The following is a 61,612-nucleotide window of genomic DNA, read 5'->3' as shown; positions in this document are numbered from 1 at the left end:
CAGTGTGGGCACGGGGCTGGCTGGCTGTGACTGCCCGGCCAGCCAAAAAACCGCTAAGTCCCCGCGCCCGCGGCTTTGCCGAGTGCCGGATCAGGGAGGCACTCGGCAAAGATTTGTTTTTTTTTAAATTTCTTTGCCGAGTGCCCCAGATCTGGCACTCGGCAAAGATTTAATTTTTTTTAAAAAAAATTCTTTGCTGAGCGTCTCAGATCTGGCGCTCGGCAAAGAATTTTTTTTATTTTTAAAATACTTTGCCGAGTGCCCCTGGGACCGCACTCGGCAAAGATTTAATTTTTTTATTATTTCTTTGCTGAGTTCTCCTGTGGATGCACTTGGCAAAGAGGAAATTTTTTTAAAAAATTTAAAACATTCTTTGCCGAGTGCCTGATGGCCGGCACTCGGCAAAGACACCCTTTGCCGAGTGCCATGCCCCGGCACTCGGCAAAGTTTTTTTTGTTTTTTTGTTTTTCGCCTCAAATTTTTTTGTGCAGCCCTTTTAAAGCACCAAGAACTCCTAGTTATAATTTGGAGATTTTTTTGTTATATTTAGTTACTTTATTTCGTTTACTTGAATTTTTTCGGAAATTAGAAATTTGAACTGCACGTGGTACGAATAATGGAGTTTAATGATTCGAAAATTGATAGTCATGTTAGTGAGTGTTGTGAGAGGCCGTATCCAGGACCGGACCCGAAATTTCTGACATCTTGTTCACGAAACATGTCCGCGAAATTGCGTGTGAAGTGTTTTTAAATTCTATAAAAAGCAAACGAAGTCCGAAAATCATGAAACATGTTGAGTTGTCGTGATATCATATGTGGAGGCTATTATAAAATTTTCAGAAGATTTCGTGCATGTTGTCACGTACGATGCTTACAAACCAGGGCTATGTAGAGATATACTGGTTTGTAAGCATCGTACGTGACAATGTGCACAGCCCTGAGCGGAGACGCGGCGGGACGCTGGGGAACACCGGCCAAGAAGGCCCGGCCGGGTGGTGCGCTGCGTCTACGGCCGCACGGTGCTGGGGGGCGGCACGGCGGAGATAGGGGTAATTATTGGTTTATCCTGTAATTTACAAGATCATATCAAGGAAGCACTAATGTATCTGAATACTCTTCTGACAATGGTATAACTTAAAAATGTACAGCTGACTGCATTTTAGAAAACAATGAGATGCCAGCATAGCAAAGGAACTGCTTCTTACAACGCTGAGCGGCGACACGGCAGGGCGGGACGCTGGAGAAGGCCAGCCGAGCACGTCCGACCGGGCGGCGCGCTGCCTCTGTGACCGGGCGACGCTGGTGGGAGGAACGCTGGTGGGGAGTGATTCTTGAGGGGCTGATACCACTGTACTCCAAGTATTTTTCAAAGCTTCGAATGACTTTGTCAATAACAGTTAACAGCCACCCGGAGCCTTCTCCTCAGCTTAGGGTCTGGGACCTTCCAGAACTTCTGGGCATTGTAGGTTTTCTGAAACTCAGACTCAAATTTAGCTGGAGAGGAGTACCTTCCCATGCAAAGCGGCGTAGAATTGTACAGGCACGACAACACCGGTGCCCAAGACACCTGCAAATATGTTTCGATGTAGTTTTCGATCTTGCGAGCGAGGCCTGCCATGTGGGATTCCATCACCAAAGTTGGGGAAAGCTGCTCCCACATGAAGTATGAGTTGTTGGTCAAGAACAGGAACCTCAAGCTCTGATCAGCAAATGATCGTGATTCCTCAGCAAGTTTTTTCTCTAGGCATAGCACCGTCTCCATCACAAGGCTGGTCAAAGGGCTCACCTTGTCAAAACTAGGCACATAACCACGGAGCTGAGCTGCTTCCTTGACGAGTTAATGCGCTGTTGCCCAATTGGTGGACAGCAAGACGATGTAGCTCACCATGGCACGGGTGAGCTCATGGATGTCCGATGATGATCCTTGTGGAGTTTGAACACCCCGCCACGAGCCATCGTCGTCCTCGGTGAGACGAGTCCTGGAGGTCTCCTCCATCATGTTCCATATTGCCTCATCTAGCTCGCCTTGTTTGGATGACAGGAGGCTGGCCATCTCATCCGTTGGTGTCGAGAGGGAGGTCGCGGTAACGGTGGTGGTGGTGGTGGTGGTGGTGTTGGTGGCGCCGCCGCCGCTGCAGCTGGTACTGCTACTGTAATCTACCAGATCAGTTCGTAGCCAATTCGGCTTCCAAACAGGCTGCAGCGAACCATGGCCGCCGCCGGACATGTCCATCCTCTCTGCTGCCTGTTTAGGAATCTACCTGCATGAACTTGACTGGGTCTGGGTGTGTCGTGTGTGTGTGCCTTGAGCCTGTGTGGAGAAGCCTGCTACACGATGACACTGACGAGACCACTGAATTCGCGTGCCGTTACAAACACGCTGCTCAGTATTGGCTGTCACGGCTTCACTTTCACCTGCGTGGCTACGTCCTCTGGAAACCTTGCGATTTAAGCGCTGTCCGGCACTTGGCACTTGGCAGGCAGGTTAAGGCCCGTGAGACCTGATGGGTTTTCTGTCCTATACAACAGCATGGCGATCGGCCCACGACTGCGGCTTGAGGCCTTGATCACAAGGCCGTGATGGGATGGGCCCTCGGAGTCTTTCAACTTTATACCTTAGCAGTTTGATTCGTTATGAGATCCAGACTGCTTTTAATGAAAGAGGGATTAATGTTTGATCCCAAGTCAGTATCGGTGGATGTTCTTAATTTTATTAAAATTTATCAATCCAATCAAATAATTATTATTGCCATAACTACCTTGGCAAAAAGGTACTCGTATCCCCAAATGTAGATATATCATATATCAAAATGTGAAAAAAAAAACATGGAAAAACACTAGTTGACTACACAAGTTACATAGCCCTCGGGCCATTTTAGACACATTTCACAATTTATTTACGACATGTTTCAGCATCTAACCAGTCCATAAATTCAAACGGCTAGACAGCCATTCAGCTTTTTCATACAGCAGACTAGCAGAGCCGCCAGCCATAAGTTACATACCCCCTCTGCATAAGTTTCAGCTGTGTCAAACAAGGGCCTAAGATCCCAAATCTAGCACAGCTTTAGTCTTCTTCTTCACTTGCAACTAAATACCACAGTGCCTTACCAAAGGCTATGAAGTTGGCACTGTTTTGGCCCAGTCTTTCCATGAGGATTGCAAATTATATTACTCCAGTCCAGGAAGTGCTTGGTCCACATTCAGCAAGAAAACATGAACATACACATTTTTTTGAGGAAACATGAACATACACATTAGCAGCGGTAGTAGCGAGTACAGGGGCTAATTGCCAAAATAAAAATCCTACTCTTGTCTTACTGCAGTTTTTGCATATAGAGAGCGAGATCTGCACTATATTGAACTGAATACCTCAACTACAAATTTGACGAAGTTACAGCAGCCAAAACCGACTTATTACTTGTAGTGCTTTCAACTTTTAGTCGTTAGCTCCATCCATAAGTCAAGTCGTTTGAAGATCATTTCTCATTTAAAACCACAATGAAACGATGGACATAGATGGAAGCAATACTAACTGAATGTTGGTAACTTGTGGTGCACCGGTTATTTATCCTTCAAATAACTCTTCCAACATCTCCTGCAAGCTCTCAGGACTGACGATGACTCTTGAAGCGCTGACGCCACCATCCTCCAAGAACTTTATGAAGACTGAAATGACTTTGTCAACGATGGTTGTCCACAACACTTTCCTTAGCTCTGGGTCTGGAACCTTCCAGAGTTTCTGCGCAAGGTAGGTCTTTTCAAACTCTGCCAAGAACCTACGCTGTGCTGAGTATCTCATGAAGAAAAAGCAACAGGGTGAATGGCTATGCAAGGGCTTCAACACCGGCGTCCAGGATACTTGCAGATAACTGTTTATGTAACTGTCAAGCTTGCGAGCCAGGGCATCCGTTGGGACATCCAAAAGCAGATTTTGAGAAAGCAGTTTGTGCCACAGGAAGTAGAAATTGTTGGCTAGGAATAGGAACCTGAGGCTCTGATCCGCGAATGACTGCGACACTCTGGTGAGGCTTTCTTCTAGGGAACGGATGATCACGATGTTCAGGTAAGTGGAAGAACCGGTACTATTCTCACCGAGAGACAGACATGCTTCATGTGCAATAGGAGTATCCACTGAAGATCGGTTGTAGCTTAAACTAGTAGATAGCACAAGGATGTAGCTTACTGCGAACTGAGTGGCAACATGAATGTCAGGTGATGGATGCAGTCCTGACGCTGTTCGGTCATGGCCATGGCCGTCCGTCGTCAAGGACATGAAGTGTGTCCTGATGCAGTCTCTCGTGTTCCTCATGGCCTCGTCCACCTTGTCCAGCTTCGCCAACAGCAGCCTTATCATCTCCGCGCTTATCCTCGCAGCTTCTGCGTCGGCTGATGACGAACAGGAGGAACTGAGACACGAGTGCCAGAGCTGGACCTGTTCCGAGACCCCAGAGAGCGCGTCACGGACATCTATCAGTGTCCTGAACTTGTGAGCTCATGCCACTGCACCCTTCTTGGCTTCTTGCCAGAAACGACACCACCATGGCCATGGTCGTCGCTGCTAATGCTACTGCTAGCAGGGCTAATGACGTCGTCGAGTGCAACGACGGCGTCGACGAAAGGGAGCATGAGCAAGAAGGTTGCAGCGACAAATCCTACCAATTCTGAAGTAGGTGGCCAGAGCAGAGCTTCTTCCTCCTGCTGCAGCTCCTGGCTACTACACCATCCAGTAAAGCTAGCGACGGACCTGCTGATGGCGTGGAGACCGAGGACCCAGCTGCGTGCGGTGTGCTGGAGTCGCCGCGACACGAAGGTCCTCTCCCCGCGGACGCGGCGTCCAGCTGGGCGAGGCGGAGGACCCAGCTCCGACCGGGCGGCGCGCTGCGTCTACGGCCGCACGGCGCTTGGGGGCGGCACGGCGGGACGCACGGCGGAGATAGGGATAATTATTGGTTTATCCTGTAATTTACAAGATCATATCAAGGAAGCACTAATGTATCTGAATACTCTTCTGACAATGGTATAGCTTAAAAATGTACAGCTGACTGCATTTTAGAAAACAATGAGATGCCAGCATAGCAAAGGAACTGCTTCTTACAACGCTGAGCGGCGACACGGCAGGGCGGGACGCTGGAGAAGGCCAGCCGAGCACGTCCGACCGGGCGGCGCTGGGGGAGGAACGGCGGGAGAGGCGTCGGAAAGGAGGTGCCGACGATGGAGGGAAGACGGCGCCCGCTTCCCCCGCTGAACACGCGCTCCAGGTTGTCGATGTTTTACCACCGATAGCCTGCCACGGGGGTACCCGGGACAGTTGTTCGGGCTTCGGCGAATAGCGGAATTCGGCGGTTACACAAAGAGACTCACGATTTATACTGGTTCAGGCCCTCGACTTGGTCGAGTAATAACCTTACGTCCAGTTTTGGCGTTAGCCTGTTTGCGTTGTATTGCTTTGAGTATCGGGTATCCGTTCTTCTCTCACAATGGGTACCCTCGCCAGCCTTTATAGTCCAGGCGCTGAGAGGCGTTGTTTGTGTCCTATTCGGATACAAGGTCAGAGTCATAAGCTACGCTTCGGGCGCCTTTCCTTGTATAGTTTGAGTTGGAGTTTCGGTTTTGCGCGTTGCTTTGCTCCACGTTCTTCTTGGCGATTGGGTTGTAGGCCTTGTTACCAAGGCCTACCTCCCTGCAGTATGATCTATGGGGGGCCCGTAGGGTTCCCCATCGACAAGCCCCCGAGCATTTCATGATTTAGCTTCAAGGGCCGAGTTGTTGTAGTCTTGATCCAGGTCCTTCTTGAAGTGAAATCTTGAGATGGTCTTCTTTGATTCTTCTTTTGGCTGATGTGCACTTTTGCTTGATGTCCTCTGGGTTCTTTTTCCTTTGAGTGCAGCGAGTGCAATTTGCAAAAATTGCACTCATTGAGTGTAGCCCCGGAGCCTCTTGTTTTTTTGGTACAAAAAAGCTGGAGGGTCAAAAAAATTTAAAAATATGTTTTTCTGTGGTAGGTACTTGCAGCCCCCGAGCCTTCTCCGGGCTCTTTTCTGTTGAAAAGAAGCCGGAAGAAGGGTCTTGATTTGTACTTCTTTGATCTTTGTCTTTTGCTGGTCACGGATGGGTCTTGTATAGCCACGAGTGAGCGTCTTCTTTTACTTTTTGTCAGGAATCTTGCTTTTGGGTACTATTCGCCTTTGTTGCTTTGCTCTTTTGTTCTTTTCCTCTTTCTTTCTTGTGATCTTTAGCCTTGTTTACCTCTGGTTTGCTATAAATACTTCTTTGTTGGTTGTGGGTTCTTCCTTGAGTAGGAAATTTCTTCTTCAATTCTTTCTTTATTCATAGATATGCTGGTGTGTGAGGTTGAGCAGCCCCCGGGCTTATGCTTGCTTGGTAATAAACATGCTGCTCTATCTGTTCTTCTACGTCCGGGCTGCCGCTGCTGCCGCCACTGGGTTCCTTGTTGTAATATTTAAGAATCTTGTCTCTATCTTATGTCTGAGTTTATTCGGTCCTGTTTGGCCGTCTGTAACCTTTGTATTTGTCTTCGATCAATGAGATGTATAATTTTTCTCTGTCCGAGTTCTTTTTCGACTGTAATCCTTTGACATTGTAATTTTGTATGTGATCCTTCATACGTCTCCGAGTTGTTTGTTCGGTTACTTATTGCTGTTGTGATTCTGGTTGTTGGAGAATTCAATGCATGTCTTCACGGGTTGTATCATTGCTTGTGGAATATTCTCTTTGATATGCTTATCCTTGAGTGCCGTTCTTTCACGCCAGAGTCCTCTTTCATTGAATTCTGTCTTTTCATTGTGTCCTTTGTTAGATTTCTTCTGTTGGTGCTCCTAGTCTATGTGCACCGCTTCTTTTGCCTATAAATGCCCTTTTGGAGTGCTGTTTTGATTCATCGAGCCTTTTGTTGCCTGTTCTGAAGCTCTGTAGTTATGAATATGATAGTGTGTGAAGTAGAGTAGCCCCCGGGCGTATTTTGTAGTTCTTGTACATTTTGTTGTAGCTGGAGGAAGTCTTATGATAGGGATTAGAGGTAGACTAATCCCGCAGCGGCATTGTACTTGGAAGTACGTGGTGGTAGTTGTAGGAAGTCTTGTGATGTGGGCTTCGTTCCTTCATCCGGTAGTTCTGGGTTGATCCTCGCCGTTTGTCTTGAGACTGTCCGGTGCAGATCAACACCTGATCCTGCATCACGTCAGGCTTGGGTAGACAGATGCCTACCGACTTCCCCTAGTCTATGTTGTCCTGCCGTGCTGCTGATTTCCGCCTTGGATGCACTACGTCCGTCCTTTGAAGAAAACAGTGTAGCCGAGCGCGGTTTGTTCTACCGAGTAGCAAATTGGAGCACGTAGTTGTTCCAGAGCCTAGTTGTGTCCGGGCTCCTTTTTGCTACCTTGCTTGTCGTAGTGCCGAGTTTATTGGGTCTTGTAAGATGTGTAATCTTCTATTTTTGAAGCCATTTGTAATGGAAAGAATCTTGTCTTCAGAGTTGTCATTCATTTTTCTGCTGTAATCCTAGTTATTCATGAGGCTCCCGAGTTCTTTCTTTAATAACCGGGTTCTTTTGTTCCTTGCAAGGTGGTCCTTCGTTTCTTCATGGTTGACGGGTTGTTCTTGTAGTAATCTGAAAACTCTGCTGTGGTGCTAGATGGATAAGTCTGAAATCTGCCCGTTGGATCGTACCATTGTGTAGATTTGTGCCTTCTGTCATTTTAGCTGTGTCAGTAAATGGATCATCGCGTGGTTGACGGTAGAAGCCGAATCGCCATATTGGTTTTGATGAAGGAATTAACTCCGCCCTTAACCTTTTATGAAGAAAGTTTTAACTCCATCCTTATCTCAAGGAGGCTGTTGAACTGCCTGGGATGGCGATTTGGTCTCTATTTAACTGGCCACTCTGCAATTGTTTCGCCATAGCCACAATGATGAAGAAGAAGTTCATCCATAGGCAGAGTGTCTGTAAGGTGTCGCGTTCTTCGCTTGTTCGCTCTCCGAGGACGGCCGTGGTGGAGTCGTCGAGCGAAAGGTTTTCGTCGTCGCCTTCATTGCCAGCCCCTCTGGTGGTGGGGAAGGCTCCCCTTGTTGGGACTTCAGCACCGGTTGTCCCTCTACAGAAGAAGGAGGATCCCTCGGTTGCTCCTGTGGTCACTCTTGTCCCCCTCTCTGCTGCTGACGCTACTTCGACAAGGGCAGATTTGGTCGTCCTTAGTAGTGACAGTGAAGATGAGGTTGATTGGGAGGCGCTCGCCGCCAAAGACGAAGTCGACTGGGGCGCCCTTGCTGTCGAAGATGACGATGATGTCGAATCTATGGGTAGCGGGTCTTCGGCGAGGAACTGATGATGGCTGGATGCGTTGTCATTAGCCCTCGCTTTGATGTTGGCATAAAGGATATCGAAGGGCAGATTATCCGGTCGTAGATTTATCTTGGTGATTTGATGTATGTAGTAGTCGTGTTCTTCTATGATCATCATATACTTTGTTTCCCCAATTTCTCATTTCCTTTTCTTTTGATGTGGCTTCTTTTGTTTCTCTGTGTGGATGTCTCTGCTTTACTTATTCGTCAGACGAATTGTGTGAGTGATCAGGATTTCTTCCGAGCAGTTCCTTCGTGGTACGTATCCATAGCTTTGAGTAGACGAGTTGTTTCCATTTGTCGTGAAATGACTCTTTGGTAGGTGGTGTGCTTTGTCTGGCTTTCGTTTGCGCCATGTAAACAACTCGGTATGTGTAGAACGTCGTCTTGAGAGACTGTCTTGGAGTGATTTGTCTGGCTCTCGTGCAAACAACTCGGTATAAATTGTTGTTTTGTCAGACTTCATGTTCTTGCTAGTACTAAAAAGACTTAGGATCGGCGATCTTGAGATTGATAAGCCTCTGAGTACTTCATGGTGGAGTTCTGGGAATTTCTTCTTGTTCCTTCAGGTCTTTGCCGAGCAAGGATTACCGGTGCTTTTTTTCCCGGTTTTATGATTTTGTGAAGGGTGACTTTTACCGGTGCATCAACAATGTGGTTTCGTATGTCTGGGTTGTTGCCCCTGATGCTCCTTTTGAGCGGATTACTGAAGCTTCTGTAATGGCTGAGTTTTCAAGACACTGGGAGGAGGCCAAAGTATAGCTTAGTGGTCTATCAGACCAAATTCTTGATCAAATGAATGTACTTCCTCCTTCTCTTCCGTCTTCTTGAACAGATGTGAAAAGTCAACCTTCTTTTGATGTCCTTGTAATATACTTTATCTCTGAATTTTTAAGATGTGAGCAGGCTTCATCCTGTCTTTCTTTTCTTCTTAGATGTCTTTGAATAATATGGACAAGTTTTGCCCTATCTTTCCTTGTGGCTTTTTTCTGCTTTGCCATAGCTTGTTTCGCTCTTTGGGTCGGCGACCGAGTTGTTTGGAGTGTTTGTGCCGCTCTTTGGTCGAAGTAGTCGAATGTACTGCTCTTGGGGTAGACGATCGAGTTGTTGGAGTGTTTGTGCCCCTCCTTGGGCAACGTAGTTGATCGTGCCGCTCTTGGGGTAGGCGACCGAGTTGTTGGAGTGCTTGTGTCCCTTTCTGGGCGAAGTAGTTGATCGTACCACTCTTGGGGTAGGCGACCGAGCTGTTGGAGTGCTTGTGCCACTTCTTAGGCGAAGTAGTCGATCATACCACTCTTGGGGTAGGCGACCGGGTTGTTGGAGTGCTTGTGCCGCTTCTTAGGCAAAGTAGTCGATCGTACCACTCTTGGGGTAGGCGATCGAGTTGTTGGAGTGTTTGTGCTCCTCCTTGGGCAACGTAGTCGATCATGCCACTCTTGGGGTAGGCGACCGAGTTGTTGGAGTGCTTGTGTCCCTCTCTGGGCGAAGTAGTCGATCGTACTACTCTTGGGGTAGGCGACCGAGTTGTTGGAGTGCTTGTGCCGCTTCTTGGGCGAAGTAGTCGATCGTACCACTCTCTGCTCCTTGGGTGAAGTAGTCGATCGTACCACTCTTGGGGTAGGCGACCGAGCTGTTGGAGTGCTTGTGCCGCTTCTTGGGCGAAGTAGTCGATCGTACCACTCTTGGGGTAGGCGACCAAGTTGTTGGAGTGCTGGTGCCGCTTCTTGGGCGAAGTAGTCGATTGTACCATTCTTGGGGTAGGGGACCGAGCTGTTGGAGTGCTTGTGCCGCTTCTTGGGCGAAGTAGTCAATCGTACCACTCTTAGGGTAGGCGACCGAGTTGTTGGAGTGTTTGTGCCTCTTCTTGGGCGAAGTAGTCGATCGTACCACTCTTGGGGTAGGCGACCGAGTTGTTGGAGTGCTTGTGCTGCTTCTTGGGTGAAGTATTCGATCGTACTACTCTTGGGGTAGGCGACCGAGTTGTTGGAGTGCTTGTGCCGCTTCTTGGGCGAAGTAGTCGATCGTACCACTCTCCGCTTCTTGGGCGAAGTAGTCGATCGTACCACTCTTGGGGTAGGCGACCGAGCTGTTGGAGTGCTTGTGCCGCTTCTTGGGCGAAGTAGTCGATCGTACCACTCTTGGGGTAGGCGACCGAGTTATTGGAGTGCTTGTGCCGCTTCTTGGGCGAAGTAGTCGATCGTACCACTCTTGGGGTAGGCGACCGAGCTGTTGGAGTGCTTGTGCCGCTTCTTGGGTGAAGTAGTCGATCGTACCACTCTTGGGGTAGGCGACCGAGTTGTTGGAGTGTTTGTGCCGCTTCTTGGGCGAAGTAGTCGATCGTACCACTCTTGGGGTAGGCGACCGAGTTGTTGGAGTGCTTGTGCTGCTTCTTGGGCGAAGTATTCGATCGTACCACTCTTGGGGTAGGCGACCGGACCCGTATAGCACAACTGTTTTTGGGTTGGCTGTTTGCAGGGTAAGTAAGCAATCGTACTAGCTCTTGGGGGTAAGTGATTGTGCCCGTATAGCAACAACCGTTTCCGGGTTGAGCTATTTGCAGGGCTGCCCCTTTTTCCCCAACTTGATTACGGGTTGGTTCTGTCCGTTGGATAGGGCTGTCAGTCGTACCATCTCTTTATGGTAAAGTGACAAATGCTAGCTTGGGTCTCCTTACCCAAGAAGCTATTTCGCCATTGGCTGTCAATCAGACCATCTCCATATGGTTGAGTGACAAGATTGCCCATGTAGCGCAACCGTTTTCGGGTTGGCTGTTAACAGGGAAGCCCCTTTTTCCCCAACCTGATTACGGGTTGGTTCTGTTCGTTGGACAGGGCTCATATTTGAAGGTGTTCTTCTTGAATAATCTCTGTTTTATTTCTCTTGAAACTTGAGTACAATCTGTTGTACTTAATTGTAGAATCTTTTGAGCTGGCTGATATGCCAAGTGTTCTTTATAGGTATTTCATCTGGAGTCATCAACTCGTATGTGCCGGGTCTTGTTGCTGTCTTCACGATGAAGGGTCCTTCCCATGGACTGAGTAGTTTGTGTCGTCCATCTTTCTTCTGGATTAGTCGTAGTACTAAGTCCCCTGGCTTTAGTGATCGGGGTTGAGTACTTTTGTCATAATGTCTTCGTAACCCTTGCTGATATCTTGCATTTTGTATGATTGCACTGTCTCTTATTTCTTCTATTGAATCAATTTCTAACCGCCTTGTTTCTTCTGCTTCGCCTTCTTCATATTGTTCTATTCTTGGAGATAGCCATATTAAGTCGGCTGGTAGTACTGCCTCTGATCCGTAGACTAGAAAGAACGGTGAGTATCCAGTTGCTCTGCTGATCTGGGTTCTTAGACCCCATACTACTTTTGGTAATTTGTCGATCCATTTTCCACCATAATCTTTCAAATCTTCATATAATCTTGGTTTTAAACCTTGTAATATGAGTCCATTTGCTCTTTCGACTTGTCCATTGGCCTGCGGGTGTGCTACTGATGCAAAGTTGATTTCTATCCCACAATCTCTTGCCCAGTATTGGAATTCTCTTGCTGTAAATGGTGAACCAAGATCTATGATTATTATGTTGGGCATGCCGAACCTATGCATGATGTCTTGTATGAATTCCACTGCCTTTTCTGCATTGTATTTGACCAAAGGTTTGTATTTAATCCACTTTGTAAATTTGTCGATTGCCACAAATATGTATTCGAAGCCTCCTTTTGCTTTTTTGAGTGGTCCGACTTGATCCAGCCCCCAGCATGAGAACGGCCAAGCCGGCGATATGCATATTAAGTTGTGAGCCGGCACATGTGATTGCCTAGCAAACATTTGGCAATTCTTACATGTTCTGACGAGCTCTTCTGCATCTTTGAGTGCTGTTGGCCAATAGAAACCGGTTCTGAATGCTTTGCCGACTAGTGTCCTAGAGGCTGCATGATTTCCACAGCATCCTGAGTGGATTTCGTCCAAGATTTCCTTTCCTTTATCTGTCGGAACACATTTAAGCAGTACTTCTGATGCTGCTGCTCTTTTGTATAGTTTATCCCCCACCAGAACGTAGTTTTTGCTTCTTCGTACAACCCGAGTTGCTTCTGCTTTGTCTTCTGGTAGTTTCTTCTCTTTGATAAAATCAATGTATGTTTGTCTCCAATCACTTTGTATGACCATGATTTGTCTTGACTGGTCTGGTTCTTCTGCTTGATCTATTTCCATTAGATCTATTGTCTCCTTCTCTTTTTCTGTGTTTCCGAGTTGTTTGATGGATGGGGCTGTGAGTTCTTCAAATATACCGGGTGGTACTTTTGCTCTATCTGATCCTAATTTGGCTAGCACATCTGCTGCAACGTTGGAATCTCTTAGTACATGATGGATTTCGAGCCCTTGGAAATTTTTCTCCAATTTTCTGACTTCTGCACAGTACGCATCCATATTATCTTTTGTACAATCCCAATCCTTGTTGACTTGATTGATTGCTACAGCTGAATCACCATAGACAAGTAGTCTTTTGATCCCAAGCGAGCTTGCAACTCTTAGACCGTGTATTAATGCTTTGTATTCTGCCTCATTGTTAGTTGCCTACCAAAGTATTTGTAGCACATATTTTAACTGTCTCCCTTCTGGTGATATGAATAGTACTCCTGCTCCAGCTCCTCCTAACTTTAGGGAACCGTCAAAATACATTTTCAATGATCAAGTATTGGTTCGGGTTCTTTTTGACTGATTTCTGTCCATTCAGCAATGAAGTCGGATAATGCTTGAGATTTGATTGCTGTTCTTGGTTTAAAGTCTAGGTTGAGAGCACCGAGTTCTACTGCCCATTTTGATATCCAACCTGTTGCATCTTTGTTGCGTAGAATGTCTTGAAGTGGAAAATTGGTTACCACTGTAATCTTGTGTTCATGGAAATAATGTCTCAGCTTTCTTGATGATATCAACACTGCATAAAGTAGTTTTTGCACATGTGGGTATCTCACTTTTGATTCTGTTAGTACTTCGCTTATGTAATAGACTGGTCTTTGCATTTTGTATGCGTGTCCGGGTTCTTCTCTCTCAACCACAATTGCTGTGCTGACAATGTTCTTGGTTGCTGTAATGTATAGCATCATGTCCTCTTTGTCTTTTGGTGGTGTCATTACTGGTGATGATGCCAAGTATTCTTTTAACTTTTGGAATGCTTCTTCTGCCTCTTCTGTCCATTCAAAATTTCCTGCCTTTTTCAATAATTTGAAGAGAGATAGCCCTTTTTCTCCTAGTCGGGAGATGAATCTATTGAGTGCTGCCATGCATCCTGTAAGCTTCTGTATGTCTTTAACTTTCTTTGGAGGTTTCATATCCATGATGGCTTTAACCTGCTTTGTACTTGCTTCAATTCCTCGGTTACTGACTAGAAACCCAAGTAGTTGTCCTGATGGTACCCCAAAAACACACTTTGTGGGGTTTAGCTTCCACTACCATGCTTTTAGATTCTTGAAAGTCTCCTCGAGGTCTTCTATCAATGATCCGGGTTCTTTTATCTTGATTACTACATCATCAATGTATGCTTCTGCATTTCTTCCGACTTGACTCCCCAAGCAAGTTTGAATTGCTCTTCGATATGTTGCCCCTGCATTTTTTAGCCCAAAAGGCATTGATTTATAGCAATATGGCCCAAAGGGCGTAATGAACGAAGTTTTGCTTTGGTCTTCTTCTCTTAAGGATATTTGATGATAGCCTGAATAGCAATCTAGAAAGGATAACAGAGCTGATCCTGCTGTCGAGTCGATGATTTGATCAATCCTTGGTGGGACATATGGATCTTTTGAACAATGTTTGTTGAGGTCTGTGTAGTCAATGCACATGCGACATTCTTTTGAATTCTTCTTCTCTACTAGGACCGGGTTGGCAAGCCAATCCGGGTTGATTATTTCTCTGATGAATCCTGCTACCATGAGCTTGGTGATCTCTTGTTTGATTGCTGCTTTTCTATCTGGAGCGAATCTTCGTAACTTCTGCTTAATGGGTTTGGACCCTTTGTTCATATCAATTATGTGCTCAGCCAACTCCCTTGGGACCCCTGACATGTCTGCTGGCTTCCAAGCAAAAATATCTTTGTTGTCCCAAAGAAAGTTAGTGAGCGCGAGTTCCTATTTGGGGTCGAGATTTGCACTGATGATTGCCGTCTTCTCCGGATCACCAGTCAGTAGGTCAATAGTCTTGGTAGCGGCTTCTTTTGGTGGTGCGAAGTTGCTTGGCTTCTTAGCCAGTATCTTAATCTCATCTGGGTTCATTTCTTTGGCCAGCATTGCAATCTCCTTTCCTTCCTTTATATCTTGTAATCTTTCGGATATTTGTACTGCTTGTACGTCGCAATCATGTGCTTTCTTTAGATCTCCTTTCAATGATAATACGCCCTTTGTTGTTGGCATCTTGAGCAGTAGGTATGGATAATGTGGTACTGCCATGTATGTTGTTAAAGCTGGTCTCCCAAGTATTGCGTGGTAGTATGATTCAAAGTCTGCAACTTCGAATTTGATGAATTCCGTCCGGTATTTGTCTGGTGTGCCAAAGGTGACAGGTAGGGTTATCTGTCCGAGGGGCATAGCTGCTCTGCCTGGTACTATTCCATAGAATGGTGTGCTTGTGGGTGTCATGAGACCTTCACAATCCAGATTCATCCTTTTGAGAGTATCTGCGAAAATTATGTTAAACCCGGCTCCTCCAACAATGAGTACTTTAGTTACTGCTACTCCTACGATAGTCGGACCCAATACCAGCGGGTAGCATCCTGTGTTTGCTGCACTGGTCCATTGGTCTTCTCTTGTGAAGTGGATGGGGTACTCTGACCAATCTAGATATCTTGGGATGGCTGGTTCAGCTGCCATGATGGCTCGGTGAGCTAGTTTCTCTTGTCTTTTGCTTCGTGTGTTAGGAACCCCTGAAAATATCACAGCTAATTGGCGTTGGGGTTCTTGATAATCTCCTTCAGCTCTCTTTTCCTCCTTCTTGGATTCTTCTTGCTTTGGTTCCGAGTTGTTTTGATTCCTATTTTCTCTCTTCATGAATTGCCGCTGAAAAGTGCTGTATTCAACTAACTTGTGTTTGGCCCCTGGGTGTATGTGACACGGCATGTTTTCTATGTTTTCTGACGCTCTTCCTCGGTAGTTGTTACTCTGATAGTTGCTATTACTATTGTAACCGCTGTCATTACAGTTGTTGCTATTGTTGTAGTTGCCATTGTAATTGCTACCATTGCTATCATTGCCATTGCCATTGTATCTTCTTTTGTTGTCTGTGGTTGCCACCATATTGTCCTGCCTTGGTCTTTTGTCTTGCTGTCTGTAATCGGGTCTTCTATTCTCTGGGTTGTCCCTAGCAAATCTGTGCCGAGTTCTTTCTTCTGACGAAATTAGCTTCTCAACAACCCTCTTGAAGTCTTCATTTGTTCTTGGGTTCTCATTGAAATAGTCCTTGTATTGCTAGTTTGCCCAGATTCCTTCTGCAAAGGCCTCTATCACCTCCCTATCAGTAATGTCGTGGACTTGAGCCCTGAATTCTCTAAATCTTCTATAGTATTCCCTTAGACTTTCTCCTCTCCTTTGCTTTACTCCTTTCAATTCAGCTACAGTCATTGGATGGGTAATAATGCCTACGAAGTTGTTGCAGAAAGCTTCTTACAAGTCTTCCCAATACCTGATTGATCTTGGCCTCAATTTGTCAAACCATCGTAGCGGCATTGCTTCGAGGGCCATTGGGAAGAATAGAGCCTTGATGTCGTCGTCTCCTCCAGCTAATTCATAGATTGGGAGTAAACCCTTAGCCATTGTCTTGGTTCGACTTTGCCATCATACTTGGAATGATTTACTGGTTTAAACTTGTGCGGTAGCTTTAAAGTTTGTAGTCTTCCTACGAAACAAGAGAATCTGTCGTATGGTTCCGTTCTTCCGTAATCTGGCGATCTTGCCCTTCTATAATAAGACCTGTCTTCTTTTAACTCAGACTCTTCGTAGTCATCTTCTTTGTCAAATCTTCTTGATATTTTCTGGTAGCGTTGGTTCAATTCTGGTTTGTCTCTTTCTTGTTGCTTTGAGTAGTGTTCCTTCCTTCCATTGATATCAGCACTTTCTACTGGTCCTATCCTTTGAAAATTCGATTTTTTGGGTGGCTGCTCCCTTTGTGGCTCCTGTGGAATTTCTTCGCTGGGTTGTTTTTCTGATCCCCTGACTTCTTTCTTCTGGTCTTCCTTTGCTTTCCCGTTATTCGTGAGGGTGTATAGCTCCTTTGTTAATTCTTCAATTCTTTCCCTTTTTGTATTTTTTGTGGCTTCTTTTTCCGCCTTCTTTCTGTTGTATTCCGTTAGCTCCGCTTTGTATTTATTCTAGACTTGCTTCCTTTGTTTAGCCCGGTTCCTCCTTCCAGCTTTCAATTTGTTCTTCTTTAGCCTTGCTAGTCTTTGCTCATCATTTTCGTTGCTGTCGCTTTTCTCATCTGGCGAGATGTTGCCTTCTGATTCGTCTGAAGATTTTATATCTGGTATCTGTGGTGGTTCCAAAGGTTGTTCTAACTGCTCCGCCATGTATACAGTATACCTCTTCCGAGCTCTTCTTGTACGGTATTCCATCCTTCGTTTGGTTGAGCTGTCTGTAGCTTCTGAACTGGATCCGAATTCTTTTCCCTCTTGATAAGGTAGTTCTTCAACGCGCGTGCCAGTCTGGACTTTGCTTGAGGTGAAAGAACCTGGCCAATGCACCACACAATCTTGCGGGGTCACTGTCATGATCATCCCTTCTTGTGCTCCCTCCAGGAATATTCTTCTTGCTGAGTTCATCTTGTTTTGGGTAAAGTGTTGATAGACTGATGCCGCGTTGCGCAGTCCGTAAGTTCCCAAGTTCTTCTTTGAGTTGTACGGGTCGTATCCCTTCGCGATCGTTGTTGTGTCTCCGAGTCCAATTAGGCTTGGCTCTTGTGCCGTGAAGATTGTCTTGGAATCGGGTTGTATCTCTTTTTCAGAGTCGGTTTCGTATCCGCTTTCTTCCTTATTCCGAGTTGTATCCGAAGTTGAGAGTTTCGTCATCTTCTCGGCGAGTTTGTATTGAACTTTGTCATCGAATTCTTTTTCTTCTCGGAGACAGGTACGAAGCTTGTCGTCGCCGTCAGCCTTGCAGATCTAGGATCCGAAGACAAAGGGTGTCATCTTGAGGTTGAGGTCCGCCGAACTCTCGAGAAAAAATTCATCGAAAGCCCCTACCTGGCGCGCCAGCTGTCGATGTTTTACCACCGATAGCCTGCCACGGGGGTACCCGGGACAGTTGTTCGGGCTTCGGCGAATAGCGGAATTCGGCGGTTACACAAAGAGACTCACGATTTATACTGGTTCAGGCCCTCGACTTGGTCGAGTAATAACCTTACGTCCAGTTTTGGCGTTAGCCTGTTTGCATTGTATTGCTTTGAGTATCGGGTATCCGTTCTTCTCTCACAATGGGTACCCTCGCCAGCCCTTTATAGTCCAGGCGCTGAGAGGTGTTGTTTGTGTCCTATTCGGATACAAGGTCAGAGTCCTAAGCTACGCTTCGGGCGCCTTTCCTTGTATAGTTTGAGTTGGAGTTTCGATTTTGCACGTTGCTTTGCTCCGCGTTCTTCTTGGCGATTGGGCTGTAGGCCTTGTTACCAAGGCCTACCTCCCTGCAGTATGGTCTATGGGGGGCCCGTAGGGTTCCCCATCGACACAGGTGAAACGACGTCGGAAGGGAGGTGCCGGCGATGGAGGGAAGGCGGCGCCGCTTCCCCCGCTGACCACGCGCTCCAGGTGAAGCCGAGCGGGCGACGGACCGAAGAAGGGCGACGGCGAGCTCGGCTCCAGGCGAAACCGAGCGGACGTCGGACGGGCGAAGGGCGACGGCGAGCTACTCGTGCAGCGAGAGCGGCAGCGGCCTGGGGTGTGTGAGCTGTGGAGGCGCGGGTGGTGCGATATGGGGCGTGCGGGAGCTTCGGAGGCCGCTGAAACCAACTCGGGTGCGAGATTAGAACGGGGGAAGCGGCGCGCGGGATCGACCTGGTTGGCTCGGTCGGATAAAATGAATTGGGTTTGCAAACATAGTATCATCTCACCTATTTGTACTGCCTAGTGTACAATACTAGACTAGGGGTATGCTGCCCCATTATGCGTTTGACCAGCTCAAGATGTTTCTTTCGTGCAACCAAACAGAGTAGAACATAGCAAAACAGAGTAACACTTTTTTTCAGAATCCAATCTTATCATCTTGTTGCAGAGTCACATGCAAGCATATGCGTTAGTTTGGCACATTTGGCAAATACTAATACTATCTTATTGCAATGATCATTATATCACATGCAGTAATCACCTTTTTTTCAGAATCTAGTCGTCTGAAGCAACAACTTTGTTACAAAACCAAACATAAACACGGAACACTAAGGATACATAAACGATTGCACCTGTGGCAACTTGGGTCTCTTTCTTTGGCTCTTTGCCTACTTGTTCACCCTTCGAACAGCTCCTGCAACATGTCCCTGAGATCATGGGGAGTGATTCTTGAGGGTCTGATACCACTGTACTCCAAGTATTTTTCAAAGCTTGGAATGACTTTGTCAATAACAGCCACCCGGAGCCTTCTCCTCAGCTTAGGGTCTGGGACCTTCCAGAACTTCTGGGCATTGTAGGTTTTCTGAAACTCAGACTCAAATTTAGCTGGTGGACAGGAGTAGTACCTTCCCATGCAAAGCGGCGTAGAATTGTACAGGCACGACAACACCGGTGCCCAAGACACCTGAAAATATGTTTCGATGTAGTTTTCGATCTTGCGAGCGAGGCCTGCCATGTGGGATTCCATCACCAAAGTTGGGGAAAGCTGCTCCCACATGAAGTATGAGTTGTTGGTCAAGAACAGGAACCTCAAGCTCTGATCAGCAAATGATCGTGATTCCTCAGCAAGTTTTTTCTCTAGGCATAGCACCGTCTCCATCACAAGGCTGGTCAAAGGGCTCACCTTGTCAAAACTAGGCACATAACCACGGAGCTGAGCTGCTTCCTTGACGAGTTGATGCGCTGTTGCCCAATTGGTGGACAGCAAGACGATGTAGCTCACCATGGCACGGGTGAGCTCATGGATGTCCGATGATGATCCTTGTGGAGTTTGAACACCCCGCCACGAGCCATCGTCGTCCTCGGTGAGACGAGTCCTGGAGGTCTCCTCCATCATGTTCCATATTGCCTCATCTAGCTCGCCTTGTTTGTATGACAGGAGCCTGGCCATCTCATCCGTTGGTGTCGAGAGGGAGGTCGCGGTACCGGTGGTGGTGGTGGTGGTGGTGGTGGTGGTGGTGGTGGTGGTGGTGGTGGTGGTGCCGCCGCCGCTGCTGCTGCTGGTACTGCTACTGTAATCTACCAGATCAGTTCGTAGCCAATTCGGCTTCCAAACAGGCTGCAGCGAACCATGGCCGCCGCCGGACATGTCCATCCTCTCTACTGCCTGTTTAGGAATCTACCTGCATGAACTTGACTGGGTCTGGGTGTGTCGTGTGTGTGTGTGCCTTGAGCCTGTGTGGAGAAGCCTGCTACACGATGACACTGACGAGACCACTGAATTCGCGTGCCGTCACGAACACGCTGCTTTTAATGAAAGAGGGATTAATGTTTGATCCCAAGTCAGTATCGGTGGATGTTCTTAATTTTATTAAAATTTATCAATCCAATCAAATAATTATTATTGGCATAACTACCTTGGCAAAAAGTTACTCCTATCCCCAAATGTAGATATATCATATATCAAAATGTGAAAAAAAAACATGGAAAAACACTAGTTGACTACACAAGTTACATAGTCCTCGGGCCATTTTAGACACATTTCACAATTTATTTACGACATGGTTCAGCATCTAACCAGTCCATAAATTCAAACGGCTAGACAGCCATTCAGCTTTTTCATACAGCAGGCTAGCAGAGCCGCCAGCCATAAGTTACATACCCCCTCTGCATAAGTTTCAGCTGTGCCAAACAAGGGCCTAAGATCCCAAATCTAGCACAGCTTTAGTCTTCTTCACTTGCAACTAAATACCACAGTGCATTACCAAAGGCTATGAAGTTGGCACTGTTTTGGCCCACTCCTTCCATGAGGATTGCAAATTATATTACTCCAGTCCAGGAAGTGCTTGGTCCACATTCAGCAAGAAAACATGAACATACACATTTTTTTGTGGAAACATGAACATACACATTAGCAGCGGTAGTAGCGAGTACAGGGGCTAATTGCCAAAATAAGAATCCTACTCTTGTCTTACTGCAGTTTTTGCTTATAGAGAGCGAGATCTGCACTATATTGAACTGAATACCTCAACTACAAATTTGACGAAGTTACAGCAGCCAAAACCGACTTATTACTTGTAGTGCTTTCAGCTTTTAGTCATTAGCTCCATCCATAAGTCAAGTCGTTTGAAGATCATTTCTCATTTAAAACCACAATGAAACGATGGACATAGATGGAAGCAATACTAACTGAATGTTGGTAACTTGTGGTGCACCGGTTATTTATCCTTCAAATAACTCTTCCAACATCTCCTGCAAGCTCTCAGGACTGACGATGACTCTTGAAGCGCTGACGCCACCATCCTCCAAGAACTTTGTGAAGACTGAAATGACTTTGTCAACGATGGTTGTCCGCAACACTTTCCTTAGCTCTGGGTCTGGAACCTTCCAGAGTTTCTGCGCAAGGTAGGTCTTCTCAAACTCTGCCAAGGACCTACGCTGTGCTGAGTATCCCATGAAGAAAAAGCAACAGGGTGAATGACTATGCAAGGGCTTCAACACCGGCGTCCAGGATACTTGCAGATAACTGTTTATGTAGCTGTCAAGCTTGCGAGCCAGGGCATCCGTTGGGACATCCAAAAGCAGATTTTGAGAAAGCAGTTTGTGCCACAGGAAGTAGAAATTGTTGGCCAGGAATAGGAACCTGAGGCTCTGAGCCGCCGGACATGTCCATCCTCTCTGCTGCCTGTTTAGGAATCTACCTGCATGAACTTGACTGGGTCTGGGTGTGTCGTGTGTGTGTGTGCGCGCCTTGAGCCTATGTGGAGAATCCTGCTACACGATGACACTGACGAGATCACTGAAGAGGGCTGATGCTAGGACGAATCAATGTTGACAGGTATTAACTCCTTCTCGTTAGGTACCTTATTATTGGTCCCCGACAGTAGCCCCCCAAGCCCCCGGGCGATTCGAGTAGAATCGTCTGGGGATTTTTTTGGTCCCCGAGCTTGCGGAGGAGTAGAATACTCCTTTGGAGATTTCTCCAATTTGCCAGCGGATGCGCGCGAGAGCACCTGGTGGGTGTAGCCCCCGAGCTTGCGGAGGAGTAGGACACTCCTTCAGAGGGTTTTTCGAAAGAGAGGATTCTGAGATGCATGGCCCTCCATTGTTGCCCACGGCGTGCCCTGAAGATGGTGATTTCTTCATCGCCGAGGTCGGACCCTTCGCGGGTATGGTCGTTAGATCTGGTGGTTGTTTAGCCGGATAGCTCAATTGGGATCCTGGTATCCTGTTTGTGGGGATCCAGCCAGGGTTATCCCGGCTGAGACTCAATCACGGGCCGAGACTCCCTTGAAGCTCGTGCACCTGAGTTTTGGCCGCTCGCGGGCCCATCCTTCGTCGTAAGGCTGCCTTGGGACGGTCATCGAAACCGTTGATGGGCCGGCCCTCGAACTTCTGGGCCCAGGCAGGCCGGAGGAACGCTTTTTGACCCATATCTCTTCTGCTGGTAAAGAGTCCTGGTACGCCCGGGGAGGTAAAACGTCCGACACGTTTTCGGATGGAAAAGATAGGGATTGTGGGCGCATATCCCACGACATGACGTGGTGGCGGATCGTGGCATGCGCGGAGATCTAGGCGGACGGTTGTCTTCCTCGCGATGATGGTGATGACGTGACGTGACGTGATGATGATGACGACGACGACGAGGAGGACGATGAGGTAGCTGCCGACACTGAGTGGGACGCCCTAGCGAGTGAGGATACGCTGACAGGTATCCACTCGTCAATGCAGGGGCCTTTCCCATTCCACATGGGGGAAAGCGCGTCCGCGGGGCTGGCGGAGATGGGCCGAACCGTCAGCCTGCCCTAGGAGATAGCAGGAGCGGGCGGGTCTGCCGCCCGCTCGAGGTGCTAGCGCAGGGGGTGGCCCCGTCACCGCACCTCAAGAGCCATCAGGGGTGGGCGGATCTGCCGCCGCGCTCGCGGATGCAAGGGAGGCGGCCCCCTCTGCTCGGGAGCAGGGGGCGGGCTCAAAATGGTCCTGCCCCAATGAGGTGGAGCAGGGACCTAGGGGTTCGTTCCCCAAATGTCTCCATTGCCCAACAACGCCAACGGAAGTCACCAACTCCTCTGTTTTCTCTGTTTTTCGCTGTTTTCACCTATTTTCCTCATGACTTACGCCCTTTGTTTCTTGTAGCGTCCTCAGACAGGGCCGCTCTTTGGTGCTGGCGCCCAAGAAGAGTGTCACCATTCAGGTAGGACGGCGACTGTTGCCCGGAGTCGCTCCCGTTTTGAGAGAGAGCGGAGCCGGTGTCACAGCCTCATCGGACGGTCAAGCACCACCCGCGGTGGTGCCTATGCCCTCGTCGGGTCATGCAGACGCCGGGGCTGAGGGAGCGCCCTCGAAGGTTTCTGAGCAATCGGTGATGGAGGTGATTCCGCTGCCGACGTTGGGGCAGACGGAGTTGCCGCTCGTGACTGTGGCATCGACCGTGCTGGGCGCGACACCACCGGTCGAGGCCCCACTGACGTAAGCGGAGGTGGCCGTGATTGTGACAAGCCTGGCGCAGCCGGACACAGCCATGGTGGTGCCCGAGGAAGTGGCACGATCCATGCCACCGTCGACCCAAGTGACGGTGCCCGACGCAGGCTAGATGGAGGGGGATACGGTCGATGGGTCCCCGGGCATCGTGGCGGTGGTGGAGAGGACCAGTGGGGAGTCACCCCTGGCCCTAATGTCGGGGGGTAGCCACTCGCCCATGCGGGGTGAGTCACTACTCCAGTTGATGGATCTGCAAGACCCGATGTCGATACTCTTCTTGCTCAATGATGCTACCGAGAGCATAGAGCGGGAGAGTCTCAACGAAGGGATCTCGGCCTTGCTGGAAGCTCTAAACCAGACCAGGGTCGTCCTACGCGACGTCGTCATTCCTACTGGCTAGGTATCCACTTAACCTTTCCTCTTGATTTCTTCTTTCTTCATGTATTTTTATGTTTGACATTGATCTTCTTTCAGTCCCTTATCGCTCGTAGCCAGAAGAAGTCCTGGTTCCTTCGCAAGCAGAAGGAGAAATGGGACCACCTCACCAAAGAGGCCCGGCTGTGTGGGGATATGAGTGCCCAGCTTGCTGTCGCCCAACAGAGGGTGGCTGAGCTGACTACCCTAGCCGAGGAGGCAGCCAGTCTCCGGTTGCGGGAGGCCAAAGCCCGTTGGGACACGGAGGATGCCGAGAAGTCGTTTGAGGAACTATTAGAGAGGGTGCGGCGGGATGAGGAGGAGGCCGCCAGAGTCTGGAAGGAGTGGGATGAGCTACTCCAGAGGGATGCTGAGACCCGCCAGCGGATCCCTGACCTCCTAGCCGAGGTTGAGAAGGAGCGGGAGCTCAAGCTGGGAGCCAAGGAGAGGTTCATGGACCTTCAGCAAAGGGTGAATCAGGACACCAAGGCGGTCACCTGGCTATGCAGGGAGCGCAATGAGTTGTGTCAGACCTCAGAGAGGCTCCACTCAGAGCACGGCGTGGCCCACGGGGAGCGTGACCAGGCCATCCGAGAGCGTGATGAGGCGCAGCAGAGGATTAGCTCCCTCCAGGCTGAGCTCGGAACCACGACAACCTGGAGGTTGGAGGCTGAGAGCGTCTCCACCGGGCTAGTCATGGAACTCACCGAGATGTAGAGGATCCTTTAGGAGGAGAGCGACGAGCACGTTCTCCTGAGCGCTGCCCTCGATGTGGTCTACGACGACCTGTAGGTGGTGCGGCCGCAGGGGACCAGCTCGCTTGTGGCCTGTGCCATAGGCATCACGATGTGGGTGCGCTAGCTCGAGAGGGAAGCTCTTTGCTCTAGGATTACCCAAGACTTCACCGTCGCCCACTTGCATTACAATGAAAGCATCAACTTGGAGACAATGAGCCTCAGTTTCGCACATGGCTATGAAGCCTCCGAGCTGGATGAGATAGAAGCGGCGGTGGCTCCTCTTGCACAAAACCTAGCGAGCAGAGTTGAAGACATAGTTCTCCACTAGAGGGGATAGTTAGTCAAATAGGTTGGATGAATTCTGATGAACGTCATTGTACTCTGTGGACAATTGCTGATTTTTATGTATCGCAAAGACGAATTCGTAACTTTGTTATTTTGTTTTGTTTGATTGAATTTGTTTCCTTCCCATTTTGTGTGTGAAAAGAGAAGGCTAACGTATTCCGACCCTTCCATTCGTTAAGACCATAGGGCCCAAGGTGCAAAGGGAGAACTTCGACCACGCTGCTGAGCAAAGACACCATAGCCATCAAGGCGTAGGTGTTTTATAGTCCAACCAGACATGATCAATTATTTGTTTCCACAAACCTTGCCACGAGGTTAGCATGAAGAAGAGATTTGACGTAGCGACTGTTTAGAAAAGGTATACTTATGCCTTTATCAGCCCCCGAGTGAGATCCGACCCCTTGCCATTGCTGGGGTCGGATGTCACTTGAAATCGAGGGGAGGATAGCGAAACTTAGGAGAACGCATCTCTTGTATTCACACGTACCCTCCCCCTAGGATCTTGCTAGCATTCTATGACCGTGCGTTAGGTCTCCTTTCAAGTCTAACCTTCCTTGAGCCCCCGCGCATGGTGGGGAATCAGTCAAGGGTCGGCTCGTTCTTGTGATTGTCGCTCCATCCATGGTTTCCGCAACTAGAGGGGTTGCATTAATGTTACTTGCCTCGGTGGCTCGAGTGATGTGCTCGGTGAGCTCGCTAATGGGCATGTTCGAATAGAATCCTATTCCGTCACTTGTGATGGGGTCAGCAAAGCCCTCTGTGGCATTCCGTTGCTCCTTAACCCGCCTTCCAACAGATTCCCCTCAATGGGGATTCTATGGGCTCGGCTAGAGGCTAGGATCGAACGAGAAGGTTGAGATAACCTTGTTCGCTTCCAAACAGGACGGGCACAGGCCGCTAAGGCTCATCTGCATTTTCCCCCCTGGCTCTTTGCTCGACACGAGGAGGCCTCATGCCCTCTACAAGCCGGCCTTCGAACCCCGGTCTTTTGATCTAGGATTGGGCGGCTTGAGCCCCCAAGCCCCGTGGGGTTCAGTAGGGGTCGAACGCGATTCATGCGTCACCCCATCCTTGGTCTCCGCACCCGAAGGGGCTAAGCAGATGACACTTGCCTCGATGGCTTGAGTGTCGTGCTTGGCAAGCTTGCTAACGGGCATGTTCAGGTGGAATCCGGGTCCGTCATCCGCTGACAGGATCGGTAGAGCCCTCATGTGGTAATCCACTGCTTCTTAACCAGCCTCCTAGTAGATGCCCGAGCCGTTCGATAGGCTCAGGTGGCCCGTTGGCCTCTCCTCGGTGGAGATTTTGTGGGCTTGGCTCGAGGTTAGAATCGAACGAGAAAGGTCGAGATGTCCATGTCCGCTTCTGAGCGGGGTTGGGCATGGCCACTGGGGCTCATCTCGGTTTTTCTCCCCTGGCTTAGTTTGATGTGAGGTGGCCTCGAGCCCTTCGTGGACTGGCATTCGAACCTCAATCTATCGCCGCTCATATCGAATGAGACGACTACCACTTCATGACGTGACATGAAGCATTGAGATGCAGCAATCGCATATGCAACGCTTAGGTGTATGGGATGAACGTATGAACGAATGAGTAAATGAATGTATGAATGACCACATGATGGAAAAAGGCGGGGGTCGGTGATGTTACCTCGGTGGCATGAGTGACGGGTTCTGGGAGCTCTTACCGGACATGTCCATGAAGGTTCGGGTCTGACGTTCGTGATGGGGCCGGTGTAACCTACACGAGCATCCCAAATTTCCATTTCTATCTCTCGACAGTGATCCAAGCCGTTCGATTGACTTGGGCGACCTGACAGCTTCTCCTTGATGGAGATTTCATAGGTAGACCCCTCCAAACCCTTCTCGAGAAGGTGAATGCTAAAGCTTGGGGTATGGGGACAAAGAATTCGATCACGCTGGTGAACAAAAACACCGTAGCCGCTGGGGCATAGGGTCTAGCGGTTCGACCAGTTTTACTCAAAGTTTACACCCGCACACCATGCCTCCAGTTTTTAAACGTAAGGAGGGGTCTGGCAAAGAGAATGTCTAACGAGTAGACCCTCTTGCCAGCCCCCGAACGATGTCCAACCCCCTACCATTGCTGGGGTCGGAGGCTCGGTAGCGAATTTAATATGTAAAGTAAGTAAGGGTGCTTATCTCTCGGCGGCAGCTTTGAGCCGTTCGATCGACCCGTTTCTCGACAGTGGCCAAGCCGTCTGATCGACTTGTGTTTTCTGTTGAGATAAGATTTTTCTATGGAAATAGAGGATGAGAGTATCCCACACAAGAATTTGGTTAAGCAGATAAGCCAAGCGTCGATTTTGTGCAAAATGGACGAGCTCTTTGTTATAGCAAACAGCCTTTTAACTCTTCTCCCTCTTTTTGCAAATGAGGTTTAGTGCATTCCAACCCTTCCCATAGTTAAGGTCATAAAAGCTTGGAGTGTAGGTGAGCTAGCTCTGATCACGCTGGTGAGCAAAGGCGCCGTAGCCGCTTGGGCATAGGTGTCTCGCAGTCCGCCCAGTTTTACTCAGAGCTTGTTCCCAAAATCCTAGCTCTTAGGACTTTCCGTGAGAAAAGAGGGCATGCACAGAGAATGTTTGTAGGATAAATATACTCATACCAGCCCCCGAGTGAGGCCTGACCCCTCGCCCTTGCAGGGGTCGGATGTCACAAAAGATTGGGGATTTCGATAATAAAACTGATAAGAAAAAGTATGCGTTTATTTAGGGGTAAAAGCGACGTAGCTGCTCGATGTTCCAGGCATTGGTGAAGACCTTGCCGTTGATGGTCTTTAGCTTGTAGGCGCCTAGCCGGAGCACCTCCATGATGATGTACGGTCCCTCCCACGATGGAGAGAGCTTGTGGCGGTCCTTGTTGCTCTGGACAAGGCGGAGGACCAGGTCCCCAATGTTGAAGGCCCGGCCTCGTATTCATCGGCTATGGTACCATCGCAACATCTACTGGTACTTGCCTAAGCGGAGGAGGGCAACGTCATGTGCTTTGTCTAGCTGGTCCATGGCATCCTCGAGAGATGCCTTGGCACCCTGTGCGTCGTATGCCTAGATCCTTGGTGCTCCATAGTCATGGTCGGTTGGGAGGATAGCCTCAGAACCATAGACCATGAAGAAGGGTGTGTAGCCGGTGGCTCGACTAGGGGTTGTCCTCAGGCTCTAGAGTACCGTGGGGAGCTCGACAACCCACCATGCACCGAACTTGTTCAACCGGTTGAAGATCCTAGGCTTAAGGCCCTATAGGACCATGCCATTTGCGCGCTCGTCCTGCCCGTTTGTTTGGGGGTGCACAACGGTGGCCCAATCAACTCGGATGTGGTATTCATCGCAGAATCGAAGGAACTTCTTTTTGGTGAACTACGTATCGTTGTCCGTGATGATGGAGTTCGGCACTCCAAAGCGATGGATGATGTCGAGGAAGAACAACACGGCTTGCTCGGATTTGATCACGGAGATCGGCCGAGCTTCTATCCACTTTGTAAACTTGTCTACGGTGATAAGCAAGTGGGTGTAACCTCTAGGCGCCCTCTTGAGAGGTCCAACCAAATCAAGCCCCAAGACCGTGAATGGCCACGTGATGGGGATCATCTGGAGTGCTTGGGCTAGGAGGTGAGTCTACCGAGCATAGTACTAGCACCCTTTGCAAGTGCGCACGATCTGCTCGGCGTCATCCACTGTAGTGGGCCAATAGAAGCCCTGTCGGAACATGTTTCCGACCAGGGTTCTAGGCACGGCATGGTGACCACAGATCCCACCATGGATATCGCTCAGCAAACGTTTCCCCTGTTCGATAGGGATACAACGCTGTAGGATCCTGGTGTGGCCTCACTTGTAGAGTTCGCCCTCTACAAGAACAAAGGACTTGGCACGGCGTGCGAGCTGTCGAGCTTCCGTCTTGTCCATCGGCAGCATGTCACAGAGGAGGTAGTCAAGGTAGAGTGCCCTCTAATCGACCAGAGGGTCGGGCTCTATCGCTGGGTCTTCTTCGAGTTCCATGACTTTGGGGCCAGATGGAGCCGATGGTTGGTCAGCCCCCGAGCCTAACCTGGGAGGACCGTCATCGGCCTGTTCTGACCCCTCGTAGCGAACCGAGGGCTTGTGTTGGTCGCTGGCGAAGACACCTTTTGGCACCGGCTCTCGGCCGGATGCCGCCTTCGTAAGCGCATCGTCCACCTCGTTGAGGCGCCTTAGGATGTGATTGAGCTTGAGGCCGTTGAACTTGTCTTCTAGTCATCGGACTTCTTGGCAGTAGGCAGCCATCTTGGCGTCGTGGTAGCTTGACTCCTCCATGACTTGATCGACGACCAGCTGGGAGTCTCCCCGAACATCGAGACGTCGGACGCCCAACTCGATGGCAATGCGTAGGCCGTTGATGAGCACCTCATATTTGTCCATATTGTTGGAGGAGGGGAAATGGAGACGAACCATGTACCTCATGCGTACCTCGATGGGCGACACGAAGACCAGCCCTGCGCTGGCGCCCTTCTTCATTAGTGATCCGTCGAAGTACATCGTCCAGTACTCTTGATCGATGATCGCCGGTGGCATTTGGACCTCAGTCCATTCCACAATGAAATCAGCTAACACCTAGGACTTGATGGCCATCCGAGGGGCATACGCAATGCCTTGACCCATCAGCTCGAGTGCCCATTTCGCGGTTCTTCCCGTGGAATCCTAGTTTTGGATGACCTTGCTGAGGGGGAAGGACGTCACGATTGTCACCGGGTGTGACTCGAAGTAGTGGTGTAGCTTCCTCTTGGTGATGAGGACGGCGTATAGGAGCTTCTAAATTTGGGGGTAGCAGGTCTTTGAGTCGGATAGGACCTTGCTGATGAAGTACACAGGGCGCTGTACTTTGAGGGCGTGCCTCTCTTCTTCCCGCTCCACTACCAGGGCGGCGCTGACCACTTGCATGGTGGCTGCTATGTAGAGCAGAAGGGATTCTCTATCGGTTGGAGGAACCAAGATCGGGGCCTTCATCAAAAGCTGCTTGACCGTGTCAAGTGCCTCCTGGGCCTTGGACGTCCATTCGAAGTGGTCGGCCTTCTTCAGAAGTCGATAAAGGGGGAGATCTCGTTCGCCAAGGCATGATATGAAGCGGCTGAGCGCGGCAAGGCACCCCATAACTCACTGTATCTCCTTTATGTTCTGAATTGGGCCCATCCTCATGATGGCCGAGATTTTCTCCAGGTTGGCTTCGATGCCACGCTCGGAGACGATGAAACCGAGCAACATGCCCCTCGGGACCCTGAAAATGCACTTTTCGGGATTGAGTTTGATGCCGTTTGTTTAGAGTTTTGCGAAGGTTTGTTCAAGATCAGCTACGAGGTGGTCAGCCTGTTTGGATTTGACCACGATGCCGTCGATGTAGGCCTCAACGGTCCGCCCAATGAGGTTTCTGAAACACTTGAGCATACATCACTGGTACGTAGCCCTAGCGTTCTTCAAATCGAATGGCACTGTGACGTAGTAGAACGATCCGAAGGGGGTGATGAAAGATGTCACGAGCTGGTTGGACTCTTTCATCGTGATTTGATGGTACCCGGAGTACGCATCAAGGAAGCAGAGGGTTTCGCACCTCGAGGTAGAGTCGACTATTTGGTCTATGCGCGGCAAAGGAAATGGATCCTTTGGGCACGCTTTGTTGAGACCGGTGTAGTCAACACACATCCTCCATTTCCCACTCTTCTTTCGTACAAGAACGGGATTGGCTAACCACTCTGGGTGGTACACTTCCTTGATGAATCCGGCCGCTAAAAGCTTTGCGGTCTCCTCGCCGATGGTGCTGCATTTCCCCTCGTCGAAGCGACGTAGGCATTGTTTCACCGGCTTGAAGCCTGGGCATATTTTCATGGCATGCTCGACGACCTCCCTCGGAATGCCTGGCATGTCCGAGGGTTTCCATGCGAAGATGTCTTTGTTCGCGCGGAGGAAGTCGACGAGCGCGCTTTCCTATTTAGAGGAAAGAGTGGTGCCAATGCACACCCCCTTGCCCTCGGAGCTGCTGGAATCTATGAGAACCTCCTTAGAGCCCTCCGCTGGCTCAAAAAACCTGGTCGACCTCTTGAGGTCGGGTGCTTCTTCGGTGACCTCTTCCCTGAGGGCAGCGAGCTCTCCGGAGGCGACGATCGCTGCGGCGTGATCGCAGCACTCGACATCGCACTCGTAGGCGCGTTGAAAGGAGGTGCCGACGGCGATGACCCCACCTAGACCCGGCATCTTCAGTTTGAGGTAGGTATAGTTGGGGACGGCCATGAACTTCACGTAACATGGTCGTCCCAGGGTGGCGTGGTAAGTTCCGTGGAACCCTACCACTTTGAAGGTGAGGGCCTCGGTCCTATAGTTGGACGGACCCCCGAAGGTGACGGATAGATCGATCTGCCCGAGCGGCATGGCCTGCTTTCCAGGCACAATGCCATGAAAAGGTGCTCCGGTCGGCCTACTGTACTGCCTAGTGTACAATACTAGACTAGGGGTATGCTGCCCCATTATGCGTTTGACCAGCTCAAGATGTTTCTTTCGTGCAACCAAACAGAGTAGAACATAGCAAAACAGAGTAACACTTTTTTTCAGAATCCAATCTTATCATCTTGTTGCAGAGTCACATGCAAGCATATGCGTTAGTTTGGCACATTTGGCAAATACTAATACTATCTTATTGCAATGATCATTATATCACATGCAGTAATCACCTTTTTTCAGAATCTAGTCGTCTGAAGCAACAACTTTGTTACAAAACCAAACATAAACACGGAACACTAAGGATACATAAACGATTGCACCTGTGGCAACTTGGGTCTCTTTCTTTGGCTCTTTGCCTACTTGTTCACCCTTCGAACAGCTCCAGCAACATGTCCTTGAGATCATGGGGAGTGATTCTTGAGGGTCTGATACCACTGTACTCCAAGTATTTTTCAAAGCTTGGAATGACTTTGTCAATAACAGCCACCCGGACCCTTCTCCTCAGCTTAGGGTCTGGGACCTTCCAGAACTTCTGGGCATTGTAGGTTTTCTGAAACTCAGACTCAAATTTAGCTGGTGGACAGGAGTAGGTCTCCTCCATCATGTTCCATATTGCCTCATCTAGCTCGCCTTGTTTGTATGACAGGAGGCTGGCCATCTCATCCGTTGGTGTCGAGAGGGAGGTCGCGGTACCGGTGGTGGTGGTGGTGGTGGTGGTGCAACCGCCGCTGCTGCTGGTACTGCTACTGTAATCTACCAGATCAGTTCGTAGCCAATTCGGCTTCCAAACAGGCTGCAGCGAACCATGGCCGCCGCCGGACATGTCCATCCTCTCTGCTGCCTGTTTAGGAATCGACCTGCATGAACTTGACTGGGTCTGGGTGTGTCGTGTGTGTGTGCCTTGAGCCTGTGTGGAGAAGCCTGCTACACGATGACACTGACGAGACCACTGAATTCGCGTGCCGTTACAAACACGCTGCTCAGTATTGGCTGTCACGGCTTCACTTTCACCTGCGTGGCTACGTCCTCTGGAAACCTTGCGATTTAAGCGCTGTCCGGCACTTGGCAGGCAGGTTAAGGCCCGTGAGACGTGATGGGTTTTCTGTCCTATACAACAGCATGGCGATCGGCCCACGACTGTTTTTAATGAAAGAGGGATTAATGTTTGATCCCAAGTCAGTATCGGTGGATATTCTTAATTTTATTAAAATTTATCAATCCAATCAAATAATTATTATTGGCATAACTACCTTGGCAAAAAGTTACTCCTATCCCCAAATGTAGATATATCATATATCAAAATGTCAAAAAAAAAACATGGAAAAACACTAGTTGACTACACAAGTTACATAGCCCTCGGGCCATTTTAGACACATTTCACAATTTATTTACGACATGGTTCAGCTGCTAACCAGTCCATAAATTCAAACGGCTAGACAGCCATTCAGCTTTTTCATACAGCAGACTAGCAGAGCCGCCAGCCATAAGGTACATACCCCCTCTGCATAAGTTTCAGCTGTGCCAAACAAGGGCCTAAGATCCCAAATCTAGCACAGCTTTAGTCTTCTTCACTTGCAACTAAATACCACAGTGCATTACCAAAGGCTATGAAGTTGGCACTGTTTTGGCCCAGTCCTTCCATGAGGATTGCAAATTATATTACTCCAGTCCAGGAAGTGCTTGGTCCACATTCAGCAAGAAAACATGAACATACACATTTTTTTTGAGGAAACATGAACATACACATTAGCAGCGGTAGTAGCGAATACAGGGGCTAATTGCCAAAATAAGAATCCTACTCTTGTCTTACTGCAGTTTTTGCATATAGAGAGCGAGATCTGCACTATATTGAACTGAATACCTCAACTACAAATTTGACGAAGTCACAGCAGCCAAAACCGACTTATTACTTGTAGTGCTTTCAACTTTTAGTCGTTAGCTCCATCCATAAGTCAAGTCGTTTGAAGATCATTTCTCATTTAAAACCACAATGAAACGATGGACATAGATGGAAGCAATACTAACTGAATGTTGGTAACTTGTGGTGCACCGGTTATTTATCCTTCAAATAACTCTTCCAACATCTCCTGCAAGCTCTCAGGACTGACGATGGCTCTTGAAGCGCTGACGCCACCATCCTCCAAGAACTTTGTGAAGACTGAAATGACTTTGTCAACGATGGTTGTCCGCAACACTTTCCTTAGCTCTGGGTCTGGAACCTTCCAGAGTTTCTGCGCAAGGTAGGCCTTCTCAAACTCTGCCAAGGACCTACGCTGTGCTGAGTATCTCATGAAGAAAAAGCAACAGGGTGAATGACTATGCAAGGGCTTCAACACCGGCGTCCAGGATACTTGCAGATAACTGTTTATGTAGCTGTCAAGCTTGCGAGCCAGGGCATTCGTTGGGACATCCAAAAGCAGATTTTGAGAAAGCAGTTTGTGCCACAGGAAGTAGAAATTGTTGGCCAGGAATAGGAACCTGAGGCTCTGAGCCGCCGGACATGTCCATTCTCTCTGCTGCCTGTTTAGGCATCTACCTACATGAACTTGACTGGGTCTGGATGTGTCGTGTGTGTGCGCGCCTTGAGCCTATGTGGAGAATCCTGCTACACGATGACACTGACGAGATCACTGAAGAGGGCTGATGCTAGGACGAATCAATGTTGACAGGTATTAACTCCTTCTCTTTAGGTACCTTATTATTGGTCCCCGACAGTAGCCCCCGAGCCCCCGGGCGATTCGAGTAGAATCGTCTAGGGGATTTTTTGGCCCCCGAGCTTGCGGAGGAGTAGAATACTCCTTTGGAGGTTTCTCCAATTTGCCAGCGGGTGCGCGCGAGAGCACCTGGTGGGTGTAGCCCCCGAGCCTGCGGAGGAGTAGGACACTCCTTTAGAGGGTTTTTCGAAAGAGAGGATTCTGAGAGGCATGGCCCTCCATTGTTGCCCACGGCGTGCCCTGAAGATGGTGATTTCTTCATCGCCGAGGTCGGACCCTTCGCGGGTATGGTTGTGAGATCTGGTGGTTGTTTAGCCGGATAGCTCAATTGGGATCCTGGTATCCTGTTTGCGGGGATCCAGCCAGGGTAATCCCGGCTGAGACTCAATCACGGGCCGAGACTCCCTTGAAGCTCGTGCGCCTGAGTTTTGGCCGCTCGTGGGCCCATCCTTCATCGTAAGGCTGCCTTGGGACGGTCATCGAAACCGTTGATGGGCCGGCCCTCGAACATCTGGGCCCAGGCTGGCCGGAGGAACGCTTTTTGACCCGTATCTCTTCTGCTGGTAAAGAGTCCTGGTACGTCCGGGGAGGTGAAACGTTCGGCGCGTTTTCGGAGGGAAAAGATAGGGATTGCGGGCGCATATCCCACGACGTGACGTGGTGGCGGATCGTGGCATGCGCGGAGATCCAGGCGGACGATTGTCTTCCTCGCATCCGTCGCCCCTATAAAACCAAAGGGTTCGCCCTTAGGGTTTCGTACTTTGCCTCCTTGCCTTTGCATCTACAACTCCGCCGCCAGTCGCCTAAGCCTCCCTCATCCGCGTCTCCGCCGTCGTTGAATTCGCATCCACTCACCCCAATCCTCCAATGGTGCCGTGGTGCCACTCTGATATCACCCTCCAGCGCCTGGAGGGCCTCGTTTGTTGTGGCCTTCTTTGCACGTGGACTATCGCCGAGGAGTGGCGGCTGCCCGGCGATGAGGATGCGTCGTCGCCACCCGATGGCTACGTCGTGTCCTTCGCTCACTTCCACGAGCGGGGACTCGCCACCCCTGCCCAGAAGTTCCTTCGGGGGTTGCTACATTACTACAAGGTGGAGCTGCATCACCTTAATCCTAATGGAATCCAGCACATCACGGCGTTCGTCGCCTTGTGTGAGGGGTTCTTGGGGATTAGTCCCCACTTAGAACTGAGACGGTATTTCTTCGCCGTTACCCTCCTGAAGAAGCATGAGAAGAGGCATGAGCTGAACGTGCTGATGGAATGCGCCGGCATCCAGCTCCGCAACAACCGGGTCAACGAGTACCCGCCGATGGGTCTATCGACCTCAAACAAGGGGTGGCATTCACATTGGTTCTACGTGAAGAATGACGCAGCCGCCCCCTTGCCAGAGTTCACCGGGCGCCTCATCGAAGAGGTCCCGGAATTGTGGAGGAAGTGGGGAGTCCTAGAGAAAGACAAGAAGAGAATCCAGGACCATCTCACCGCCATCTGGATCCTGAAGGAGAGGGGCATGAAGGGGTCGGGGATCATCGGCACTTACCACACGAGGAGGGTGGCGCCGCTGATGAGGCGCACGTTTCCCCAGCACATGATGGCGCCCGGGGTGTCACTCAATGGACAGCGCTCGCCGAGGGAGCACTCTCCCCCTCTAAAGTGGCACAGCGCATCAAGGAGGCGATGGAGCCTCTGCGGGACGACGCCGGCGCTGTCCTCGAGTTTGTGTATCTAGTGTGGGGGCACCCCCCCCCCCCCCAATGCGGCCAAAACTAGGGTACATCGCCTTCGTAAGTTTTATTTCATCATGCCTCCTTTTTAATTGAACTCCCGACCCCTTGATGCTGATATTGAAATAGGGGGACCAGCCGAAGAAACTCGTCCTCCAGGACCACCCGGCTCCGCTACCGAAGGACCTGTCCGTGACTGCGGCCAACCACACCGAGGCCGAGCGTCAGAGGAAGGTGAAGGAGGACGAGAGGAGGAAGAAACAGCAAAAGTTGTGGGCATGGGAGAGAGGGGAGGATATGGACAGTGATGATGATGATGACAACGACGAGGAGGAGGACGATGAGGTAGCTACCGACACTGAGTGGGATGACCTAGTGAGTGAGGATACGCTAATAGGTATCCACTCGTCCATGTAGGGGCCTTTCCCATTCCACGCGAGGGAAAGCGCGTCCGCGGGGCCGGCGAAGACGGGTTGAACCGTTAGCCTTCCCTAGGAGATAGCAGGAGTGGGCGGGTCTGCCGCCCGCTCGAGGTGCTAGCGCAGGGGGTGGCCCCGTCACCGCACCTCAAGAGCCATCAGGGGTGGGCGGATCTGCCGCCACGCTCGCGGATGCAAGGGAGGTGGCCCCCTCTGCCCGGGAGCAGGGGGCGGGCTCAAAACGGTCCTGCCCCGACGAGTTGGAGCAGGGACCTAGGGGTTCATTCTCCAAATGTCTCCATCGCCCAACAGCGCCAACGTAAGTCACCAACTCCTCTATTTTCTCTGTTTTTCTCTGTTTTCACCTGTTTTCCTCATGACTTACGCCGTTTGTTTCTTGTAGCATCCTCAGACAGGGCCGCTCTTTGGTGCTGGCGCCCAAGAAGAGTGTCACCATTCAGGCGGGACGGCGACTATTGCCCGGCGTCGCTCCCATTTTGAGAGAGAGCGGAGCCGATGTCACAGCCTCATCGGCCGGTCAAGCACCACCCGCGGTGGTGCCCGTGCCCTTGTCGGGTCATGCAGACGCCGGGGCTGAGGGAGCGCCCTCAAAGGTTTCCGAGCAATCAGCGATGGAGGTGATTCTGCTGCCGACGTTGGGGCAGACGGAGTTGCCACTCGTGACTGTGGCGTCGACCGTGGTGGGAACGACACCACCGATCGAGGCCCCACCGATGCAAGCGGAGGTGGCCGCGATTGTGACAAGCCCGGCGTAGCCAGACACAGCCATGGTGGTGCCCAAGGAAGTGGCACGATCTGTGCCACCGTCGACCCAAGTGACGGCGCCCGACGTGGGCTAGACGGAGGGGGATATGTTCGATGGGTCCCCGAGCATCGTGGCAGTGGTGGAGAGGACCAGTGGGGAGTCGCCCCTAGCCCTGATGTCAGGGGGCAGCCACTCGCCCATGCGGGGTGAGTCACTGCTCCAATGGATGGATCTGCAAGACCCGACATCGATACTCTTCTTGCTCAATGATGCTACCGAGAGCATAGAGCGGGAGAGTCTCAACGAAGGGATCTTGGCCTTGCTGGAAGCTCTAAACCAGGCCAGGGTCATCCTACATGACATCGTCATTCCTACTGGCCAGGTATCCACTTAACCTTTCCTCTTGATTTCTGCTTTCTTCATGTATTTTTATGTTTGACATTGATCTTCTTTCAGTCCCTATCACTCGTAGCTGGGAGAAGTCCCAGTTCCTTCGCAGAAGGTGAAATGGGACCGCCTCACCGAAGAGGCCCGGTTGTGTGGGGATATGATGATCCTTGTGGAGTTTGAACACCCCGCCACGAGCCATCGTCGTCCTCGGTGAGACGAGTCCTGGAGTCCTCCATCATGTTCCATATTGCCTCATCTAGCTCGCCTTGTTTGGATGACAGGAGGCTGGCCATCTCATCCGTTGGTGTCGAGAGGGAGGTCGCGGTAACGGTGGTGGTGGTGGTGGTGGTGGTGTTGGTGGCGCCGCCGCCGCTGCTGCTGGTACTGCTACTGTAATCTACCAGATCAGTTCGTAGCCAATTCGGCTTCCAAACAGGCTGCAGCGAACCATGGCCGCCGCCGGACATGTCCATCCTCTCTGCTGCCTGTTTAGGAATCTACCTGCATGAACTTGACTGGGTCTGGGTGTGTCGTGTGTGTGTGCCTTGAGCCTGTGTGGAGAAGCCTGCTACACGATGACACTGACGAGACCACTGAATTCGCGTGCCGTTACAAACACGCTGCTCAGTATTGGCTGTCACGGCTTCACTTTCACCTGCGTGGCTACGTCCTCTGGAAACCTTGCGATTTAAGCGCTGTCCGGCACTTGGCAGGCAGGTTAAGGCCCGTGAGACGTGATGGGTTTTCTGTCCTATACAACAACATGGCGATCGGCCCACGACTGTTTTTAATGAAAGAGGGATTAATGTTTGATCCCAAGTCAGTATCGGTGGATATTCTTAATTTTATTAAAATTTATCAATCCAATCAAATAATTATTATTGGCATAACTACTTTGGCAAAAAGTTACTCCTATCCCCAAATGTAGATATATCATATATCAAAATGTCAAAAAAAAAAACATGGAAAAACACTAGTTGACTACACAAGTTACATAGCCCTCGGGCCATTTTAGACACATTTCACAATTTATTTACGACATGGTTCAGCTGCTAACCAGTCCATAAATTCAAACGGCTAGACAGCCATTCAGCTTTTTCATACAGCAGACTAGCAGAGCCGCCAGCCATAAGGTACATACCCCCTCTGCATAAGTTTCAGCTGTGCCAAACAAGGGCCTAAGATCCCAAATCTAGCACAGCTTTAGTCTTCTTCTTCACTTGCAACTAAATACCACAGTGCATTACCAAAGGCTATGAAGTTGGCACTGTTTTGGCCCAGTCCTTCCATGAGGATTGCAAATTATATTACTCCAGTCCAGGAAGTGCTTGGTCCACATTCAGCAAGAAAACATGAACATACACATTTTTTTTTGAGGAAACATGAACATACACATTAGCAGCGGTAGTAGCGAATACAGGGGCTAATTGCCAAAATAAGAATCCTACTCTTGTCTTACTGCTGTTTTTGCATATAGAGAGCGAGATCTGCACTATATTGAACTGAATACCTCAACTACAAATTTGACGAAGTTACAGCAGCCAAAACCGACTTATTACTTGTAGTGCTTTCAACTTTTAGTCGTTAGCTCCATCCATAAGTCAAGTCGTTTGAAGATCATTTCTCATTTAAAACCACAATGAAACGATGGACATAGATGGAAGCAATACTAACTGAATGTTGGTAACTTGTGGTGCACCGGTTATTTATCCTTCAAATAACTCTTCCAACATCTCCTGCAAGCTCTCAGGACTGACGATGACTCTTGAAGCGCTGACGCCACCATCCTCCAAGAACTTTGTGAAGACTGAAATGACTTTGTCAACGATGGTTGTCCGCAACACTTTCCTTAGCTCTGGGTCTGGAACCTTCCAGAGTTTCTGCGCAAGGTAGGTCTTCTCAAACTCTGCCAAGAACCTACGCTGTGCTGAGTATCTCATGAAGAAAAAGCAACACGGTGAATGGCTATGCAAGGGCTTCAACACCGGCGTCCAGGATACTTGCAGATAACTGTTTATGTAACTGTCAAGCTTGCGAGCCAGGGCATCCGTTGGGACATCCAAAAGCAGATTTTGAGAAAGCAGTTTGTGCCACAGGAAGTAGAAATTGTTGGCTAGGAATAGGAACCTGAGGCTCTGATCCACGAATGACTGCGACACTCTGGTGAGGCTTTCTTCTAGGGAACGGATGATCACGATGTTCAGGTAAGTGGAAGAACCGGTACTATTCTCACCGAGAGACAGACATGCTTCATGTGCAATAGGAGTATCCACTGAAGATCGGTTGTAGCTTAAACTAGTAGATAGCACAAGGATGTAGCTTACTGCGAACTGAGTGGCAACATGAATGTCAGGTGATGGATGCAGTCCTGACGCTGTATGGTCATGGCCATGGCCGTCCGTCGTCAAGGACATGAAGTGTGTCCTGATGCAGTCTCTCGTGTTCCTCATGGCCTCGTCCACCTTGTCCAGCTTCGCCAACAGCAGCCTTATCATCTCCGCGCTTATCCTCGCAGCTTCTGCGTCGGTTGATGACGAACAGGAGGAACTGAGATACGAGTGCCAGAGCTGGACCTGTTCCGAGACCCCAGAGAGAGCGTCACGGACATCTATCAGTGTCCTGAACTTGAGAGCTGATGCCACTGCACCCTTCTTGCCAGAAACGACACCACCATGGCCATGGTCGTCGCTGCTAATGCTACTGCTAGCAGGGCTAATGACGTCGTCGAGTGCAACGACGGCGTCGACGAAAGGGAGCATGAGCAAGAAGGTTGCAGCGACAAATCCTACCAATTCTGAAGTAGGTGGCCAGAGCAGAGCTTCTTCCTTCTGCTGCAGCTCCTGGCTACTACACCATTCAGTAAAGCTAGCGACGGACCTGCTGATGGCGTGGAGAGCGAGGACCCAGCTGCGTGCGGTGTGCTGGAGTCGCCGCGATACGAAGGTCCTCCCCGCGGACGCGGCGTCCAGCTGGGCGAGGCGGAGGACCCAGCTCACCTGCAGCTCCGACAGCCACCTGCCCAGTGCGCTGCTGCTGCTGGACGTAGCCGCCGCTCCACATCCACCATGAGATCCATGGATGATGAGATCCCTGATGTGCTCCCGCATCGCCGCCTTCTCTTCCTCCGTGACGCCCCCGGCAGTGGTGGTGAATGGGAACGGAAGGGACGCGGCGGTGCTGGTGGCGTAGGTGGTGGCAGTGTTGGACAGGGTGGTACCTGAAGCGGTGCTGCTGGCTCCACAGTTGACGTCGTAACTGTGATCAAGCAGAGCAGGTTGCGGTTGTGGATGCACAGGATCGTCGTCGTCGCCGCCGCCGCCTCGGTTGGTGGATGCGACCGTCCACCTCCATGCTCCTCGCCACACAGCCGCCATGCTGCCGGCACGGTGAGCTTGCTAGCTAGTTGCAAACTCAAACCCATGCGCACCGGGCCCGCCCGGCCGGAGCCCATATATAGCAGCAAGCCTGCAACTGCAAGCATCACACTATCTCCAACGACAATACTCAAAAAAAAATTCTTTCTATAAATGAGTTTTCAGAAGAGAGAATACTTATATTTAGGCCATACCTATCAGACAATCAAAATAGACCTCCCATATAAATACTTTGTTGGAGACTAATTTTGAGTCTTCTACCATCCATTTTGAGTTTAGGTGTCCATATAGTCTTATAGGGTCATGTACTCTGAAACATCACCAACGCGTTACCTTTTTTGACTTTGACCTGGCGGGGCCCGCGGCTGTGGGCGTCTTCGGAACAGCGACGCGTTGATGATGACTGGAGTGTGTTGAGTGTTGACTGACACTGCTGGCAGTTTGGCACCGACAAGACCTGAGCACCTCACGCCCTCGCCTGAACGAAATTGCATCGATAATGCTTAGGAGCGGGCAGGGACGCCGCTTTCTGGGCCTGCCTAGCCCAGCAGGTCTATCTCTCTTTCAAAATATCTGCTACGCCCGGGCTTGCCCACCGTATGCGGCTGTGCGTACTCTCGTGTTTCCCACCGTGCACCGCGCGGCTCTCCCATCCAGCACCGCGCTGCGCTGCGCTCCATCCCTCGCCGCACCCGTTCTAGCTCGCTGTACATCGCGTCCCCGCTCCAGCTTGCTGTACGCCGCGCGCCCCACTGCTGCGCGTCGTGTCCCGTCCCTCACCCGGGTCTAGGTGCTGCTGGGTTGCTGCTGAGGTGCCGCCGCAGCCAGCGTTCCCCACCAAAAGATCGTGGTCACTGTCGACGCCATGGCCACCGTCACGCACAACCTCAATGAGGAGATATTACGATGAAAACACATGCTGCAAGTGTATGTTTCAACTGTTTTAGACATTTTAGATGCTTGTTGTAACTGTTTCATATGGATGTTGCAAAAGTAGATCGGAAATGTTGCACATGTTGCAAGTGTTTCAGAGGTGTTGTTCAAAATGTTTTATCTGTTCCAGACGTATGTTGCGAGCGTTCCAATCTAGATGTTGCATATTTCATACATATGTTGCAACAATATTTTCCAAATGCTTCAGCTGTTTCAATCTTATGATGTAGTAAGTGTTTTCATGTTGCAAGTTACAAATGTTTTTATCTGATGTTGCACGTTTCACACATATATTATAAGTGTATGTCCTAAATGTCTCATCCTTTTTATACGGATGTTGCATTCAAGTGTTTCATGTTGCATGTATTTTATGTTGTTCGAAGAGTAAAAAAGCGCGGGAAGTGATGATGGCACGGTACAAGCACTGGATAATCAGCATGTTCGGGAGGTCATATCGTATCGTGGATTATTTACTGCTGGCTGGTTTGGTGTGAGAGAAAAACACTGTTTTTAGCTGAAAATTTACGATCGTTTACGAGCAAGCGAACGGGCTGAATGATAGGGCGCGACGAGCTAGGAGCCAGTGGACGGGGCGCATGTGGCGCCAGTGTCCTGCGAACCGGGCGCACTGAGGACAGCCGGTCAGGGCGGAGCGTGTGCAGGATGGGGCGAAGGGCGGGCTGGCGCATGCGAGGCGATTCGTTTGGAGTAGCATGTAGGCATGTACCAATTGACAATTTGTTAAATTCTAGACTGCATGCATGCCTGAAGTACTGTGCGTGAGGCGAGGCCGCTTCCACTTCCACACGCGCATACAAAAATACAATACGAGTAGTCAAGCATGCATGCATGTGATTTTGCATCGGTCTTCATGCTACAGATTAGTGTGGAACACGGTGTAAAACGTGCGCAGTTTTTGCTCCGGAAATCTGATAACTCCAATGGCACGCTCTCCAAGTCTCCCCATGCACCAAGCAAAGCAGGATACGCTGCTGTTACTATATATCTCTTCCTTTCCTCTTCACTCCCTCAAAATCAAGAAAGACTAGCTCTCGAGCACAACTGTGAGTAGCTCAAACAGAAGGAAGGCCAATATTTATAGGCTAGAAACAAGCCACGTAGCCTAGGAGCCATCGTCAACAACAGATGCCTACGAAAAGGTCAGGGTAAACGAGATCTTCATAAGGGCAGGACCAATACAGCGTCGACAAGACCACTCGGTCCCACCTGGGTCGTGAACCTCGACGAACGGCACAGTGACACAGGCGAGGCTCGGCAGTCACGTACCACATCGTCAGGACGTCCCGGGAGAAGTAAAGAACAACGACCACAAGCCCACGCTCTGGATGAACACGCATATCAGCGCTTTCCCGATCACTTCGTGATCGCAAAAACACTCGGGGGCTAATGTCGGGGTCATGACCCCGGGGTGTCTCAGGGCACCGATTAGTTAGCTGGCTCCATGGTCCGCAAACACAGCAGCTATCAAAGGCCCAAACAACCGAGGCCCAGCAAAAGCGGAGCAGAGCAGGCCATGCGCTAAGGCCAGGGGCGACCACGATCTATTCCTCCAACATTGGCCGTGTGATGCTCAAATACATGACATCTTCATCGTCACGACCCCTAGGAGAGACAGGGAGAGGTCGAGCCCCGCGCGATGTGCCCGTTCTGACGAAGGAAAGCACGCCGCGCTGACCCCGCAAAGACCGATGTGACAGCGGTCACCTCGGTTCGGTCAGACGCCATCTCTGTGCCACGCCGCACCAACGAGACAACACCGCACAAGCGGTGGCAGCATGTACGAAACCCACCGTCCGAATACGGACCGACTGGACGTGCGTACGATCCCACCCACTACGGGATGGGATCCATGACAAGTGTCACGACCTAGAGACCTCCCCGGCAGGCGAAGCGCCTCGACCCCAACGATCGGGGTTGTGGCCCTCAGCCCCACGATGTGACCAGGCGAACAACGACCCAGGGCGGCTACCTACTACGGGTATGATGCCCCGGGGAACCTGAAGACAACGACGAAGACCATGATGGATGCCGTGTTGCACATCATAGCTGATGAACTGTCACCATGGCTACAATGCTGCCACGACTAGCACAGTAGCACCACGTCAGACCCTGCCGCGACGTGGCCATAAGACCATGATGATAGCCACGCCCAAGCGAGTATTAGAAGACGGCGTAGCTTGCAAACCAAGTTAGCTAGGACCTTCCTCACGCTCTTGACCCTTCAGTCGGGGGAACCTCCTCTTTGTAACAAGCCCTGGCCCTGAACTCTATATAAGGGTAGCCAGGGCTCCATATGTGGGGGTCTTATTCTTCATCCTCTACCATTCCATCCATTCACCATAGCAGTAGGGCTCCTAGAGCTTCTCTTCAGGCTGCCCCTCGTTTAGCGTCGGTTCTACCACCTCTTTCACCATTCTTGCACCCCCCCATTGTAAGAACTTCAGAGCATTCAAGCGAGAAACACGCACTCGATCTTCTCTGAGACTGGACGTAGGGCTTCGGCTTGAATCAGTATAAGTCCTCGTGTCTATTGGATGCTATCATCGTCTTCCTAGAGCAGCACGACAATCGTATAAATTTACTAGTCCAGTTTACGAAACACCAACAGTTGATGCCCCTCGTAGGAGACAGTCGCACACTCTCGTTTGATTGAAGAAGGAAGCGTGGCTCCTCGCACCACCGGTGGACTCGCTGGTGGAATGGCCCACGGCGGTCACATCCACCATGAAAACTATGGGTTCATCGGCACCAAAGGGCCAGCGCCCGCGTCCGCCATCAGCCACAGTCCAAACCTCCACCTTTGAAATTTGAGTTCCATGGTCCATGGCGAACACACTCCCAGAACTACCCTCAGGGGCTACATCTTGGAGTTCACCTACCTAGAGGGGCCAGTACCCTCACTCGTCGCAAGCTGTGGCCAATTTTCCCGTACGAGAAACCAAAGGACCATGGCTCACGACAAACTCGCCCGAGGAATGGCCTCGACCAACCACGTCCTTCTAGGGAACCACGTGGTTAACCACACCAAAGGGTCGGCGCCTACGTTCGCCCCTGGCCATGGCCAAGACCTCCACCTCAGGAATCTGGGTCCCGCGGCCTATGGTGGGCGCACTCTTGGAACTGCCCACGGGGGCTACATCCTAGAGTTCACCTACGTAGAGAGCCCAAGGCCCTCTCTCATCACTGGCCACGGCCAGGCCTTCCACCCAGAAAGCCAGATGGTCACGGCTCGTGGCGACCTCGCCCGAGGAATGGCTCACGGTGGCCACATCCCCACCGAGAACCACGAGATCACCCGAACTGATAGGGTAATGCTCGTCACTAGCTCTTACCCGATCCAGGCCTACCGCATGGCAGAACTGGACCTCACGGTAGAAACACGCCCTGGACAATGCCTCCGACATCGGAGCACAATGACTCAGGGCGCGCACGAACAACGAGCCTACCAGCCTGCACGTGGCATCGACGTTGGTAACCTAGTCGCTAGATGGCACCACACCGCGTAGGATCGAACTTGGAACCAGGATCTGACCCTGCACAATGAGCAAGCTGCGTGACACACTTCAGAGGATTACCAGCCTATGCTCGGAGGTCCGTGCATCCAAGGAAGCGGGCAACCCAAGCGTACCACGCGCTGCGACGAGCGGATCGAACCGTGTTGCGCTCAAAGCCAACTCCCATAGTGACAGGTCACGACGGTCCCTCACCAGAAGCAGCAGCTTTAGCTAGAAGTAGAGGCACAGCGACCACGACATTGTTGTGCCAAGAAGACTCAAGCGCTAGAACACGTGAGCTCTCACTGCCAAGAACCACTGCATGTTAGGAGCAAAGAAGCCACCCTCGGGGGCACACAGGCTCCTCGAGGGCATCGAGTCAGTAAGGATTAGCCCAAGGCAGCCCGAGAGGCCGACCCACGCCAGCTACGACCGCCCCAAGCGGCGAAGAAGTGTCTCCACCAGCTCATGGCCCAAGGACTATGACAACTCTATTGCAAGCAAGTGCTCGGGAGCTCATGGTGCCACAAGCAAGAACCTCGCCACGGGCCGGTGCTCGGGAACTCAAAGTGCCCCGAGCTATGACGATCAGCTCATCAGCCCTTCCGGTACATTGGTCGGTCGCATCTATTTTGACCTTAGCCTCATCGCCTAAGCACGTCCACATACACATATAAGTTCACCAATAGTCACAGAAGCTTAAGGTCGACCCATTGAGCAAACCAGATAACATGATGCCCACAGGGTATGTCCTAGTAGCATGCCACTCCCGAGTGACTCGATCCGGTTCATGCTCGTAGCCGAACACGGCTCACTCGTGGGGGCTACACTCAAAGACATACAAGCACACGACCCACGGCACAACACTATTTGCCATCATCCTGGTGACCGAGCCGCTCGCTCATTCTCTTTTCGCATCAAGCCAGATCTATGACCTACCCTCGATGTCGCGCAACTCCCATGGACCACGTACCCTTTAAGCCCCGTGGACCAGTGCCCGAGATAAAATACGCACCCACGAGCGAGGGATCAAAGGGAACGAAGCACATTCCAACCCGAACGAAAAGACAAACAATGAGGTAATCAAACGGTAAAAGAACACGCCGATCACATGTCCATCAAGCAAAGTCAAGCATGTCCATTACAAACCAACTATCCATAAAGCCCTAGATGTCCATGACAAAATCCTATACCCTAGAAGAATGGAGCTGGCAGTGAACGCTCGCAGCCAACACTCTGCTCTCAAGGGCCTCCGTGCCTAGAGTAGCAGCACTTTCAATAGCGAGGATGTCGTCCTCAAATCTCCCCGGAGCGCACCCTCGACCGATGATTTTGAAATGGACACCGGCATAGTGTGACCTGACTAACACCAAGGTGGCGTGAGCGCCATGGTGAACACCCTCAGAAATCAGGGAATCCACATGGAGACGAGCCTCATCAAGACAAAGAGATAGTTGGGCACTCCCTCGGCCAGCGCCAAGCACAACATCACAAAGAGCTCATCCGGAGGTGGTCAACGTGGCTAGCTGGTTGTTCACCTCTAGCATCCTCTAGTTTGCGGTCACCTTCTCCTCCTGATCTAAGAGCGCCCTCGTGCGCAGTCCTAAAAAAGGATCACCAATTCACAGCCTGATGCAACGACAGACCAAAGACACAGCGTAGATCAGGGGGGACTTACTACCACAAGTGGAGCACAACTTCTGACACTTAGCTTTGAGGCACCGGCGCCCCTGCTTAGTCGCTTCCTAAGCAGCGCATCCGAGGGGAGCTCCATCTCCTGGATGGTCGTCAGGTCCTTAAGGCCGGCCACCTGAGATGTCAGAGGCTCGATCTAGGACTGAGCCTATGCCTCCCGGTGGACCAACTCCTCCCTCAGCTCCTGGGAGGCCCCTAGCTCCTCACGCAAACGCTGCACCTCAACCTCCGTCGTGGCTAGACAGCCGTGGGCAGCGACACTTCCCACCTGCGCCTGATAGGCCAGGTGCAAGAACCAAGATTTCTCTACTAAAATCTTCATCAGCCCTTGTGGAAAAAGAAGAGCTTTCAGACGATCGTGGCAAGAGCGAGACAAGCACGGTGAGGCGGATGGCTAAAAACTCACCAGCACCTGAGCCTCCACATCGTCGATCATTTGACGTCGGGCCTCTTCGTCCAACCTAGCGATCGTGGCGGCCACGACGCCCATCTCGACCAAGGTTGCCCGAACTCTTTCATGGCTTTGAGAGGCGACTTCCTTTGTGGCCCGCTCGGTCGCATCATCCACCATGAATAGTGCCTCACCTGAGCTCGTCGGATGGGGCACGAGAAGAGATCCCTACCTAGGATAGGCTCATCCTCGAGGGGTGAGAGCATGGCCACAACGGAGGGCCCCAGGACTGTAGGTTCCGGTAGAGGCCCCGTGCATCACAAAGGTTAACCACGCTTAAGCGGCAAAACAGTGGTGATGGACACTACGAGGGAAGTTCAAAAGAGTGGTGTACCTAGTGGAGCACTCCATAAAGAGGCAGGATGATCAACCCTCTGCACGTAGCCCAACAGAATGGATCACGATAGCAAGCGCCTCCGCCGACGCTGTCGGGCCAAAAGCTGACGAGGCATCCCTAATGGCGTCGGCAACACCAACCTCTCCCACGCCATGATCCCAGTGGCCCCAGCATCCCTAGGCCCAAACGATCCCACATGAAAAGCTGGTGATGTAGGAGGCCCGGCCACCGTATTGGTGAGGAGGCGTTGGAGGAGGTCAGGGTCCTCCCCCTTAGGAATCTCTAGGGAAGGACGGTACTCTGCTACATCCACGGCGAGAGCCTCAGACCTCGATGGGGAGGGGGCGATGAGAGCCACATGTGAAGTGCCCCAGCCCTCATCGGCGGCGGCGCAGGGATGCTTCAGGCTTTGCCCCCTTAGTGGCGATGAAGTCGCCCGCGGCGCCCGTCGGGCCATCAACACCGCTGTCGGACCCGAGCAAGGCGTCTGGGACACTCCGAAGGGCCGCCAGGTCCTCATCATCTACCTCGGAATCCTCCTTATCCTCACTGACATTCGATGATGAAGCCCTATGCTTCTGGCGCTCCATTTGCTTCCTTGCCCTCTCCCGCCTGAGGTGCTTCCGCTTATCGACGACCGCCTTTTCTTGGGCGATGCGCTTGGTGCCTCTGGGATAGGGGAGGCGGAAGCGGGAGCTAAACAAGGGCATAGGCTACAAAAACAACGTTTAATCAGCCAACAACTTTCGAACGGCAAAAAGAAAGTGAACTAGGGCGGTTTACAAGATTAGGCCGATAGGTCACCGAAAATGCCTCCACATCATATCCGGTGGCGATAACGACCCTAGAGGAGACAAATCCCCTGACCCGCTTTGCAACCTTAGAGGCATCGAGCACCTTCGAGGACTCATGGGTCGGGTCTTCGACCCTAGAATAGGCGCACAACAGGGTCACCCAACGCTTCAGGGGCAGGACTTACCGCTCGATCATGGTCTGCAGGACCACAACGCCATCCAACCTAGCCGATACTCGGCCTGCAAGAATCTCTAGGATCTCCGCCACCTTCGACAACCACTTCTTTCCATACCCCCAACCCCATGAGTCCAACCTCACTGGAGCAACGCTAGGGAAAGGGGGGAGGGGCGACGGCATCGTCACGAATGTAGAACCAATTATTATGCTAGCCGAAGTTCAAAGTCTTCAGCAGTAGACATAGATAGCTGCGAGAGACTCCCTGATGTGTCTGAAGATTCATCCCACCCTTAGGAGCAAGCACGCTGCCATCCAAGCCATGCACCTTGCGGGTCTTCACCTCAAAAACCATCCAAAATAGGTCTTTGTTGGGGGCAATCCCCAAGAAGGCCTCACACACGACGACGAAACCCACCAGCTGCAACACCGCGTTGGGAGGAAGATGATGTAGCTGGACTCCGTGCTCACAAAGGAAACCATGGAGAAAGTCAGATACCGGGATCTTGAACCCACACTTGTGGAAGTCGGTGAACGACACCACTTCCCTAGGTTGTGGATGAGGCGCCGCCTCGCTGTCGAGGGCCCTCCATCCAGCAACTTCCTTTGGCGAAAGAAGACCCTTCGCCATGAGGCTCCATAGCTTTGCCTCAGTTACTAATGAAGGAATCCACTCCCCCATCTCACGTTGCAGGAGGAAGAAGGAGTAGAGACGGTGGAGCAAACCAGCGACGGTGGCGATGCACGCGATCTAGAGGTAAACCACACGAACTTGACCCTTTCCCTTCTATCTCTCCTTCAAAGATTATAGGAACGGTGGCAGAAGACGAGAACTGGGTAAGGGGTCGGCTTGGAGAGAGGGGACTATTTATGTGGCGGCAATTAGGGAAGCAAACCGCGCCTAGGTGGAATCCACCCTAATACGGGCTCCACAAACCCACTCCTAGGCCGGTCCTTAGAAGGGCTCAAGGCCACAAAAGGGATAGGGTAGGAAGGAGATGGGCCCCCATGGCTCTAATCGGTGGTGCGAAGCCACACGACCATCCCTCCCAATGTTTGTGTCATTCGCTTCAAAGTCTCCTGGGTTGACCCCATCTGGGGGGAGGCATCTTGCCCTCTGGCCGTTGTGGAGGTGGTTGAGGACCAGCGAGATTGGCGACCGACAATTTACGGGACATCTCGCGTAAGCACAACCGAACTCCACGTCGATTGGGGAGGATATCGAGTCCCACTCAAATTACCCATCGACCCCGACGAGGCACACTGCTCTGACCATGTGGTTATGGTGGACATGCCTCTCCTCGCATGGGACAAAACTAAAAACTTGCCCGTAATAAGGCACCACGACCCCTCGGGTCATAAAGAGCACCAGAGAACAAAGAGGCGGATGCCGGCGCCCTAAATCCTCGATTCTCAGCGGATAGCAACGCATCCCACGAGAGCCACAACCCTGGTAGCACTGAAATGAGGCAACGACCCCTGGTCAGGGGAGACACCTCTAAAATTTTGGTGCAAAGCTCATCAAATACAAAAACAAGAGAGTCCCGGGTCAAAGACCGGGAAATTATAAATCACCCTAGCTGAGCACCGCGACACTTCTCAAACAAACCCTTCTCTAATCTCTCACGGCACGAGAGTGGCCAGCGCCACAAGGCCTGGCAACCCTAGGCACGATAGTAGCGACCTAAGCTCTAGGAGCTATGGCGCTGAATAGGGGCTTTGGGGATGCTCCCCTCCGTCGTGAACACGGCGGAGAGAAGCACTCGCAAAACTCTATCCAGCACCACAACTCCCAGAGCGCAAGACACGAGGGTGAGAGACAGCTTCGTTGCCGCCATCTCACAAGGATAGGGACGACACGGTGGAACCGCCCACAGCGAGGACCACCTCACACATCCAAGCCAGAAGGCTCCAGAGGCCAAGGGGGCGCAAAACTGTGGTTCCAGTGACCAAGCCACCTAGTCCTGCCAGGGTCGCAAGATCCCTCCTAGCACCAAATGATAGGTAGAAAGACGATGGCATCCGGACAACATAAGAAACACTCAACAAAACTCATGGTGCTTCTATCTCTATTCCTTTCCTCTTGACTCCCTTAAAATCAAGAAAGGCTAGCTCTCGAGCACAACTGTGAGTAGCTCAAGCAGAAGGAAGGCTAATATTTATAGGCCCAAAAACAAGCCACGTAGCCTAAGAGCCACCGCCAACAACAGATGCCTACGAAAAGGTCAGGATAAACAAGACCTTCATAAGGGCAGGACCAATACAGAATCGACAAGACTGCTCGACCCCACCTGGGTCATGAACCCCGACGAATGGCACACTGACACAGGCAAGGCTTGGCAGTCACGTACCACATCGTCAGGATGTCTTGGGAGAAGTAAACAACAACGACCATAAGCCCACGCTCCGGATGAAATTGCATATCAGCGCTTTCCCGGTCACTTCATGATCACAAAAACGCTCGAGGGCTACTGTCGGGGTCATGACCCCTAGGTGTCTCAGGGCCCCGATTAGTTAGCGGGCTACATGGTCCACAACACAGCAGCTATCAAAGGCCCAAACAACCGAGGCCCAGCAAAAGCAGAGCAGAGCAGGCCAGGCGCTAAGGCCATGGGCGATCATGATCCCTTCCTCCAACATTGGCCGCGTGATGCTGAAATACATGACCTCTTCACCGTCACGACCCCTAGGAGAGACAGGGAGTGGTCGAGCCCCGCGCGACATGCCCGTTCTAACGAAGGAAAGCACGCCGCGCTGACCCCGCAAAGACCGATGTGGCGGCGGCCACCTCGATCTGGTCAGACACCATCTCGGTGCCACGTCGCACCAACGAGACAACACCGCACAAGCGGTGGCAGCGGGTACGAAACCCACCGTTCGAATACGGACCGTCAGGACACGTGTACGATCCCACCCACTATGGGATGGGATCCATGACAACGGTCACGACCTAGAGACCTCCCTGGCATACGGAGCGCCCCGACCCCAACGATCGGGGTCGTGGCCTTCAGCCCCACAAAGCGACCAGGCGAACAATGACCCAGGGTGGCTACCTACTACGGGCACGACGCCCCAGGGAACCTGAAGACAACGGCAAAGACCATGACGGATGCCGCGTTGCACAAGACAGTTGACGAACTGTCACCATGGCTACAATGCTGCCACGATCAGCACAATTGCACCGCGTCAGACCCTGCCGCAATGTGGCCACAAGACCATGACGATAGCCACGCCCGGGCGAGCATTAGAAGACGACGTAGCTTGCAAGCCAAGTTAGCTAGGACCTCCCCCAGGCTCTCGATCATTCGGTCGGGGGAACCTCCTCTTTGTAACCAGCCCTGGCCCCGAACTCTATATAAGGGCAGCCAGGGCTCCCATATGTGAGGGGTCTCATTCTTCATCGTCTATCATTCCATCCATTCACCATAGCAGTAGGGCTCCTGGAGCTTCTCTTCGGGCTGCCCCTTGTCTAACGTAGGTTCTACCACCTATTTCACCATTCTTACAGTCCCCATTGTAAGAACTTCAGAGCATTCAAGCGAGGAACACGCACTCGATTTTCTCTGAGACTGGACATAGGGCTCTGGCCGGAACTAGTATAAATCCTCGTATCTATTGGATGCTACCATCGTCTTCCTATAGCAGTGTGACAATCGTATAAATTTACTAGTCCAGTTTACGAAACACCAACACACTTATCCCAAAAGGCAAGCAGGATAACTAAAGAAATAGAGAAGTAAAAGAAGACAAGGGGCTTGATCTTTTTGACAACCAGATTTCGAAAAATACTACAGCCTGTTCGGTTGGCTGGTTCATATCGTTGCTGGTTCATGAAGAAATACTGCTGGCTGGTTTGTGTGAGAGAAAAATACTGTTCCGGCTGAAAATTTACGATCGTTTACGATAAGCCACAGCCAAACGAACAGGCTGATATGAATGTGTACTCAAGACATGGTCATTTCACAACGCTGTCCCTACACTATACTGATATTGTACAGTACATGTCAGCAAGAAGAAATAGAGCAGACTATTCGGAAATCTAAAATGTTTATCTTCTCTAATGCATACAGGGGAAACTCAGATTACATTATGAGGTTTCCTGGCTTCAAACACCTAAAAATTCAGAACCTACACAGGATAGAGATTCAAGGTGGGTATGAAGAGGGAATATATCTATGGGTAGTTGGGTACACGCAATCACATAAAGAATACCTATGGCGCCCTCACGTTCATCTAGAGGCTTCTATGGTGAATTCGAAACGAATCTTACCTCTGAAATCAGGTAGTGCACATACTATTCTAGTTTTAGCTTGGTCACCTGAGGGCGCATGGCTGCTGCCGTTGTATGGGAGCTTGGAATGCAGTCGGTAGCAGTGCTGGCGGTGCCCACAATGTCATGGAGACACCAGCTGGAGACGGCGCCGGGATGGGGATGACTGGCGGCTGCGCCCGCCTTGCTCGTTCGCAAATCTTCCGCTACCTCAGTTATGTGGCCACTTTCATGCAGGATCAGAAACCTGAAGATGGCTATTTGCTCGATAGGTAAGATAGCTGTTGAGGCAAATCATCGAGCACATCATGTGGGTCATCCATAAATGAAGCATTCATGATTCATGAGCAGTACAAGATGGAATTGGTGTGGAGAAAACCACCATGGTTTTTGCGTCTGGTTTTTGCTGGATGGCAAGCGAGCCTCAGCTTGAAGAACTTCAACCTGATGCAGTCATCCGGTACCTCTCGATCGAGGCCGCCCGTTTCTTAGCGCCCTCAGGCAGAACATCTTCGCGGTTAAAGAGTACGGCTAGCTTGCGTCCCTGCCCATGCCATGCGGGTCATAGAGTGGGCGTTGGTGCTCATGACTCCGGCCGCGGCTGCTAGGAGATGGGGGGCGGGCCGCTGCTGCTAGGAGATGGGGGGCGGCGGGCTTCGTGGCTAGGAGCAGGGGCTGCAGGATGCCACGCCAGGGTGCTGTCGCCGGTGGCTCACGCCGCGCGCAGGCGTTGGTGGCGAACGCCCACGAGGCACTCGTGGCGGCGGCGCCCGTAAGGCTGGACGCGTTCGCGTATCCTCGCCCGTCGATGCGGCCTCGCTGCCGCACGCTCTCCAGCGCGGTAAGCGGAGAAGGTTGGATGACGGGACCGATGGTCGCCGTGGCCTCGCTGCCGCCCGCTCTCCAGCGCGGTAAGCGGAGGAGGGTGGACGATGGGGCCGATTCGTGGGCGGAGCACGACGGACCGGCTGGCGCGGAAGGGAGTAGCGGCGGCGGCGCGAATTCAGGCGAGGTGGGCAACGCCGATCGACATCTTGTTCGATTGATCGTTTCAGCCAGAGCTTATCAGCATGCATGCTACAATATTTTTCTCTCATAATAAATTAATCATATAAATCAACACAAACGGCTTATAGACCAGGCTACAATCGAGAATTCGAGACGGAGCGAGACGAGGCTACGAAATCGTTACTGGGCACGCTAGAAGGGGACCCGATCAATCCACGATCGTATCTTCCATATTGTTTTTAGGCTAGATCAATCGGAGGACACGTGGCAAAATAAAACGCTAGATTGGATGGTGCGGATTTCGTTACGTAGAGATGGGCACGGGACAACTGTGCCCAATTCCAAATTGGCAGACCGACCTTTGGAACCCAACTTTTTTTTTGTATGATGAATGATTCGACTGCTCCGTCCTGTTTTTTTCACTCTTTTTCTTTTTCTTCTTTTTCCTTCTCTTTTTTTATATTAACCTACCCATTCTTCTTCTATATAGTTTGAGCAATTTTTTTAGGCCAACAAGTTTATCCAAAAAAATTATGTAAAAAACTATGTCGGATAAGTTGTGTATACATTGAACAACAAATAAATTTATGCGTATAAGCTACAATTATTCATAAAACTTAATAAAAAAGTTTGGTTAGAAAATTTTTGTTGAGAAATAGTTATGATAAGTTTGTCCGATTCGCTGACAGTTATGAATAAAAATTTAGGTCGCAAAGGATGTGTAGAAACAGTTGTCATGATAAATTGTCTATAAAATTGAGTAAAAGTTATACTGAAAAAGTTATGACAAGAAGTTGTGGTCATAAGTTTTGTCCCGCAAAATGTTATGCACAAAAGTTATAAGAGTAATTTTGTAACTTTCCAAAAATAGAAAGTTGTAGAAATATTTTTTCCATAAAAGGAAAGTTGCCAAGTTTTATCTGATGGTTCGCTGACTTTGAATTAAGCGAATGTTCATGGGTGAATCGGATGGGATCATTACCAAGTATTATAAGAACTTGTTTAGTGCTCCCGAGCCTTGATTATTTGTGATAATGAACGGACAACGAATAGAGGATATCCCTCAAGCTATAGAAGTTGAAAATGAACTCATCACACGAAACTTTTCGGAAGCTAAGTTATTTAAAGGAGACCATTTTCAAATGAAACATAATTTAGCTTCAGGATTGGATGGATTATCTATAGAATTTTATTAGGCTTTTTGGAATATCATAAAGGGAATTTGATACCTCTATTTTTGGAATTCCATAGAGGTGAAATCTGTACAGGTTAAACTTTGGAATAGTAATCTTACTACCCAAAAGTAGTGACGATAAACAAATCCAATAATATAGACTAATATGTTGTTGAACGTTAGTTTCAAAATTTTCACCAAGTTGGCCACTAATAAGATGGCAATAGTAGCCCAAAAAGTTATCCACCCTTCACAAACACCATTTTTACCGGGAAGAAATATAATGGAAAGAGCCTTAGTTTTACATTAGACACTACACAGACCATATGAAAAAGATGAATGGCATTGTTTCTAAGGTTAAGTTCAAAAAAAGCTTATGACAGCCTCCTCTTCCTCTCTAGGCTAGAGACGCCAGTCACTCGACCGAATTCTCTCTGTCTTGATTCTTTAGACTCATTCTCCCTCTCTGTTCCTCCCCTAGTTTGTAACCCCTACTGCAAACATCGAGCCCTCATGCTCAGGAACATGGTCAAGCACCATTTGAATTGTATGTAGGGCACGTTGACTGAGCTAGTATAAATCCTGAATATCTAATTGCTAGGCCATGCGTAATCCACGTGCGACGCTAAAATTTACTAGTCAGCATGATGCGGGTACCCCTGGTACAAAACGTCAACACAAAGAGGATGGACAAACAATTGAGTAGTCCTCCATTTGGTGGACAGTGGACTATCTATCTTGCAATACGTTGTTGACACAATATTTTTTTAGACCATGATATTGAAAAAGTAAAGAACATGAAATTGCTTCTTTATACATTTGAACAATTATCAGGATTTAAAATTAACTTCCATAATAGCGATGTTTTTGTTACAATGAGGCAAAAAATAGAAAATCATCTTATTCATAGTTATTTGGTTGGAAATTAGGTAATGCCCATTTCATTACCTAGGTGTCGAAATGATTTATCTCAAGTTAAGTAACAAAGATTGGAGAAAAGTGGAAGAATGGATAGAAAAAAGACTCGGTAGTTGGAAAGGAAATTAGCTTTTGGTCGGGGGAAAGACTAGTGCTGATTAACTCAATATTATTAAGCTTTCCTATGTTTATGCTATCTTTCTTCAACATCCCTAGAGCTGTTATGAAGAAATAGAGTATTACATATCATAATTTTTTTTGGGAAAATGATCAACACAAAAAAGAAATATAGACTAATTAGATGGCCACTGCTAGAGAACAATGGGGTTTAGGTATTGTAAATCTTGACATACAAAACAAGTGTTTGCTGAGCAAGTGTTTCTTTAAGCTAAACAGTGAGCAAGGGGTTTCACAAGAGTTGTTAAGAAACAAATATATTAAAGATAAGACATAATCACAAGTTGACAAAACACCAGGAGATTCACATTTTTGGATCAGCCTCGTTAGTGTAAAGGAAACCTTCTTGAGTTTGGGTACTTTTAGATTAAAGAACAGTAACTAAACCAGATTCTAAGAAGTTACCTAGTAAGGAAGCCAACCGCTAAAAACTCAATGCCCAGCACCTTATAACCTAGTTTGCAGGAAACAAGCAAATGTTGTCGATGTATTAAGCTCGATCCCTCTTAATGTTGAGTAGAAGGGTATTAGTGGGAAACAAACTACTGGAATTGATCATCTAGTAGCAAGGGTGTGGCTAATATTAGTCTACAGCAGGGTAATGATGTTTTTGTATGGACATACATGAAAATGGGTTTTCATAGTGAGCTCAATATATAGCTACCTGGTTAGTAATAATGGTATAAAAGTATCACAAATAGTTTGGCGGCTTATAAGATTCCTTTGAAGATTAAAATCCTTCTCTACTTCTTTAAAAGATGGATTATTCTCAATAAGTATAATTTAGCAAAAAGGAATTGAAATGGAGAATCTTTCTATTTTAGTAGCAAACATGAAACCATTCAACATCTTTTCTGAGTCTTTCACACAAAGTTTTTATGAAGCGTAATACATATGGGGCTAGGAATTAACCTAACACGAAATGCCTTGAAGTTATTTAATGCTTAGTATAGTATTCTTGGAGAGACAAGTGTTCCTATCTCTTTTATTGACAGGTGCAACAGTCTTTTTATGGTAAATGAATAGATTTTGGTAAATACTGATCCAAATCTCTTTTGCAGGTTCTTTTAGAGGGACTCATTGGCTTCGGTTATTGGGCCCAATTGCAACAGGATGAGTATCGATAAATGCTTGTGGTGGGGGTTTCTCGAAGTTTAGGAGACCGTGGAAAAGAGGCTCTTTGCGTCCTATGGATGGCCTTTGTAAAACTTGCAATGTTTAAAACTTCTTTGTTCGACTTGTGATGTTAAGTAGTAATAAGTTGGTCTAATTCCTCTTTGACGGTGATGGAGCCTGAAACTCTATCCATTATATATACTATAAATCTATACTATAAAGGAGCGAAGGAATTATAAATCCATTGTCACCAAAAAAACTTCCTACCCACCTTAGATTGGCAGGTGAACCCACAAGAGAAGGACGGCAGAAACATATGAAACATACATGTTTTTTTCTTGCCGCGCCGTGCTCCCCTCGTTTTTTTCCACCAATGATCCTATACCCGCCTGCGTGTACCCACACCGGCTCCCACAACCCCTTCTCTCCTGACCAGTCACGACGCTTCGTCCCCATGCGGCCGCGCGTTTCCTCCCCACCCCCGCCTCCTCCCCAGACCTCTTCTTCCTCCTCGCCACCCACACACCTGTCACACCCAATTTTAAGGATAAAATTGAATGCACAAAACTCATGTGTGTCTAGAGATCAGTCACACACACAAGCTGACAAATTACATAAAGTATCATCACGGTGTCTCTTACATCATGATTAATAACACAACTTTGTCTTACACAACATAGCGGAAAATAAAAGATAGCTCTCTCGTGGAAGCTCCAACACAGGGACGGTCAACTGGTTGACCACAAGCCTAATAATCCTCCGGAAACTCCTCATACACGTCATCTGTTACCCATCCGGGATTTTTATCCAAATATAGAAAGTAAACAAGCGTAAGTACTTCCCGTACTTAACAAGTTAACATGGGGTTATGAAGCTCAAAAAGGTTGACACTGGTTTACTGAAGTTAGCACTTTTAGTAAGTCAAGATTTTATTATCAAGTATTATCAAGTTATGCTTAAGCTCCCATTTGAACCCACATAATCAGATATCAGAATCATTTGGATCATATTATCATCGTATAACATCATGAATGAACAACAATAAGTAACCAAGTATTCTGTGAGTTTTCTGGGCCGCTCGTGACCGTGAGCACGGCTGTTATAACAGTTTGTAACCCTCTGCAGAGGTGGTGCACATTCACCGTGAGTCGTGATTCCCATATGCCCGGGTTAATTACTCCCATATTACTACCAAGGTGAGCGGGCAGGGTACACTATGAAGCCATTTCATAGGTTTCTCTAACAAGTTAGGGCCGCTAGGTTTTCTCGACAGGCAGATGTAGGAACCCCCCCTTTCCTATGGCACATATCCATCGCGGCTATACACATAGGAACAGAGGCAGTCCTATACCCAACGTGGCAAGCCCCTTTTATGCCATAAAGGTAACCTCTAACAAGCTAGAAAAGGTCCTATTACTGAGCTAAAGTCAGAGCCATATGACCCTCACGGTTGCACTGTCAGTCCTAGCTTTTGCCGACAGATAAGTCCTTATGGAGGGCCGAGAGCATCATGATCGAAAGTCATTTGCACCTTCACTCTATAATCCCGTTGTTTAAAAGTCAATTTTACCTTTTCGTTCCATAGAACCATTGTTCATTATGTAGATCAGGTATAGTTACATTGAGCGCTAGCAAACTACCCATATGCATATAACCCATAGGAGAATAAGGAACAGGATAATCAATCACTAGGATGTCCTTACGGGTATCAAAATTAGACACATGCAAATGAGTAATTAATAAAGGTGAATAGGCATCAAGGTAGATCCCATGCTATACTTGCCTTGGTTAGCAAACTCCTGCTGGTCCTGCTGGTTATCAAAGAACTCGTGGTCACCAACGTTCTCCTCACCATCTGAACACGACCAACACGGCAACATACAACATTCTAGGAACATTCATGCAAAGCAAACAATCCTATGGTTAGAACAGTACACCAATAGTATAGAAATCAAGATAAAATGTTTATGAAAAGGATCTACGTCCCGCTACAATCACGTCAACGCATAGTTCACAAAAAACGGAGCTAAAACGCGAAAGTTATGATTTAAACGGGATTTCCTATAGCAATTTATTTAACTAAATCTAATCTCAAAATTTAAATGTTGCAAATAGGGTTAACAGTGGTGTTAACATGTAGAGAACTTAATTGCGAACCTAACGAAATTTGAATGGGCCAAATCGGAGCTATAACGACGATTTTATAAGCAAAACAGTGCAATGGCATTTCTGTAAATACTAAAAACATATTTTGGGCTAAAACAGTTTATTTTACGTTTTCAAAAGGAGAAAATGTACTAAGGAAACGTGCTAAGGATGGCGGGTTCTATTTGGTCGAACTCGAGGGACTCTTTAGCATAATCACCCACGAAGGGGTATCAGCTTATGTGAGCCATCGATCAAGCAACGGACGGCCTGGATTAGATCTGGGGGAGAGAGAAAAGGAAGTGGTGGCCGGAACAGTGGAGGCACCATTGCCGGCGGCAAGGAGGTCACCGGCGTGTGCAGAACACGGCCTACGGGCCACGGTTCGAAGAACCGAGGGCACCGAGGGATAGCGGGGGTCCATACGACCTCGGCCAGGCCGAGAAGGCGGCCGGAGGACGCAACTGGCGAGGTGGCAGCCATGGCCGGCGGCGAGAGCTCCATGGCGCACTCAAAAACGGTCACACAAGCCATGAAAATCGAAAATAACGGCATGGGGAGGTAGAGGGAAACAAGGGGGTTCTCACAGCGAGGGAAAACGGAGTCGACGGCGGCTCGGGGACGGCAGACTACGCGGTGGTTCCAAGCTCGACGGATCTCGGCGCTGCTACGGTGGTTGCTGCTTCCTCGTGCACGAGCAAACACGAAAGGAAGCGGGGGAAGGCAGCAGGGGGAGCGGGGAAGGGCTCGGCTCCCTTTTTGTAGAGGCAGGGGCACGGGGGATGCTCCCACGACGGCGCGAGACGTGGGCGCGGAGGCGGTTGCGCCTTGACCAAAAGCGAGGCATGCAGGAGGAGGGGGACGGCGCCGACAGGCGGGCCAGAGGCATCAGCGGCTGAGAGTGGGGCGAAGGGCTCGGCAGCAGCAGTTGTCCGAGTTGGGCCGGCCCAAGAAGTAACGGGAGGAGGGGAAAGGAGCGAGGCGCGCGGCTGGGCTTGCGGGCTGGCGCGGAGGAAAAGGCCAGCGGGCCGAAATGAAGAAGGGGAGGAGGAGAAAATGAATTTCCTTTCCTTTTTCCAAATCAAATTTACAAATTCATTTTCAAAGGGTTTTTGAATCATTTTGTCATTTAGGTCAAAACCAGACATCACACTAAATTAAATGCAGCAGCATGAATGCATCAAAAGGTTTCTAACCTTATATTTGATTTTAATTTCCCAAAAAATATTAATTTCCTATATTTAAATGCACACTTAATAACATAATTGAATCAAATTTACTTATTTTAAAAGAATAAAATTTTTTGGGTGTTACAACACCGTGCAACCGCCCGCGTGCACCCGTCGTCCCTCATCTGCGACACCTCTCCGCACACACATCTGGAGGCTCCCTAGGGCCAAATTGACCAACAACCTCCAACACCTGGCCAGCTGCCGCCTCCAGCGTCGGGCCATCCCATCTCGCTCGCGTCTCGCTTGGGTCGTGCGGACGTGATGCCAGTCTGCATCCCGCCCGCGCCGCGTAGCCACCGCGCTGGCCCGTCTCCAGGTGCCGCCGGCCCGCCTCCCAACATCATCGCGCCATCGCAGACGAGCAGGGGCGTGAAGCGGGAATTTTTTTAATTTTAACACTTTTTGTAAACTAATTTTAAATCTAACACAGTTTTTTTCAAAACTAACACTTTTGGCCGTGCCTATTGCCATGGCACGGCGAAAAGCCTGTGCCGCACCATGCATGATGGCGCGGCGATAGGGGTGACATGGCGTCGACCAGGCCGCTGACCGGTGATGTGGCAGGGTCTGCCGCGCCACCACCCATGGCGCGCCACTGACGCGCCAAGGCTCACGGCGTGGCAGGACCTGGACGAAGAGAGAAGATCGGCTGCTGTCGATGAGGATGAGCAGTGACGCGACCATGGACCTCGGCTTCGCATCGCAGCTGAACGGCACTTGCAGCTCCGACCCCCAACGCCTTCGCCTTCCTCAACCCCTCGCCGGTGGGCTCTGACCAGGTGCTCTAGTTCGACATGAGGTCGCGCAGCACAGTCGACTACTACGCATCCAACCAGGGTGCTTTCTTCGGCGATTTTGTGGTGGCGATGACCAAGCTCGGGAGGATTGGGGTCAAGACGCCGGCCACCGACGACGAGATACACCAGGACTACCGGTTCCTGAACTAGTTGCTAGTTAATCTCGCCGGTAGTGATGCCGCGACGCATTAAAACAAATATGATGCAAATAAATGAAGTCTATGCGCAAGTTGACAAGCTGCCACATAACATTTTCATTGGTTCGACATAAGTTTGACATAACATAACCAACTAAGCCTGCAAGTTTCGAACGACAATATTCGTTCGACATAACAAACTAAGACCCAGGAGTGTAAGGATCCCTCGGACATCTCTATC

General features: G+C 49.9%; 3 protein-coding genes and 2 pseudogenes across 5 annotated transcripts; all 5 read right to left on the bottom strand.

Annotated features, from left to right (window-relative positions):
- Positions 1 to 1,033: 1,033 nt before the first annotated feature.
- On the bottom strand, positions 1,034 to 2,233 carry LOC136519428 (exocyst complex component EXO70E2-like; annotated as a pseudogene).
- A 1,034-nt stretch (positions 2,234 to 3,267) lies between these two features.
- LOC136524685 (uncharacterized) lies at positions 3,268 to 7,921 on the bottom strand (annotated as a pseudogene).
- A 10,730-nt stretch (positions 7,922 to 18,651) lies between these two features.
- LOC136522515 (exocyst complex component EXO70A1-like) lies at positions 18,652 to 19,896 on the bottom strand. 3 transcript variants are annotated; one of them, XM_066516328.1, is made up of 2 exons: positions 19,338 to 19,896; positions 18,652 to 19,250 (listed from the first exon to the last, which is right to left on the bottom strand). In XM_066516328.1, exons 1-2 carry the CDS (start codon positions 19,806 to 19,808, stop codon positions 18,831 to 18,833), a joined length of 891 nt encoding a protein of 296 aa, XP_066372425.1. In that variant the 5' UTR covers positions 19,809 to 19,896; the 3' UTR covers positions 18,652 to 18,830. The 3 variants fall into 3 exon arrangements, with proteins under 3 accessions (XP_066372425.1, XP_066372426.1, XP_066372423.1); XM_066516329.1 differs by having other exon boundaries at positions 18,652 to 19,199; XM_066516326.1 differs by having other exon boundaries at positions 18,652 to 19,895.
- A 10,702-nt stretch (positions 19,897 to 30,598) lies between these two features.
- Positions 30,599 to 31,039, bottom strand: LOC136524684 (uncharacterized). The gene has a single exon (XM_066517956.1). The coding sequence runs from the start codon at positions 31,037 to 31,039 to the stop codon at positions 30,599 to 30,601; it is 441 nt and encodes a 146-aa protein (XP_066374053.1).
- A 7,657-nt stretch (positions 31,040 to 38,696) lies between these two features.
- On the bottom strand, positions 38,697 to 40,534 carry LOC136519448 (uncharacterized). Its single transcript, XM_066512852.1, has one exon. The coding sequence runs from the start codon at positions 40,495 to 40,497 to the stop codon at positions 38,830 to 38,832; it is 1,668 nt and encodes a 555-aa protein (XP_066368949.1). The 5' UTR covers positions 40,498 to 40,534; the 3' UTR covers positions 38,697 to 38,829.
- Between the last annotated feature and the right edge of the window lie 21,078 nt (positions 40,535 to 61,612).

This window comes from Miscanthus floridulus, chromosome 18 (genome assembly GCF_019320115.1).
Source record: "Miscanthus floridulus cultivar M001 chromosome 18, ASM1932011v1, whole genome shotgun sequence".
Lineage (NCBI taxonomy): Eukaryota > Viridiplantae > Streptophyta > Magnoliopsida > Poales > Poaceae > Miscanthus > Miscanthus floridulus.
The sequence above is the reverse complement of the archived record's forward strand: the minus strand, read 5'-3'. Positions and strand labels throughout refer to the sequence as shown.

Excerpts from the sequence above, each read along its gene's own strand:
- LOC136522515 (XM_066516326.1), bottom strand. The coding sequence starts at position 19,808 with ATGGACATGTCCGGCGGCGGCCATGGTTCGCTGCAGCCTGTTTGGAAG.
- LOC136519448 (XM_066512852.1), bottom strand. The coding sequence starts at position 40,497 with ATGGCGGCTGTGTGGCGAGGAGCATGGAGGTGGACGGTCGCATCCACC.
- LOC136524684 (XM_066517956.1), bottom strand. The coding sequence starts at position 31,039 with ATGCCGCTCGGGCAGATCGATCTATCCGTCACCTTCGGGGGTCCGTCC.